Genomic DNA, 69845 nt, shown 5'->3' on the forward strand with positions numbered 1-69845 from the left:
CCTGGAGTTGCGTGCCGTGAAGGGAGACAGACAGTGAGAAGCAGATCAGGAAGCAGACCAAACAGATTCTATGCATTCCCAAGAAAACATTCCGTAACTGGGTGCTGTGGTCACAGCCCTGGAAGGTGTGGAGCTGTCATGAAATTCTAGGAAGAAAGCCACATAGTTCAAACGCCTCAGCAATCAGAGCACAAAGATCAAACCAGATTGCAAAACACAGGTTCCCTATACCTCCCCAAGGCCTACACATACACACACACACGTACACACACTCACACACACATACACACACACATACACACACACACCCTGAAACTGTCATCAAAATACCCCAGGTGTATGGCTCTGTGTCTTTCTGTGTCTTTCACCTATTCACTTTTTTGTCAGTTTCATGGAGCTTCCATAGAGTTGAGTATCACCTGGGAAACAAGGGACTGTGCGTGACGACCGAGGGGAGGAAACAATGATGGTTCAATCGAGGTCAGATTTCTTTATTCCAGCTTTGTTTACAAGAAAAGACGGCCCACACCTTTTATACTGTTGTGTGCAAATGATAGTACAAGACGGACCTTCTGCAGGTGTTCCCTGGGATCGTCAGGGCGGAGCGTGGGGGGGCAGTGTGGGAGCAGACGGGAGAGGTGAAGGGGTGTTTCTATGTCTAAAAATAGTTTGTGAGAACCTGCAGAAGGGCGTGGCTACCTGGCCGCAGGACAGCAGGCCACACCCACTCAACTATTTAAAGGAGGAAGGAGTCCAACAGTTTACAGACAATCAGGTTATCAAAACGATCAAGATAGAGAGATCGACAGATAGACAGATAGATAGGAGAGAGTTTTATCCAAGCAAAAGAAACCGAGAGATCCAGGTTGAAACATCTCGATCCAGGAAGAAGCTTTGACGCCTGTGAGCTGCAGGACAAACACTGGAAGAACTCAAAGAGAAGAACCAAGTTGTCCCAGGAGAGACCAGAAAGGAGATCAGCAGACGTCATGTGCTCTTCCACCTCCGAGAGTCCGTCTTGTGTTAGGGGCCATCCCCTGACTGCCCCCGCAGCCCTCTGCCTCCCCGGGCCCGCTCACCCCCCACCCCCCCGCCAACGCAGCCGTCGCTCCCTCAAAGTCCTCTACCCTCCCCTGGTGAGACGCCCCCTCCCCAGGGAGGAACCAGACTCTGCTGTTCGCTGGCTCGTCCTCCTCTCCGCCCTCCTCTTCCTGCAGATCTACACCGAGGAGACTGCCTGTGGGCCTCCGGAGCTACAGTCCGGACCCCCTCTATCCCCCCGGCCCCAGCCCCAGCAGGGAGAGGGTTGTGTGGGCACGGCCGGGGCCTGGGGTGGGTCAAGCATGGAGAAGCCCTGGAGGCTGCTACGGGTGCAGACAACAGACCAACTGGAGTGTGTTGTGGCGTGACTGCTTAGCCTTCATTGTGCACACAACTAAAGACCCTGTCAGCCGGTAACCGCAGCAACACCAAGCTGACAGGAAAGCTGAAACACACAGAGACGGGTTCTGATTGGTTCAGCGTCGTGCGTGAGCCAGACAGAGACGGGATCTGATTGGTTCAGAGCCGTGCGTGAGCCAGATGTTGCCAGTCTAAGGTAACCCGATCCCCCTCTCTCCGTCATCAGCCAAGCAGCTCTGCATTTTAGCTGCTGTCGGCTCAGGGGCAGAAAGGGAAGATAAGGAGGGGGAGGCAGACAGAAAGAGAGAGCTATCCGCCAGTGACTCACGTCTGTCAGAGGCATCCCTCTCTTCCGCCCACGAAGAAAAAGAAAACACAATTTCACCATTACCAAGTAGCTCAGTGTGTGAGCACTCGTCTGGATTTCCAGCACCGTGTATATGTGTGTGTGTCTGACTGAGGCTGCCTCAGAAACTCCGTTTGCGTGTGCGTATGAGCACGTGTGGACTCAGAAACACCGTGACGCTGATGAAGGTGCTGATGCAGCCTCTCTGGTCGCAGCTGTTGTGTTTCACTCAGCTGGTCAGTGTGGAGATGGGCCCTCTCTTATCACACACGACTGTTATTCCACACGCACACAAAACACATGTCTGACTCCTGGAGACCCATGGTAGAAATGTGTACCTTTTGTGGTGGGAAATGTTTCTGTTTTGTGTGTCTGCTCATCTCGATTAAATCATCATCATTTGCCTTCTTCTTTCTGATGTCATTTATTTTCTGATGTCATTATGCTAATGTCTCGATTGACTTCACACAACCACACACGCACTCAGGTTTGTTTTGCTATCCAAGTGAGGATTGATAAGTCACTCCCATTCAAAACCATGTTATCCCTGATCCTAACCTTAACCCTTAATGTGATTCCAACCCTAACACTAATACTAACCCTAACTCTAAACCCACCAAAACCAAGAATATCTCTTCACAAGGTAAATTATTTTTCAGTTCACTACTTAATCTACTATTATTAGATCAGAAGTCTCCACAGGGATAGTTTAACAAGACCACACAAAAGCACACACACTTCCACACACACACACACACAAAGAACTCGCTCTCCAACCTTCTCAGTTAGACACGGGAGGACAAGTTTACAGAGAAGCAGGAATGCAGAGAGGTATCTCTCTGTTGAGAAAGGTATTTTTGAAGGTGTGTTTCATCCACTATCTCTGTCGCATCAGTGTGAACACCTGCTTCTCACACTGACATTGTGTCACACACACACACACACACACACACACAACTGACCCAAGTAAACCACAGCATGCCTCAAAAGGTCCTGGCATTCACAATGCTACTTCTTTTCACTGCGAATCTTTGTCACACATTTCATGACACAATTCTTTATCAGACTCTCTGCTTGTGTCACGTTGTACGTCACCATGTCCTTGCGGGTCTATGACAGAGAGTCTGTATTTGTCAGCCTCAGAGCAGGTGTTTTATACTGCACTCTTCGCCCACCTCATTCCTCGTACACTCACGTATTTATATATCAGCGGTATTTACATCTCCATAGTGACAGACTCCCCCGACAAATGGTCACCGCCTCTCGACATTCAACGCAGCCCGATCAAAATAAGGATCAATCAATCAACTAAGGCAGCTAAGAGGTCTGCGTCACCCCTGGTGTTGGGTTCCAAAGGCCAACGTTTTTCAGCTTCAGGATGTATACCTCAGGTATGTGCCTCTGGTATGTACCTCTGGTATGTCTCTAGGGTACCTGTGTGGTATGTGCACACAATCCTTCAAAAGGAACTGCATCAGGGCGTCATTCCTGTGAGTGTCCCTACTCAGCGATACTCTCGACTGATCTCTCTATTGTTCTCAGAAGGTCGCAAGCGAAATCCCAGCCAGAGGTCAAGTTCAAGCAAACTATAAATAACCATAATACCTAGAAATAGCACAGGCTAAACATGGCCACCTCTGTGTTGTCAATCACACAAAAGCCCTGTCAAAGCTGCCTTTCACAACAAACACCTCACAAACAGTAGTTTTTCATGCCGCCCTTTTGTTTTGAAATCGGTGACCCCTCAAACCAGATTAAGTGACAGAACTCTGACCCTGATCCATGTGGGATTAGGGTAGACACAGAACCCACCCTGCTTGTGAATGTCGTCCAAGTAGAGCTGTGAGGGCTCTACAATGGTGTCTGAATGTGTGTGAGGAACCTATGATAACAGCTCGGTGAAAGTTCCAGTCACCTCTGGAGTCATTTGCCATGATGACGTAGGCTGGAAGACTAGACAGGCTACTCATAATCTTGAAAGATTTATACTTTCCCCTGTGGGTTTGTTGTGTTTGGCCAGCTCAGCCATGGCCTGGACGCTGAACAGAGTGGTGGGCCCAGGGGGAAGGGGGGGAGTGAGTGTGGTGCCCCTGTCTGTAGTTGGCGGTACTGCAGCAGCGGACTGGAGACTGTAGAGCTGCACGTACTGTGGTCACTTCAGAGACGCACAGGGCCACACCCCCTCATCAACACATCAGTTATTATCTCACAACAATGACCCACATTCACACATCATAACCCCCACTGCACCCCCCTACACACACACACGCACACACACACACCCGTTCTGTGCCTCTGCTCCCCCCTCAGGCTTCCTGGCAGAGAGGGGATTGGTCCTGCCCGTAAAAGCCTCCCTGTTTACACTGGCTACAAGGGTCAATGAAACCAGGGGCTGGACACACACACACACACCCCCACACACACACACACACACACCCACACAAACACACCGTCCTCTCAGACGGACTGCAACTGACAGCCCAAAGAAACTTCCCACCAGTGGTTCATCTGTGAACCGCAAACTGGGGTTAGGATGGAGTTGCAACTCACTCAGACTGACAAGGAGGCTGTGAGAGGAGCCAACCAAACATGGGAACCCAAGATGGAGGCTGGCAGGCCTTCACACCGTTCCAGACCATCGAACACCAACCGGGAGGGGAGAGCGGGAAGGGGAGAGAGAGAGAGGGAGGAAGGGGGACGCAGTTGGCAGTGGTGGCGTTTTCCCATATTTAGGCAACACTGTACAGAAGAGGCCTTAACCTGCCTCTCCCTAACGCTCGGTGATAAATGTACAGTCGACATTCTCACGTCCGGGTGTGTGCTGCGAGTTTCTGCCAACCAGACTTCTGAACGTCTGACACACATCGTTCCCAGCCCTCCTGTGTTTGTGCAGAACAGGTTTGTTCATCTCTGTCTAATCTCAGCAAGGTGACACACGTTTAGAGAGTGCCACGCATGGTTCCGAATAAACATCTCCAACCTTCCGCCTGACAGGAATACCTCCCAGAGGGGCATTCTTGCTAACGATGATCATACCCGGCCAACAGAGACCGATAGTGTATCACCAGAGACCAGAGAAACTCTCACTGACTTCCTGAAACTGAGAAATGAATGTGGTAATCGAGGTGAAATAACCATTCCGCATGGATCGTTGACCTCCAACATGCTCCGCCGGTTTCTGCATGGTGATAACTTCTAAGTGTGGTACCATGTGGCCGTGTGCCAAGCAGACAGGGCCGACTACATGCCAGTCTGGACGTGGAGTCCGGGTTTTCTCTACCACCGACGACAGCAGAAGTGATCCTAATCCTGGAGAGAGAGGAATCTCCATTCTGCATTGTATCTCCCTAACTGTGTGTCTCATTGAGAGTGTGTCAACATGTTTTTGTGAATTTCATAAATTGACATTTACATGTATTCATCTAGCAGACGCTTTTATCCAAAGCGACTTCCAAGAGAGAGCTTTACAAAGTGCATAGGTCACTGATAATAACAACAAGATAGCCCCAAAGCATTGCAGGTAGCCAAAGCAAGAAGCACACATTGTGAACAACCCAAAAATAAGTGCCAAAGGGAAGAACCATAAGAGCATGTAGTTGAGCATGATTGGTTGTTTGTGTGACCAGACTCAGCAATTTAAACAACATGAATCTCTAAGTGCAAGTGTACCTGTAGAAAAAGCAGCAGCAGTAAAAATAAAAATAAGATTAACTAAAATAGAATATTTTGCAGCAAATACAACAGTTTAAATCAGTTGCCACTAACCAACAAGAGCAACAAGTCTCTCAGCAAGAGTCATTGTGATCCTTGAGGAAACTAAATGCACAATTTGCGTCACACATTTCCCCCTGTCAGTCCTGACTGACACACGGGGAAGTAGCTAAACTGACAGGAGAAAAGGTTACCTGGGCCCCCAGGAGGTGACACCTTTTTCTGGCCCCTGAGCTGCAGCCAAACAAAGTCCTGTCCTCACTGTTTCCTCGGACACTACTGCCTTTAACCCTCCTGTTGTGTTTGTTTCCTGTTCACTGCTTTTGTTTTCCCAGTCAAAAGTGACTGCCCCATTGTATCTGACTATAACTCCATAATAATACATATATTATTAACTAATGTCATGTTACATCTTTTTTTGCAACTAAAGTTCTTGTGAACATAACAAGTTCAGTTTGCAATTTATGGCCTGTAGGCCTCATTGACACAAGCGTATGCAACTCGTTTTTGAGTGAAAGAAGCATAATATATGGATTATTTTAAATATGTTTGCTTGGATGTTGGTCCGGTGTATCTTCTTCCAGTTGTCTTTGTAAACACATCTACCCTCCATGTAAGTCATGTTTATGGCTATAGATTCAATGGACTCAGTCAGGAACAGTTTGAAAGCAGGATTACGTCACTAACCCGGGGGATGGCATATCTGGTTGGCCCTGGGGTCATCCTTGTGGCAATCAGATTAAATTAACTACAATTTTTCAGGGAGAAAACTTGTAAATCGGTCACTTTTGACCTGAACACAACAGGAGGGTTAAACAGTCAGCCAAGCCAATCTGCAGAGACTACCTTATCATCATCATAATCATAGGCTTAGATTGATCATTGCACATGATAAATTCAGTGAATACTTTTAAAGTTTGTTCCCAAATAAAACAACGATGGGATTGCTCGTTGGGCTCAAAAGTAATTTTCCATGACAAGTAGACACAAGTTTTACTGCAATTGCTACGTCAAATTCGTCCCAAATGCCGATTTTCACCCGCGACAGAATCATCTGCCGACAGTAGCATTTGAGTGTTTTGACAACAAAACTGACACATGATGTTAATGTTGCACGGTACATAATAAAATAACTTTAAGGTCTGACAATTTACATTCATTATAATGGTTTTCATTATGGTTCATCATGAAGATGATTATTCCACATTCTAGTTTTGTGAAATTGTCTACTATCACATTATGAACATTCTCAAACTTAAATAAATAAAACTTAATTCATCATCTCGCACGGGGTGAATATATAACGTAGCTGCGATAAGAAAGTGACAACGTGTCAACACCCGTGGCTCAAATTAACTTAAGATTTTACTTTTTTTAATGTACTTTTCCCATTTGAGCAATTCGAGGGCTTTGGGTAACATTTAGGGAGTGGCTAACTATATGGGCGTAACTTTAAACAACCTTAAACTAGATATAAACCTGCGCTCCGAAAGTCATCTTACGAACAACTCACAAGAGAAACTAAGAAACAAACATGTATTCACGATCAAACAGCCTGACATTGACAATGTCGAAAAATCATTTAAACCAAGAGCAATTTCCTAACAGAACAATGCTCCGGAGCAGAGAGCCCGAAATTTTCACTTTCGAGCGGATTCCGGACCAGACCCAGCATACCAGCTCGTCTCTCCGGCCGCGGAAGAGGAACATGAGGGTGATGTACCCTGCCAAGGTCCGCAAGTACCTTCCCCCGGCGGAGAAGAGCCCAGCCAAGCGATGGCTGCTGGCTCTGTGTCTGGTGGTGTTCCTGCAGATCTACACCGAGGAGCCGTGTGCGGAGACAGCGGTCGCAACCGAAAGCCCAGCTGCCGAGGTTGCCTTTGAAGACGCGCCTTTTACGCAGTACCAGGTGCTGGCTTTCCAGTCAGCGGAGGAGCAGATTCGGCAACTGAAAGCCGATGCCGACGATTTCCACAAGTTGCCCCTGAACTGTCAGCATGAGAGCGAAAGCCAGTCTGAAAGTGTCCTGGTGAACACTACCTGTCCGTCGCAGGAGGCCGTGATAAGCCTCAACCACGACCAGAGCACCAGGAATGGCTACGTCGTTGCCCTCCTCTACCCGGCGGTGTACCACAGACTGGGCGGCGAGCAGTGAAAGAAACCAGAGCAACAAGGCCCAACCATGGGCACTGAAGACCGACCTGGACTTATGTCTCTGGTTGAGAAGGAGTGAGCGAGCTCTTCCGGGCGCTGCCGCGGAGACCAAGAAGCTCTCCCTATGGGTGACTGTCTTTCACCGAGAAGACTTGTCCTCCTGGGCCACTTGAAGGACTGACTGGCAGATGATCCTTGCCATGGACTAAAACTTGAATAGATGAAACAAACACTTGAATTGACTTGTTATCATTTTGTTACAAATGTACTGTAGAACAAGAAGTTATATCTGCACCAGTAGGCTCAAGACTGCAGGAGCTGAAGACTTGACATTAGACTGGAAAAACTTTGAACAAACACTACTTGTTAAAAAATAGGTTTACTGCTTGACATTGATACAAATGTTTAGTTTGTCAAATGAAGAATATCATATTTAGTTATTTATTTTATTTGCTATTTATTTATTGTGTTCTAAAACTGTTATTTTATTAAATAAATATATGTAAAAGAATTCCTGTTGTTTGCCTGCTAATTGAACCATGGGAGGTTATTGAACCTAAGAAAATACAATTTGAGTCATAAATTAATTCCCTGACACAGGAAATCTGGTCATTTAACATTATTCAAATAATAACTCATAACTCCTCATTATGAATAAGATTCTGTTAGGTACTCTTCATCGTTCACTGTCGGGACCACAAGCACACAGAGGAGATGTGGAGACCGGACAGCTGACAGTATATGTTCCACTGTCCATCATCCTCATCATCATCATCATCATCATCATCATCATCATCATCATCATCATCATCATCATCATCATCAATAGCTGATTGATTGATGAAACAATTGAAATTGTTGTCCATCTGTGCGAGAACAGTGTGACTTCAAGGATATTAATGGTAGTGAATAATGAGATAGAATACACAAACAAATAATGAGATAATGACTTATCTACTGGTTTGATTAAGAGAAACACATCATATATCCAGGATTTCTCCCGTATGACTGAAGGGCTGGTTCCTGGCTTTTCTGGAGAGGGGAAGATACTTGGCTGTAGATTTCACGGTCATTTTATTGATGTTCTATGACATTTCTCACCTCCAAAATTTGCTGCAACACAGTCCACAGATAAGACAGTTACATTAATCTCCAGTGGTAGCTGCAAAACACAGTCCACAGATAAGACAGTTACATTAATCTCCAGTGGTAGCTGCAACACAGTCCACAGATAAGACAGTTAAATTAATCTCTCGTGGTAGCTGCAACACAGTCCACAGATAAGACAGTTACATTAATCTCCGATGGTAGCTGCAACACAGTCCACAGATAAGACAGTTAAATTTATCTCTAGTGGTAGCTGCAACACAGTCCACAGATAAGAGAGTTAAATTAATCTCCAGTGGTAGCTGCAACACAGTCCACAGATAAGACAGTTAAATTAATCTCCAGTGGTAGTTGCAACACAGTCCACAGACAACACTGTTATGGATGACAGGTTCCTGCCTCTGACATCACTGGTTGACATAAGAGTCATTAGAATTTTAGTCATTAGTCACTGAGTGATTAGAATTCTGAGCCAGACGCATTCTGTGATATTACTCACCCATTTAAGTTGAACTAACAATTAGCCTATCATCTTTCACAGTTGGTGATGAGGATGGCAATATTGATGATAACATTTTCTCTCTCTCATATTTCTACAGTAAAAAGCTACAATAGCACTGTTCTGTGGAATCTGACTCTGTCGAAGCTAACTGCGAAAGATGACAAGCTAATTGGTAGTTCAACTTGGGTCAGAGTTGGTAAATGTCATTTTAAGCAGAGGTAGCCACAGGCTGGGGACTGTGAATCCTGTCCAGAGATCTGAATTGCAGTGATCCTGTCCAGAGATCTGAATTGCAGTGATCCTGTCCAGAGATCTGAATTGCAGTGATCCTGTCCAGAGATCTGAATTGCAGTGATCCTGTCCAGAGATCTGAATTGCAGTGATCCTGTCCAGAGATCTGAATTGCAGTGATCCTGTCCAGAGATCTGAATTGCAGTGATCCCGTCCAGAGATCTGAATTGCAGTGGAAGTAAACATGTTCTATGCTTTTCTATAGAGGATGGAGACCGTCATTTACATTTAGTCATTTAGCAGACGCTCTTATCCAGAGCGACTTACAGTAATTACAGGGACATTCCCCCACATAGGGTGAAGTGGCTAACCCAGGACGCAATGTCATTTGGCACGGCCCGGAACCGATCTGGCAACCTTCAGATTACTAGTCTGATTCCGTAACCGCTCAACCATCTGACTCCCCACATGAGGTCATAAGGTTGGCCTTGTGTTATTTCCCCACAGAATATCAAATGTCAATTTATTTTACACGTTTTTCTTAGTAAATCCCTTGCCTTGTCATAATGCATCATGAAAATGTGATGTCACTTCCTGCTCCAAAAGCTCAACAGAGAAAGAGGAAGATGTGGTCAAGAAGCTGAGGTCATTCTCTGATCACCAGCTTCTATGACACTGAACCTTTCCTCCAACAGTGAGAGGATGAATGGAGACTATTCACTGTCATGTCTCCGGACTAGGCCAGGCCAGATTTGAGTCTGTTCCGTCTGTTTATCCCAGGTCCATTTCCATCCATTTCCATATCCAGCTCCCAAGCCTCCGCTCCTCCTACCAGTACCTCACTCCACCATCCACCAGCTACCCCACTTCAACCATCCTCTCTTTTCTCAATAAAAGTTTGTCACACAACCAGACTCACGTGTGTGTGTGTGTCTTGCGTTTGAGTCCTCCGTGCAGCTGTGTCATTAACAACACAGCTGCCTACCTGTGTTTATCTCTGGCCTCCCCGACCTGTGTCTCCCCTACGCAGAGGGAGGCGCTCTCTCAAACACAGCATTGCTATGTGTTTAGTGGAAGAATGGAGAACAGGGTCAAGACAGATAAAACCAGGGTCATTCTCAGTTAAATTCTCAGGAGCATGGTGGCCCAATCTGCTGTCGATGCTCACACGGTGACTGTGTGCGCGCGCGTGTGTGAGTATGTACGAAGACATACAAACAAGGCTGAAAGCAGTGACATCACTGCTCTGACAGGCTCGTCTTCAGGAAGCTGTGGTGAGCCAGCCATGCGGCCTTCGTGAGCCCAGGGCTCACACGAAGACGGAAACTCCCAGCTTAGCTTCCTTCTCTCTTGAAATCACCAACCCGCCTCCTCTATTCTTTCCCCTCCTCCAGGCAGCCCTTCTGTCCCTCCCCTCCTCCAAACAGCTCTGCTCTCTCTCCCCCACCAGTCCAAACCAGAAGTCATTCTTCCAGGGTGAGTCACAGACTAGTGGAAGGCACTAGATCCAAACTGGTCTGCTCCTACCGATACTGGATGGAGGAGGAGGGAAGTGAGGAGGAGGGAGGCGAGGAGGAGGGAGGAGGCGAGAATGGAGGCACCGAGGCAAGGAGAGACACAACGAGAGGAAGACAAAGAGAGCGGGAGGGATTGGGAGGGGGCTGGGAGGCAGGGAGGAGTAGGGAATGACGTTAAACGGCAAAGATTGAGATACAAAGGAGACACGCTTACCTGTCTGGGAGTTGGAGATTAGGCGTGTCGACGTGCACAGGGGACGGGGTGCGTGCATGTGTGTGTTCTCGTTCATTTACATTTTAAAATGTGAAGGAAAATGGCGTGTAGGTGTGTGTTTGTGTGCGCGCGCGTGTGTTTTTGTGTGTGTGTCATTACAAAGCAGCTTCCTGGGGTGCTGTGTACACAATAGAAGAGGAACGTAGTCACAACGGTACTCATGGATCATTACGACATACCCTTTCACCAGCAGAAAGAGTTATCTCATCTGGTGAATGGGCATCATGGGTGGCCATGGGAACTGTGTGTTAAAAGTATGTTGAAGGCATGTGAAGTATGATAGGCACGTAAGACTGTTCAAATGACTCGGTTGGAATCTATGATGAGGGTGTGTCAGCATAATCGCCATTTAATTCCTCACTTCCTGGGAGTGCAATTGTTGGTGAGATGAGTTACCACTGTGGATTGTGACATCACACAGCCACGATCACCTCTTACCTCCTGAGTGGGACTTGACATTAAAGCTTGCTCTGAAACCGTTGGCAACCCGCCAGCCGTGTCCTTTGTACCTGTTCTCAGTGTAAGCCCACGCACAGATATACACATACCACACACCATAGTCCTGCAGCAGGCCTCACACACAACACGCCGTGCCACGCCCTCCTTCCCCCAGCCTCCCCCCAGCCTCCCTCCCCAGCCCCCCAGCTAGAAGGGGCCAGAATCAGACCCTCCTGGGTCTGGACCAGGGCAGTGGCAGATCTAAGGGGTGGCAAGGGGTGGCAGCTGCCACCCCAATAACAAATACTGCCACCCCAATCTTCTCATAGAAAAATATTATTTGTACATTACAGAACATTTCAATAAATGATATTAAAGTTACTGTTTAATTTAAACTACAATGTTATACCCTAATCATTTACCATGGGGAGTACTGTACCCCCCTACTTTGGGTTTTGATTCGCCTCCAGGAGGCCACCCAACAACTTCCTTCTGCCACCCCATTGCCACCAGAAAGAAAATCTCTCGATCCGCCCCTGGACCAGGGTACTTCTGTGGAGAGTCAGACTGACTAGGCATCCCTGTGCGAATTCTCACGCCTCTCCCCTGTCTGCATAGCGGCACAACCTTCTGGTGTGAATGGGTGTGAGTGTGTGATGAAAGTGTGTGTGAGACGCCCCGGTGTGTGCCGGACAGGTATGAGCGGAATGCTCCCTCGGCCAGGGAGGGGAGGAAGTGCGGATGTGGGGAGAAAGAGGAAGAGGCTCGGTGGATGAGACAGTCGGGGGGAGTCCGGAATCGTCTCAAGACGATGTCATAACATGATGAGCCAGCGACATGTACAGGGTGGAACTTCTCCCCAGCTAAGGTTATCTGGATTTGTCCAGCCTGAAATGTTAGGGTTGTGAAACTCCTTCTGTGCTCAGGGACAGAAGGGTTTGGCTGTGTTGTCATTACAAAGAAACATTGGAATTTTGATCTGCTAATTTAAAAGTTCAGGCCACAACAGTATGAACATGTGTGTATGAACCTGAGGACTGTAAAGATGTCGGATGTCTTGAACAAGACGCAATGTTTCAATTCCTATATCATCTCACTATCATCTCTCCGATAATGATTGTTTTTCCTCAGATGAGCTCCAACTGGAAGGAGGAGGGGGGTTATTCCAACGCGGTGCCCCCCTGTCATGTGCTGGCGTGGGCCTCTTTTGACCTGGCTTCAGGCCCACCCCGGGGTAACCCAGTTCCATTGGTTAAACCCACTCACCAGTATAAATACCACCCACTCGGTGTGTCAGCTGAGTTTTTGGGTTGGAGTGGTGTTTATGAGAGATGGTCAGTGGCATGCGTCAATGAGGAGGGGCTTAGATGAAACCCAAGATGGGGTCACGTGAGGGAAGGAAGTGATACTGAAGAGCAAAACACAACAATATCTGTATCAATTGGTTTATCTGTCTCTATCTACCTCCCCTTTGAGAGGGAAATATTTTTTGAAAGCTTCGGCCAAGACGTAAACCTCAAGTACAGGAAATCGAAGGCCCTGATTCATTGTTTGGAGGAAGAAAATAAATATTACGTCCTTTTCCGCTTGCATCATCAGGGGAGACCCCAGATCTTGTAACCGCAACAATGGAAATCCGAGTATAGGAAGTGGAAAATAACCAGCTAGATCTGGTGGCTCCACAGAGACATGCCCCCCTGGCACAGGTCCGAGGGGAGCAGCGTCAGAGGAGCGGTGATGTCTCGCTGAGGCGCTCTGACGCTCTCTGCTGGTCGACCAGCAGTAGCACAGGCTGAGAACAGGGGGCCCAGGAGGCGAGGAGAGAGGAGAGAGACAGAGAGAGACAGAGAGAGAGAGAGAGAGAGAGAGAGAGAGAGAGGAGAGAGGAGAGAGAGAGAGAGAGAGAGAGGAGAGAGGAGAGAGGAGAGAGAGAGACAGAGAGAGAGAGAGAGAGAGAGAGAGAGAGAGAGAGAGAGAGAGAGAGAGAGAGAGAGAGAGAGAGAGGAGAGGGGAGAGGGAGAGGGGAGAGGGGAGAGGGGAGAGGGGAGAGGGGAGAGGGGAGAGGGGAGAGGGGAGAGGGGAGAGGGGAGAGGTGTGAGGTGTGATTGGCTCCAGTTGGTCCAGTACCAGGTATGTGACTGGGGATAAGGCACTGAGGTAGACCCGTGCCTGGCTTAAAGGCTGGATCTACCGTATGGGCAATCTGGGGACATGCCCAGGGGCCCTAGGGCATAGAGCGGCCCTCCGTCATCAGAACATTTATACAGGATTTTGGGGGGGGCTACATAAAAACTAAGTCTACACAAGGCTTGCTTGGCCCTCGATCTTGATGATTAACCAATTAGAGTAAAATAAAAGTTGTTTACAAAAAAGTATCATGATTGTGTATGAACATCAGTGCCCAGGGGCCCTTTTGGGATACTAATCTGGCCTTGCCTAGCTTCACCCCCTCCACCACCACCACCACCACCACCACCACACCACCCTCCTACTATAGCCTAGAGACAACCCTTCTGTCCATCCTGGACTGGGAGAGTCTTTGGGAGTTGGAGGATCATGGCTGAGCAGCAGACTTGGTTGTACTCTGCTGGGACGTGCACCACAGCGCCCTCACTGCCCTGAACAGTCAGGACAGTCAGACCAAGCCCAGCTTGTCTGTCGCTCTCTACCTCCATCCAGACTGTTAACAGTGCTGAAGTGTGCCCAGTGCCTCTTACAAAAGTTGATCATGATTTAGGTTCTTGCAGTTGTGGCCTGATATTTGTGTTGTAACCGAGTTCGAAAACATCTGTCAGAGGGTTTCATTACATTAACTAATATCATAAAGTAATCAATAATCAACATTATATTGTGATAAGTCATTACTCTTTTCAGGCTCTTTGAAAACTGCTGTGCGCATCTCATGCTTGCCTTGCCTGTCTGATGCAGAGCAAGCGTGAAGCTTGCGCCCCTTTCTCCAAACCCTCTACCGACCGGAAGCGGGATGTGATGTAAAAAAAATACATTGAAAGTTTTTTCCTTGAGTGTGCAGTTACTCCGATGCATTGTGATAGACCGAGAAACTGTTCTTTTTACGATAATGATCCGGGAATTTTGATCGATCTGTTTCTTCGAAGACATCTCAGACGGACATAAGCTGTTGTCGAGAACTCGCTAAGGACAGAAACCAGGTAAATTGAAAATGTTGTCGGTGTCAAGAAACAAGCCCAAAGTTACCAGGAACAGACAAAGTTTCCCCATCGTTGTTTTTGTTGGCCTCTTTGTTGCAAATGAGGCTCGACGCCAGTAAATTTTACGCAGCGTTGTGTACGGAGACCTGTTACTTTTCTCAGATATCGATGGCAAGAATTGAGATGTAGCTTATGTCTAACACACTTGCTGTGTGTTTGAAGTCATTATCTACTTCTTAGCAGGACAATCATTATTTGAAATAACCCACTCTCCACTCCGTAACATCTGTTTGCAACGGACATTGTTGTTGAATTTTTCATAAACCATCTCCCGTTATGGAGTAGTTGAAATCTCAAGACTAACGAGCATCAAAACTGTTTCTAAAACCGCCTGCGGGAATTGGGAACATAAAGTGTTTTCAGTTTAATGGTAAAACAGCAGAAGGCCGCGGGGACTGAAGAACATCTGTAATCTCCTATCACACAGTATAATGTTCCCGAATCATTGCGCTGGAAGCGTGCTCCTATCATGTTTTGGTATTGTTGAGTTGAAGTTCTATAATGTCTGTGTGTATGTGTTTTGTTTGTCACTTATCTTCCTATCTGTGTAGGTTGTGTGTATTGAAGCGCGTGTGTCACACGGGCCGGTATGTGCGTCTACAAGAACCACAGTATAAAACTTTATAATTTTCCGTATAATTTTTCCCCTTCCAGGTTGTGTGCTAGTTATCCAGAAGTTCGTCCACTGTTCTTATGCTTCTGGGTTAGGGTGACCTGCTGTAAGCTGACTCCAGATTCTTGTGTGCGTGCGTGCGTGTGTGTGTGCGTGCGTGCGCGTGTGTGTAAATAGCTGCCGAAGCCAGAATGTGAGATCCTCAACACTGCTGGGTGTCAGAAAGGTGAAGCTGAGCTACTTGTCACAGACCAGCAGAACCTCACAGCAGTTACTCTACACAAGTCGCTTGCTAAATTGCAGCTACACTGGTCGCACACTACTCTACAGTAATTATACACCGTTCTGTGTTGCCCTATAGTAATGACACCAGTTGACAGTGACTAACGACAACAATTTAACAGTGTGGTAGCCTATTGTGGGATAACATTCTTAATGTTGCCATTTAAACACCTCAGAAGTCGGTCATTGTTTTGGGTCTTGAATGACTCAGCATGAAGTCTTTGGCCTAAACTTTGTCATTACAACAACCAGCAAAGCATGGTTGCTCTCTAAGGAGCCCTTGACTCGCTGAAAATAACAATAATTGGCATGTGTATCCATGCGCCTTTGTTTTAAGGATAGCCAACTTCCTCAGATTTCATTCAGTTTTGCATATAATTTTGGGTTCTCCTTCTTAACCCTCACAAGTTCACCAGCTTTAAAACAACTATTTGTTTAAAAAGCTCATTATAATTGACACTATCAAGTTAAATTATTATGCTATGTCATAGGTAAGGCTCGGAGACAGACAACAGTTACTATTTATTCTATTAGCTGATACCTTTTTTCAAAGCGACATTCAAATACATATACAAATAACAGAAGCTCAAGTTCTGCATGGTTCTAATAGTGTATCCGTGGTCAGAGTCAAGAAACGTTCTTTATTTCAGCAGGCAGAGTGGACAAACAACATTTAAACTACAAGGCAACAGCAACATCTCCCATACTACACGGTACAGCCCAAAAAAACTAAAACAGCATCATATATCAAGACACACATCATAAACAGTTTTGTGACTGTTTGACGAGTGTCTGTTACGCAGACAGTGCTACAAGAGGATCTCAGACACAGCCTCTGAAAGCCTGTGTGTAGGAGAGCTCAGAGGGACGACCTTGACGTGAGGCGTTTGTTGGTGTGATGGTGACAGGGCTGTGCCCCAGCCCTGCCCCTGCCCCCGGTCACACATTCCTCTCCTCTGCCTCTCAGACCCGCCGGCTACTGCTGGTTCAAACGCACTGGCACTCTGTTGGAATCACAGGTATTCTATTGGGGTTCTATTGGAGCCCGCGGGGATTCTATTTGGAATTCCGTTGTACCCAACAGGTGTTCTGTTTGGGGATGGGCTCTACTGTAAAGTATAGGAGTTCTATCTGGGCTCTACTGTAAAGTATATGTTTTCTATTTGAGCTGTTGTGTAACAGGCCCTAACCCTATCCATGCATAGTAATCTATACACACAGGTGTTCGACATGTAACCAGATGTTGTGTGTTTTCTGTGTATGAGTCATAAGTGAATGTTCCCAAGTGTGATAGCACAAGAGGTGTGCTTGCTACATTGGCATTTTCTAATGACAGAGAACCCCATCGAAAGTTATGTCATTTCAAACTGACTGATGGTACTGGCTCGCTCTGTGTGTGTGTTTATGTGTGTGTGTTTATGTGCGCGTGTGCGTGTGTGTGTGTCTTGGTTGCTCGCCAGCTCTTCCGAGAGTGCTTAGCGTTGGATGTTGTTTATCGTGTTGCATAATCCGATGGTTGTCGTTGCCTCTGGAGTCGGCCAGCTGCCTGCTGGTCACTCAGTCTGGGTCTGCCTGCTGGTTCTGTTGCTGTTCCCTCGGTTTTCAGTTAGCCGGCACGGACTCCAGGGTCCAGACTGCCCTGGACTCTTCTGTTCTAAATATGTTCTCCCCCGTTCTGCTCTTTTGTACTCTGTTCTGCTTGGTTCTGCTCGGTTCTGCTCTTCTGAACTGTGTTCTGCTCTGTTCTCCCGCTCTGTTCTGCTTCTCTGTTCTCTGCGCCGTCCTGTTCTCAGGGAACTCCAGCTCCATTCACCTTAAAGCAAGGGCATGCCTGCTCCTGTCTGATGAAAGAGTGAGGGAGAGGGGGAGAGAAGGAGAAGGAGGGAGGGAGAGAGGAGATAGAATAGGATCTGGGTTGGCTGCACTGAATGTTTGGAATGCTGAGGGTTTTGGCTGTTTGGTCTGGTGATGTAGGGTTAGAGGAGGTAGGGGGAGGGAGAGGGGTGCCTTCTAGCTGTTTAACTTCTCTCCCTCTCCCCTCCCCTCACTCTCTCTCTCTCTCTCTCTCTCTCTCTCTCTCTCTCTCTCTGCTTCTTGTGGGTAGGGTGTGTTTGCGTTATGCTTGCCTCTCCCTCTGAAAAAGAGTGGGGGAAAGGAGAGCAAGCAGCGTTGGCTCCAGAGAGAGTTATCACTTTCAGAGTGCGAGTGTGATTGAAAGAGAGAGAGAGTCGGCGGCTGCAGAGAGGGCGAGTGATAAAAAAGAGAGATTGAAGAAGTGAGAGAGGCCCCTGTAGCTCCGAGGCTGGTCATGTGACCAACCCCTAGAAAGATGAGCAAAGATTCAGGAATCTCCGAGCAGCCCTGAGAACAGGCCTCAGCTTGAGCCAAGGATTACATAAACCAGCTGTGGCGCTCTCCTCCTCGCACACACTTCTTTCCTTTTCTCTGCCTTTTGTCTTCCTGCCGGCCTTACTTTCTTTTCCATCGTTTCCCTTCCTGTCCTCCTCTCTCTCTCCCTCACTCGCGTCAGCTGTTCTCCTCTTCGCCCTCTCTTTCTCTCTCTACTCGCTCCTCTCTGCGCTCCATGGCCACGACGTCAACAGAAGAACTGAGCAATGCTTCAGAGCAACGGTGGAAAACAGCAGAGGGGAAACTGAGGGAGAGAGAGACAGAGAAAGAGACATAGAGAGAGAGAGAGAGAGAGAGAGGGAGAGAGAAGGAAAGCATGGGGACATATTCCAGTCGTAAGCAGATGTGAGCGAGGAGCAGCTCACAGCTCGTCCCCCTGTTCCAGACCTTATATAAGGTCTTGTCTCTGTGCGTGAGCGTGTGTTTGTGTCCAGAGCCGTTCAGCCGGACAGCCTGGACCAACAACACGTCACATGACTCAACCTCTCGAATACGTCAACCACGTTTGTTTTTGTTGCAAACTTAGTGAAGAGCGTTGACTCACAATTGCTCTGTAAACTGTTGTTTGTTTGTCGAGGGACCACAGACCCGAGCTTCTATCAGAGGATGTTTCCTAGAGAAGGCTGGGCTAACATCCAGCCACCATTTACTGCTGGGTTTCCAGGCTCCAGAGAGGGCCTGCATGCTCCTGCAGCTCAGCCAGCCAGCGGTGGTGTTTCATAGGCACAGCTCTCTGGCGAGCCTCCAGGCTCTTCTCGGGCCTCCAGCCAGGCAAGCGGCCAGGCAGACTCCTGGGAGCTTTAAGGAACCAGAGCTCTGACAAGCTCCTGAGAGAGAGAGAGAGAGAGAGAGAGAGAGAGAGAGAGAGAGAGAGAGAGAGAGAGAGAGAGAGAGAGAGAGAGAGAGAGAGAGAGAGAGAGAGAGAGAGAGAGAGAGAGAGAGAGAGAGAGAGAGAGAGAGAGAGAGAGAGAGAGAGAGAGAGAGAGAGAGAGAGAGAGAGAGAGAGAGAGAGAGAGAGAGAGAGAGAGAGAGAGAGAGAGAGAGAGAGAGAGAGAGAGAGAGAGAGAGAGAGAGAGAGAGAGAGAGAGAGAGAGAGAGAGAGAGAGAGAGAGAGGGAGGGAGGGAGGGAGGGAGGGAGGGAGGGAGGGAGGGAGGGAGGGAGGGAGGGAGGGAGGGAGGGAGGGAGGGAGGGAGGGAGGGAGGGAGGGAGGGAGGGAGGGAGGGAGGGAGGGAGGGAGGGAGGGAGGGAGGGAGGGAGGGAGGGAGGGAGGGAGGGAGGGAGGGAGGGAGAGGGAGAGGGGGGACATAAAGGAGAGGGATGAACAAAGAAAAACGACAGAATTGGGGAAAGAGAGAGGGAGCAAAAGGATGGAGGAAAGAGTTGAGATGTGTTTGGGGATGAGAGGAGGAAGAACGGAGGTTTTTACAAAGAGAAAGAAGATCTGGTCTGTCAGGGAAACAGTGATTCCTCTAACTCACTTTCGATGAGCGGAGCTGGATCCAGTCTGATGGGTTCTCCTGCTGTCCAGCTGTGGCTGGCTGGGCCTGTTCCACACACACGCACACACACACACACACACACACACACACTGTGGCTCCGTCAGCTCTCGTCTCTAGCTGGTTTTCCTCCTGACTGTCTTGAGCACTTTGCACGGTAGAGAAGGGGATGCATCATGTATGGTATGTTGTTCTCAGTGGAAAGAAACAACTCTCTTCCTTCTGTACCCATCCCTTCAACCCTCCACCCTCCATCCCTTCAACCCTCCATCCCTTCAACTCTCCACCCCTGCAGAGATGTAGCGAGGGCCTGCCTGTCTCCAGTCATCCACCTCCCATCATGCTCTTCTTTCTCCTGCTGGCTCTGCCAACTCCAGCCCATGGACAGATTGACCCAGGTGAGCGCCTGTTACAGGACTACACACACACACGCACACACACACACTATTTGGTCCCCTGTGTCTTCATGTATGTGATAAATTCCACATCTCTGTGTGGTGTATTCAGTGTGTCTTGATCACTGTGACACTGCCCTAACTCCACGTTGACCACTCTGTGTGTGTGTGTGTGTGTGTGTGTGTGTGTGTGTGTGTGTTGCAGCTCACTGCCGCTACCCCCTTGGCATGGAAGACGGCAGGATCACAGACAATGACATCACTGCCTCCAGGCAGTGGCATGAGACCACTGGACCACAGTATGCCAGGTATGTGAAAGCACACGCACACGCACCACGGTCTGCAGAAAGCACACACGCTTCACACGCTTCTAACATTAGGAGTGTTTGTAAAAGGTGCAGTATCTGTGTCACAAGTGCGACTAAACATGGAGTTAGATCTCAAGACACCAATCATTCATCTCACATCTCTCATTTGCTCTGTCTCCTTCCCTGGCTCCCTCTCTCCTCCCCCCTCTCTCCTCCCCCCTTCCTCCCTCTCTCCCCCCCCTCCTCCCTCTCTCCTTCCCCCTCCTCCCTCTCTCCTCCCCCCTCCTCCCCCAGGCTGAACCGGGAGGATGGAAACGGGGCGTGGTGCCCGGCAGATCTCCTCCAGCCCTCCGACAGCCATTACCTGCAGGTGGACCTGGGCAGGCTCACCTTCCTGACGGTGGTGGCAACCCAGGGCCGCTACGCACGCCGAACGGGCGAAGAGTTTGCCCGCTGGTACCGCCTCAACTACAGCAGAGACGGGCTGACCTGGCACTCCTGGAGGAACCGCCTGGGCAACAGGGTAGGACGGGGGGGGGGGGGGTTATAGGAGGAGGGAGGAAGGGGAGGAGGGCTGGGCGCCCAGGGGGATTGAGCGAAAGGGGGAAAAGGAAGGCTGGAAGAATGGAAGGACGGAAATGAGTGAGAGAAGTGCAGAGATGGAGAGAATGAGCCGGAAGGTGAAGAATGGGTGGAGGGGCGACGGGGGAGGTTCTGTTGATGTTTTGGCATTTGGCTGGGCCTATCGAGAGGATATGACCTCACTGTGGTGAACACACTTCCTGTCAGGCCTGGCCTTTACTCCAGACTCCACAGAGGTCCAGTCTAAACAATCTGGGCTGGTCGAGTGGCTCTGCTTTCTCCTGATAATGCCTGAGAAGGCCTGCACTCCTGTTCCGCTGCAGTCAACAGGTCACTCATGTTGCTGTGACTACGGAGCCCCAGTCTGGGTTGAGCTGTTGACCTGGTCTTGACCTCTAGCCTCACAACCCTGAACAGCTGAGCTGGGGTCAGAGGTCAGAAGGTCTAAGGTCAGGGAAGATGATATCCATGGCAGTGTGCTCAAGATGTGTGACCAAGATATGTGTGTAGTGTGTGTGTGTGTGTGTGTGTGTCTTCTGTTGCGTGTGTCACACACTCAGCTGGGCGTGGTCTCTCTCTCTCCAGGTGGTGGAGGCCAACGCCAACACGTACGCCTCGGTCATCAAAGACCTCCACCCTCCCATCATCACCCGCTTCCTCCGCCTGGTGCCCTTCACCAAGGTGCCCACCACCGTCTGCATGAGGGTGGAGCTGTACGGCTGTGCCTGGCATGGTGAGACACACACTCTCTCTCACACACACACACACACACTCACATGCACACACTTTTCGCATAAACTCACACACACCCACACACTCATTTATCCCCCCCTTTCACGCAAACCACAAGCTCACAAATGAACTCTCCCTCAGCCTCCCACACACACATTCAAGCTCAGACACACACACACAGTAAATATCTGTGCACCAGTGGGAGTGATGTTGTGACAAGCAGGCTGGCCTGGCGGTGACCACACACAGATTAAGGGTTGATGACGCATCACAAACTCACATCAGCGAAACAAAGGAATGTTTACAACACAAAACCTCAACCTCACTCTGCCCCAACTCTGTGCTTCTCCCTCCCTGTCTCCCTCCCCGTCTCCCTCCCCGTCTGCCTCCCTGTCTGCCTCCCTCCCTGCCTCCCTCCCTCCCTCCCTGTCTCCCTCCCTCCCTCCCTGTCTCCCTCCCTCCCTCCCTGTCTCCCTCCCTGTCTCCCTCCCTGTCTCCCTCCCTGTCTCCCTCCCTGTCTCCCTCCCTCCCTGTCTCCTAGATGGTTTGGTGTCCTACTCTTCTCCAGAGGGGCAGCTGATGATGCCTCCTGGATACCCCATCGCCAGCCTCAACGACTCCACCTACGACGGGGTGCACGAGCGGAGGTACTCACACACACACACACACACTGACACACACACACACACACACACACACACTGACACACACGCATACTGTCACTCTCACGCACACACACACGTTCACCCTTACACACACGACACACATTTACACACACGCCTAGCCCTACTTGTGCACACAAACATTGTGTTTCCCCCCCCTCTCCCTGTAGGAGACTGTTGGGTGGGCTGGGCCAGCTTACGGACGGTCTGATTGGCCAGGATGACTTCCTGGTGACGCGTCAGTACCATGTGTGGCCGGGCTACGACTACGTGGGCTGGAGGAACAGGACGCTGGGAGGCGGCTACGTAGAGATGGAGTTCGTCTTCGACCGACAACGAAACTTCACCTCCATGAAGGTGAGAGAGGAGAGGAGGCTGTTATGATCTCAGTGCGGTCACCAACCCAAACCTTACTGTGTCACCCTCACGTGTACACGCCGGTCTCAACACACAGGTCCACAGCAACAACATGTTCTCTCGCGGGGTCAAGATCTTCTCCTCCGTCACCTGCCACTTCAAGCCCCGCCTCATCGCCGGCTGGGAGGCGGAGCCTGTGGAGTTCCGGACCGTTCTGGACGACCGGAACCCCAGCGCCCGCTACGTGACGGTCCCCCTGGAGCGCCGCACCGCCAAGGCTCTCCGCTGCCGCTTCGCCTTCGCCGACACCTGGATGATGTTCAGCGAGATCACCTTCCTGTCCGGTAGGAGGGACTTCTTGTGTCCGCTTCTGTGGCTAAGGAAGGGAGATCTGATTGGACAACCCCGGTGTCTGTCTTCTGTTGTCTTTGTCCCACAGCAGACACCACAGGCCCCACACACATGCCCCCATTGGTCACCTCGCTCTGGAATGGCGAGGACAGCTCCGCCTCCTCCACGACCCACACCACTGGTACCCTCCTCTCGTCCTCCACTTCCTCCTTTCCTCTTTTCTGCCTTTTCTCTCTCTCTAGTTCTTTCTTTTTTTTGGACCTCGATTTTCCTTTCTCCTGCGTCCTTTACACAACTCCTTCGTCCTCTCCACCATTCCACCATCTGCAGGTTTAAAACTTGCTGTCCGTGACATCATACATGTACACGGAAAGTTGTACATATAGTTGTGGGAGCCGTAGCAACCGTCGCTCTGTCTCCATAGAGACCAGCCCGTCTGGGAAGGAGCAGGCTGAGGACGGGAACACGGCTGTTCTGATTGGCTGTCTGGTGACTATCATCCTGCTGCTGGTGGTCATCATCTTCCTCATCCTCTGGTGCCAGTACGTGTGCAAGGTTCTGGAGAAGGTAGGTTAAGCAACCAAACCAGAGGACTAACCCAAAATTGCCAGAACACTTGAAAAGTGAAAAAAGTGTTATTCAAAAATCTCCTCTCTCTTTCTCCTCCTCTCCTCTTTCTCTCCTCCTCTCCCCTCTCTCTCCTCTCATCTCTCTCCTCTCTCCCCTCTCTCCTCTCTCTCCTCCTCTCCTCCTTCCCTCTCTCTCCTCTCTCCTCTCCTCTCCCTCTCCTCTCAGGCCCCCAGACGTATCCTGGAGGAGGAGGTGACAGTGCGCCTGTCCTCCAGCAGTGACACCATCATCCTGCAGACCCCCCCGGTGCCCCCCCGGGCCCCCCAGATGGACCCCCCCTATGAGAGGGTGTTCCTGCTGGACCCCCAGTACCAGGACCCTGCCGCCCTCAGGAGCAAGCTGCCTGAACTGTCCCAGAGCGCAGAGACCTCTGGTACACACTCCTCCCCTATGTCTCTCTCTCTCTCCCTCCTCTCTCTTTTAGTCTTTCTTTCTTCTACCATGGTTCTGTAATTATTCTTTCTTTCAATATTTCTTTTTTTTCTGTTTGGTTACATACCAGTCTCTGGCCTTTCTCCCCCCATACCTATATATCTTTCTGTCAAAATCTCTCTTTCAAATACAAGAAGCTGTTGTGACTTGCTGGCTCTCTGGTAAATCTTCCATCCCAGGACCTGTCTGTCTGAAGCTGTGCTTGCTGTGTCTTCACGCTGAACTCTCCTTCAACCTTCCCTCTTTTACCTTCCTGCCCTCCCCTCTTCCCCTTTGCTCTCTGCCCTTTGACCCCTCACCCATGACCCCTCAGCCCTCCTCCTCAGTAGCCCTTTCTATGACCTTCTCCTGACCTCCAGTCACATGACCCCAGGCCCAGAGCGTGGTAAGGTGTGTCTAGTTGACCTTTGACCCCGGGGTAGGGGCTAGACTGGCTTGGCCACCAGGGAAGACGAGGACCATCTCTGTATGACAGATGCAGTAGATCGAGTTATAGCTGTTAAGAAAGAAACTCACATCAAAACCAACTGTCCTGTCTATCTTCCTGTGGTCTGACACAAGCTAACATTTGTATCATATATATTAGATGATTAAAGGTTCATTTCTTCCCAAACGTTCCGCGTTCCTCCTCGCTCCCCCCTCTCCAGCTTTGTCATAACTTGGCAGCGCAGAGGGGGGAAGGGGTCAAGAGACTTTTAAAAGATCTTACAACACAACCACAAGACCTTGATCTAATGTGTGTTCAGTTCAGCTATACATCACAGTTCTTTCTTATTTCATTTACTATAATACATTTTGTTTTTTAAATGTATTTATTGGTCTCCTTCCTCCTCCCGTCCCCTAGGGTGTGGGGGGGGCTACGCGGAGCCGGATGTGACGCAGTGCACCCCCCACCAGGGCTTCCAGAGCGCCGTGCCTCACTACGCCGAGACGGACATCGTCAGCCTGCAGGGCGTCACCGGGAGCAACATGTACGCCGTCCCCGCCCTCACCGTGGACTCGCTCACACGCAAGGACATCTCCGTGGCCGAGTTCCCACGGCAACGCCTGCTCTTCCGGGAGAAGCTGGGGGAGGGGCAGTTTGGAGAGGTGAGCGGGCGGGGGGGGGGGGGGGGGGTGAAGGTAGAGGGGAGAAGTAGAGGGAGGGGGGGGAGATGCAGGAAGGAGTAAATGTTGATGACAAGCTAACTAGACTGCTAACACACCCGCTAACACACTGTGTGTGTGTGTGTGTGTGTGTCCAGGTGCACCTGTGTGAGGCTGAGCGTCTCCCAGAGTTCCTGGGTGAGGGAGCCCCCCTCCCTGACAGGGACGGCCGTCCTGTCCTGGTGGCTGTCAAACAGCTGAGGGCTGACGCCACCAACAACGCCAGGTACACCAGAGAGAGAGGGAGAGAGAGGGAGAGAGAGAGAGAGAGGGAGAGAGGGAGAGAGGGAGAGAGGGAGAGAGGGAGAGATGGAGAGAGAGGGAGGGGGAGGGGGAGGGGGAGGGGGAGGGGGAGGGGGAGGGGGAGGGGGAGGGGGAGAGGGAGAGGGAGAGGGAGAGGGAGAGGGAGGGGGGAGAGGGGGAGAGAGGGGAGTGTTTGTGTGTGTTTTCTGTCATTTGTAGTTGGCTTATCATCAATACAATACCTAACACTTGGCAGAATCCATTCAGTAACTGCCGGTATCGACTTGTGCTGAACTCAGTGTTTTTGACATCGTAGGAACGACTTCCTTAAGGAGATAAAGATCATGTCTCGTCTGAACGACCCCAACATCATCCAGCTGCTGTGTGTGTGTGTGACCTCTGACCCTCTGTGCATGGTCACGGAGTACATGGAGAACGGAGACCTCAACATGTTCCTGTCCCAGAGGGAGATCGAGAGCACACTCACACACGCCAACAATATACCTTCTGTCAGGTAACACTCACACACGCCAACAACATACCTTCTGTCAGGTAACACACCAAAAAACAAAGGCAAAAACAAGTACTTAGACTAAACGCCCTCATGAGCAGAAATAGAGTTTTAGAAATTGAATCACAAATAGAGATCTGTCTCTTCCCTCTCCTCCAGCCTGTCAGACCTCCTCCACATGGCGGTCCAGATCTCGTCTGGGATGCGCTACTTGGCGTCTCTGAACTTCGTCCACCGCGACCTGGCCACCAGAAACTGCCTGCTGGACCGCCGACTCACCATCAAGATCTCCGACTTTGGCATGAGCAGGAACCTGTACAGCAGCGACTACTACCGCATCCAGGGTCGTGCCGTGCTTCCCATCCGCTGGATGGCCTGGGAGAGTATCCTGCTGGTGAGGGAGGGAGGGAGGGAGGGAGGGAGGGAGGGAGGGAGGGAGGGAGGGAGGGAGGGAGGGAGGGAGGGAGGGAGGGAGGGAGGGAGGGAGGGAGGGAGGGAGGGAGGGAGGGAGGGAGGGAGGGAGGGAGGGAGGGAGGGAGGGAGGGAGGGAGGGAGGGAGGGAGGGAGGGAGGGAGGGAGGGAGGGAGGGAGGGAGTCTACCAGACCTGTGGACGGAGGAGAGTTGAAGTTGCGTGTGTCTGTGTGTGTTAATATCATCCTTTGTGTGTGTGTGTGTGTGCGTCCTCTCTTCCAGGGGAAGTTCACCACGGCCAGCGACGTGTGGGCGTTTGGGGTGACCCTGTGGGAGATCTTCACCCTGTGTAAGGAGCAGCCCTACAGTCTGCTGTCTGATGAGCAGGTCATCGAAAACACTGGCGAGTTCTTCAGAAACCAGGGCCGGCAGGTCAGTCTCGCTCTCACACACCTGCTCTGACCCTTCACTCCAGGGGGCGGCTTCAGCCAATCATAACGTGTCTCCCTCCTCCCTTTCTCTCTCCGTCCCTCCCGCCCTCCAGATCTTTCTCTCAGCTCCTCCCCTCTGCCCTCCCTCCTTGTTCGAGTTGATGATGCGATGCTGGGGGCGTGACATCACAGACCGACCCACCTTCGAGGGGCTCTACCAAGCCCTGCGACCTCACGCCCACCCCTGACCTTTAACCCCTGGCACATATCACAGGGTCCCTCTCTCGGACCCCTGGATGGAGTGGAGAGATGGATGGACGCAGCCCATGCTTGGTCGCTGTCAGAAGAGAGCGCGAGTTGAGACCGGGATGGTGAACGTAAAGTCATTTGTGTCTTTCTTCCGGAAACCCCCCCCCCCCTGCTACTCTCGCACTCCTTGGTGACACTTTATTAACCCATAAACTGTACAGAGAAGGCTCACCTGTAGGCCTCTTCATCCTCTTGTGTCTTTTACATGGACATCCTGTCAGACTTTAGTTTTTTTTTCCTTTATTATCATTTTAGTTTTCTCGCGGTACCAAAGAAAACCGTGTGTTCAGTGTTTCTTTAACGCTAGGCAGTTGGAATATTTCGAAAACAAACAAACTGGACAAAGACTTGTTGCCTTTTTTGGTCCTGTGGTTTTATTATGTTAAGCACTGTTGTGTTCTGTTGTCTTCTGTGTTCCAGCGTGTATCCATGTTAGCATTTTGACTCCACACTGGAGTAAGGACAGTACGATGTCTTCTGTGTGTATGATGATCGTTGTTCTCATTGTTTTTGTTCTGGTGTGAGTCTGAATGTTGTACAGGTCGGTCCCCTGACCTCTGACCTTTTGACCCCTGGCGGTCAGATGTGAGTGGAGCCTAAGGCCTTCGGGCTATAGCGGAACTACTGTCGTAGCTAGAATAGGGCCCGCGGGGGCCACAGAGCCACTATGGACTGAAGAGGAGGAGGAGGATGAAGAAGAGGATGAAGAGGAGGTATGAAGAGTGACTGAAAGCACTGTTCCCCAGTACCACAAGCTGTGCAGCCCTCTCACACATGGGTAGCAGTAGTTAGCAGTAGTTAGCAGTAGTTAGCAGTAGTTAGCAGTAGTTAGTAGATGTTAGCAGTAGTTAGCAGTAGTTAGCAGTAGTTAGCAGTAGTTAGCAGTAGTTAGCAGATGTTAGCCGGACTGCCTTCAGACACACGCTGCTGTCAGGGCAAGCGACAGGACGTGTCCGACAGGAGACTGACTGAAGCGTGAGTTCAAATGGACTGATCCCCTTTTGGACCACCGTGTAAACAGTGTAAACGTGTGTGTCCTTTGCTGAGACAGAAACAAGTGTCCCGACATTTCGATTCTTATTAATGTGGTTGTTTTATGTTCTTATTAGCATCTTAAACATTGTATGTTCATCTGTACTGTATATCATGCTTTAGTTAAATTGTGTGTGTTTGCTTGTATGAGAGAGAGAGCGAAGGGGAGAGAGAGAGATGGGGCTGTGTTAGACATTCCATGGAGCACTTGGATGTAACTGGGACTGACAGGATTAACCAGGGAGAGAGGAAAGGGGGTGGGAGGGGTAAAGATGCCACTAAACTCAATCTCCCAGAGGCCCTTGTTTTGTTGTGTTTTTTTACATCCCTTGTCACAGAACGGAGAGAAAGCGAGAGTTAGAATGTGTGTGTGTGTGTGTGTGTGTGCTCTGTGCTCAGAGAACATGCTTGCTTGGTTGTGCTTGAGTAGCTGGGCCGTGTGTGAATTCAGAGCGCCAGGTGATAATATGTTATCGATTAGGCATTGACTAGGTTTCAGGTTTTGTAGGGTTCATCAATCTGTCGGTCACTCCATCCACCTGCAACCTGCTGAAACAAACAGCAGCTACCCATGGCAGGCCTGTACATAGCATAGGCAGAGTAGATTTGTATAGTAATATATTGGGAGCTGGAGATCGCCATTCCAGCCCCATGATATTGACCCTCTGTATCTTCCAATCCTCTTTGTTATCTCATAATAAAACTCCAACCTGACACACAATGTGTCTTTGTGTTTCTTAGAAATGCTTTTTTCTAAACGCCCTGCTGCACTACAGTAACCGACAGGAAGCACTTCCTGCTTGAAGCTGTTTCCTGGTTGATCTCTTCTTTACTGACCAGCTGCACATTGTCACCCTTCAGCCTGGCCTCCAGCCTGTGTGCCATATGCTGCTCATGATGGTGACCAACAGGGGGCAGTAGAGTCCCAGGCAGGCTTTGGAACTGCAAGGTAGGAGGAGCTAAACATGGGAGGGAAAATCTGAACCATTGTGTCTTTGTCAACCACAACGTTCAGGTAAAGACAGACTAATCAATGTGCAAAATGAAAACATGAGAAATGTTAATTTATGTGAGAGTACAGCAACAAGTTTTCCCTCCCAAGTAATTGTAAACAGTTTTTTTTCATCTTGAAATTTGTTCAAATGGAAAAAACAAACCATTTGACCATTTTATTCACTTTGCAATGACTTTCAAAAGGATTCAGGCCTCACTAAAGTCCCAGAAGCTTCCAACACCGTGTCCTCAAACACACCACAGGCTCTCTGTTTACGTGACAGGACCTTCCACAGCAATGTCTGTCAGGCTGACCCTGTCCGTTCCTCCGCCCCAACCTGTAATTGTTGCTTTCTTTCCGAAAGTTTGGCTGTCTCTGCTGTTGTTTGTGATGAAGTGGTGAACCTGTCTGTATGATCCTTGTCAAGTCTCCAGAAATGTTGCTATAAGTGCTGCTGTACAGCCTGTTACCAAACAAACCATGGCTTCGACTGCCGTAAAAAAAAAAAAAACGGCAGTAAATTTTCAACGTCTCCTGAACGACTCAGCTTTTCTCTGATCAGCTCGAACCTTGCCGAAACATCTGTGTAAGATGCAGTTTTCCGACTTCCTACCTACTAAACGTATAAAAGTTTCCAGTGAGCAGAGGAACAGAACATCGGGAGGTTGTTTTCAGGTCTCTGCAGGACAGGGAAAGTTCTGGCCTGTTACCTGCCCTGCTGCCTGTGCAGCTGTAAGTATACACAAGCCAGGCTGCTTCAGACTCCATTTGATGTTCTCGTGCCTAGCGCCACGTAGCACTGAGCAGCCTATACGCAGGCTATACGGTGTTCTGGTTCCCTCCAGAACCCAGGGGCTCCAAACTGTGTGGGACGCTGAAGGCTTTTATACTCACACAACAATCTGACTGGTTTTTTATTGAGGACTGGGTTCCTGGACCCAGTTTAAACGGTTTGCGTACAAGAGACTTATGTCTTACCTTCTCTATTATCTTTTATTCTCTATCTCCCTGTAGATTTTAGATGTGTTTTTTTCTCCCACCATGGGGACAGAGGGCAATGCCAAGGGCAAGGGAACACACGCTATTAACCCAGAACTGCTATTTACAACCACCTCGCATTATAGCTCTTCTATAATCTGTTCCAGCGTAAAGTCTGCCCAAGTACATTGTGTTGACTTCGCCCTCAAGAGAAGTGTTTGATCTTCATCACAGATGCATCATGGGATCTGTGGTTTGGTTTCACTACCAGATTTAACACGGAACCCAGTCCTGGCCCTGAGCTGGATGAGGTTTCACTGGGGCTGCTTGGAGGTTGTTGGGCACCAGAGGAAGGTTTTGCTGCCGCGTCCAACATACCCTGATCTGGTGTCAGTGTATTTGTTATGGGATAGGACCAGGGCTGGACAGGGAGGTCCTGGTCCCAGGCCAGTGCTGGGGGAGGAATGGGGGGGAATTTAGTAGCGAGCACCTCTTAAAGGTCAGGGTCACTAGCTGGAGGTCAATGCTACAGAGCTCAACGGTTGCTGGTGTCAGAAGTGGGGGAGTTTTATTGGAGGATGAGAGAGGGTCAACCATCTGCTCTGGTTTAATGGACAGAGAACTGTGGAAGAAGGTAGTGTGGCAGGGGTGGTTCTGACACCAGGTAGCCCGGCATGAGCCTTGAATGTCTGGATGAGCATGTCCTCTTGGTCAGGGGGGCTCAGGTGGCTGAGCGGTTAGGGAATCGGGACTATCAATCAGAAGGTTGCCGGTTTGACTCCCGGCCGTGACGAATTACGTTGTGTCCCTGGGCAAGGCACTCCTACTGGCACCCCTACTTGCCTCAGGGGGGAATGTCCATGTACTAACTGTAAGTCGCTCTGGATAAGAGCGTCTGCTAAATGACTAAATGTAAATGGTCCAAAGGAAGCTGATGCTTGCACAAAAATCTGACCTCAGAATAGCATCGCTTTTCGAGACAGGTTTGGGCGTCTTGTCCGAATGGCCACTGACCCTCTTGTCCCTTGTTCACAGCTGGAAGCTGTTCTGGGTGCGACGCAGGCAGTTCACAGCCCCCCTCCCTTCATACAGGTAGCCCTGGTGGTAAAAGCCTTCCCATTGTGTCTACCATCTCCATGGTGTTTATAGTTCCTGTTTGATATAGGTAGCCCGCAGCGTGGAGGCGGGGCCGCCTCGTTACCGCGGTGATTAAAGCCTGCAGATCGACCTGCCACACCTGTAAGTCATTGCGCGGCTATGGGGCAGTCCAGTATAACCAGAGGGAAATGCCAAGCGCACGATAAAGAATCCGGGCTTTGATCTTTACACAGATGTTATAAAAGGAGTCTGATTCGGACGGCTCAGATTTTCCTACGTGCAGAAACGTGACATTAAAACCACACGTATTACCACCAGCACTAGGATGTGAGGGGGGGCTACCATGTGTGTGGGGGGGGGGGGGGGGGGGGTGTGTGGGTGTAGGTGTGGGTGTGTGTGTGGGTGGGTGGGTGGGTGTGTGTGTGGGTGGGTGGGTGGGTGTAGGTGTGTTTGTGTGGGTGCGTGCGTGTGTGGGTGTGTGTGTGGGTGGGTGGGTGGGTGGGTGGGTGTGTGGGTGGGTGGGTGTAGGTGTGGGTGTGTGTGTGGGTGGGTGGGTGGGTGGGTGGGTGTGTGTGTGGGTGGGTGGGTGGGTGGGTGTAGGTGTGTTTGTGTGGGTGCGTGCGTGTGTGGGTGTGTGTGTGGGTGGGTGGGTGGGTGGGTGGGTGGGTGGGTAGTTAAACACACTTTGGAAATGTCAGTGTGAGAAGGAGAGGTTTGTTCGTCTTGGTCCAAGCTAAAAAAACCTACAATCTAAATCTATTTCAGTGCTGTCTGTTTACCTGGTTCATTCACCGTTGGCCCGCTCACTGTAGTGTGGACCTGGTTTCCAGGATGAACGAACAGCCACTGCAGCCGTTAATGGTGAGCAGATGGTGTTAAAGAAGGCAGCGCTTTAACTGTGCTTATCCAACAGCATCACTTTGCTCGTTGCCTATTAAACATGACCACTGAAAAACACTGTTATAACGATGCCCTCTGCTGTTCTTTCTACGTGGACTGTTTGTACGTTGCTTAGGATAAAAGCGTCTTCTAACTGAATAAAATTTAAATGTACTGACAGTCACAACACAACATCAACACTTTGATATTGTTGACTTATCAATATTTCGGTTTGTGCACCACTACGTATCGCCATAGCTACAGTGTTGTGTATGTTTTCCCAAAGGATGCCAAGCAGGTTCAGGAACTGCAGAGTCAGGGGCAACACCGCAGGTTGTGTGTGGCAGCTAGCAGGCCTTTTTATGGTGTTTTAACAGGAGGCGACTCCTGCATTGGTACAGCCTTCATTTAAATCCCCACAGCTCTGTGGGGGAGACCACAGACACAAATATGGCACAGAGGAATGAAAAATAAAGCTGTAGACATGACACCAGGAAGGGGCTGTATGAGAAGGGTCTGGTCACAGATACAGAAACACATACAAGCATACTCTTATTCGTGACAGTCTTAAAAGGCACCCATACCAATGTTTCCACAGATATGATTGATATGTGACTGAGCTGCACCTGGGACTCGAGAGCGTCATTATAATACAGTTATAAAATCAACTAAAATAAAATTGGATTTGAAAAGCCTTTTCTGGCCAGCTAGCTTGGGAGTAACTGACGTTGATAACAAGTACTGTGAGCCCGCCAACTGCCAGCTGTGAGCGAGGCAGAGGACACCACAAATTATAACTTATCACGGGGGGATGAGAGAGATGTGCTGGAGAAAACAATGGTCTTATGAAAGACAACCACAAGCAACAAACACTGCCGTCCATTTCCTTTCTCAGCCAGTTCTTCGCTTGAGGACAGTGCTGAAAAAGGGTGTGATATTTTATAATATAATCAATTGAAAAGTTGTCTTTGACTGAAAACCATGACAAATGACCAACAAACTTCATTTAGGACAGTTGATGATTATTGATGAACTGGTTGCTCTGTATTGTGTTGGAAAGCTAGGATGCAATGCAAATCAAAGCAGTAAAAGAAATGAACATGGACCATAGATACAAGATTTACTTGTTTTGGTTTAGTAAGCCTGGTGTATGTACTCCAAATCCGGACTAAATGGGCTCATGTACAGCTGATATGTTTGAAGCAGGTTACAGACTTGAGTCACATAACATAGCAGTTGGAACCATAAGTCATAACAGTAGGCTACCTTGCCAATGTGGCTAAAACAGAAACTTTAAAACTCAAACCACTCCTCCTGTCGCTCTGTTACCCAGAATGCGCGAGCAGGATGCAAGGCTGCTTGAACAACGACCTCTCACTACTCAAACTCCTTGATGTTAAGCGGTTAGACAACATTTTCCAGGTTTTTATTTAGGTACTTGGGTTGATAAAATGAAGGGGTTTACCATTGACTCCTTCTTTTTGTCGTGCGCACGGTTCTGTATCCTCTGTTGCGTTTTGGAGACCGTTATTTCTCAGGATGCTCAAGCAGGTGGTCTGAGGCCGAGAATGAGATGGCAACACAACGGGCAAGTTTTCAGTTTACTCAGCCGTGGCGCACAGTACCAGCCTTCCGCTCGTAGAGACAAACAGGCAGGTTCATCTCAACCAAATCACGTTGTTGTACTCAGAAACAATAACGAGACGGTAGAAGAGACAGGAACGCCCGGGCACCTCGGGGCACAAGGCTCTCCAACGCGGCTCGCTCTTGGTGCGCAGTTACGCGCCGCAGCGCGCCGGCATGGAAGTGGTGCTCAAGAGCTCTCGAGACCTCAAGAGACCCATGCTGAGAATACAAATCCCGATCACAACAAAGACAACGACAATCCCACATCTACGGGTTCTCCAGCGGTTAATCGAGAGGATATGATGGTCGGGGATGATCCGTACAACCCTTATAAGTCGTCTAACTACAACCCCTACTATAACTACTATAACTCGTACTTCAGACCCCGACCCAGAGCCACCCCCAGGCACGGTTACGGAACCAGCAACTTCCAACAGGGTGGTAAGCAAACACATTCTCTGATCTTTAAAAAAAAAATTTGAAAAATAAAAAATGTTTAATGACAGTTTGAAACTGGCCAGTTATCAAATAACTCTGTGTCCTTAAACATGTCCATAAATGCCTGTTTTTTTGTATTTGTCAAATGACCTCCGTCAGGTCTACCTGACCTGGTCATAGACCCTTACTACATCCAGGTGTCGTCCTACGTCCAGAGAGTTCCCATGTACAGCCTCCGCTGTGCCGCTGAAGAGAACTGCCTGGCCAGGTACTCCTCTGCAGACGCTGGACTGAACTCAACACTGTCACCTGGAACCACCATTCAAATACAGATCTTCACAAGTCAACATACTGTATCTCCTGTTGAAACTCACTGCGGCACACAGTAGATTAATCAAAGCCAATGTCGAGGAGCTGGAATTTATGCGTTTCACATACAGATTAAACCATGTGGCACACAATGAAAATGTTAATGTATGGGTGTGTTTGAGAGAGAGAGAGAGACAGAGAGAGAGAGAGAGAGAGAGAGAGAGAGAGAGAGAGAGAGGGGGTGGGGGGGGGGGTAAAGTAAGACCTAACAGGTATGGGTGCACCCTGGGACTGTTCCATTACCCAGTCCTGCTCTCTGCTCCTGCCCAGCTCTGCGAGACATGTTGCAGACTACGACACACGGGTTCTCCTGCGCTTCCCCCAGCGCGTGAAGAACCAGGGAACGGCTGACTTCCTGCCCAGCAAGCCTCGCTATGCCTGGGAGTGGCACAGCTGTCACCAGTAAGTCTCAAACCACACAGGAACAGGCAAGCAGGCAGGGACCGTGGATGAGGGAGAGGGGTGTGTGGTTGAGGGACTTTGGATACCTTGGTAGTTTCCGAAGGACTAAGCGCATGACCCTCTCCCATGTCCGCCAATCAGAACTAGAGGTACAGGAGGTATGCGTGTGATGAGGTCATTAACGTGCGCCTGCCTTGCAGCCACTTCCACAGCATGGACGAGTTCAGCCTGTACGAGCTGCTAGAGGTTGGCTCGCAAAGCCGCGTCGCCGAGGGACACAAGGCCAGCTTCTGTTTGGAGGACACGTCATGTGACCCTGGATACCACCGTCGATTCGCCTGCACCTCTCATACACAGGTCTGCTGGGACTCTGGTCTGGAGCTAACAGCTGTTAGCTCTCTGTCTCTCTCTCTGTCTCTCTCTCTGTCTCTCTCTGTCTCTCTCTCTGTCTCTCTCTGTCTCTCTCTGTCTCTCTCTCTTTCTGTTTCTCTGTCTCTCTCTGTCTCTCTCTGTCTCTCTCTGTCTCTCTCTCTTTCTGTTTCTCTGTCTCTCTCTGTCTCTCTCTGTCTCTCTCTCTCTCTCTTTCTGTCTCTCTCTCTCTCTTTCTGTCTCTCTGTCTCTCTCTCTCTCTATTACTGTCTCTGTCTCTCTCTCTCTTGACTACCCAGGCATTACCAATACTAATTACTCTTCAAATTGTAGTTTATGACTAGAGGTACTACTGTATGGTAACACATTATTACTGTTGGTTGAATTCTGCTGTTGCTGCTTCACAGTGGTGTTACAGTGTTCATGTTAGCACACAGACAGGATCCTGACAGTCTATGATGGGTGATTTGTGTGCAGGGTCTGAGTCCAGGCTGCTATGACACGTACAACGCTGACTTGGACTGCCAGTGGCTCGACATCACAGACGTGAATCCTGGGAAGTACGTTCTGAAGGTGTGTCCTTACTCCACAAACGACAGGGACAGGGTTTTCAATGGGCTCCAAATGTACTCAACTCTGTGATGGGCAATTATCTAGATGAACTTCTCATTCTTTTTTTTCTTTTTTTGTATCATCAGGTGACTGTGAACCCAGGTTTCCAGGTTCCAGAATCGAACTTCCACAACAACGTTGTGCGATGTGACGTCCGGTACAGTGGCAGCTCTGTCGAGGTGTCCGGCTGCTCCGTGACAGCGTGAGCCTCGTCTCCCACCGTCCCTCCACCACAATCACACCTGAACCACCCGCTACAATTACTGACCAACTGTCAGTTGAAGTCCTGGGGCTGTCAAACGGATGGGTGGTTGTCAGGCAACCCGTTCATTTGAATCAGGGAAACATCTAGAACATGCAGGACCATGGGCCCAGAGGGCTAGGGTTGAAGACCACTGTCCAAGAGCATATATTCACATATTACATTTATGTATCATTCATTTACCAGATTCCTTTATCCAAATGAAAGAGTGAGAGAGAGAAATAGTGCATGTAGACGGTACAGCGGAAAATTTAAAAATGTCTGACATCCTCTCAGCCAGGTTGGGTGTTTTCTGTGACTGATTGTGGTGTTTCTCTCCTGTGTCCACACACTAGATCCTGAGCTTCAGCCGCCTAGCAACAAAACACTGTCCTGAAGAGGCCGGAACGTTCCACAGGAGGCCAAAGAAACACCATGACATTGTTAGAAACACTGTTTTGACCGTTTTACTCTGTACAGTTCTTGAGTTCAGAACTTGATAGTGAAGACTATTATCTAGTTACGGTATTCACATATAGCTAGCCATTGATTATATGTCTGTGATGGTAAATATTTAGTTTAGATGTTAAGTAAAATATATAAGAAGCTAAAACGACAATGACATTTCACGTTGAAAGACGAATCCTGGTGCTATCCGTTTTCTATGTTTTCAATATTGGTGCTACTTTTTAAAGACTGGGGGTTTTAAATGTGACATTTTTATAGAATTATTCAATTAGGATGTGTATATTCTTAAAACAGAATGTGTAATGCCGACTAAAGTTAGATGTTTCCTAAACTTGCAGAACTTGTAACTCATGTGGATGTCATTATAATGCATAATATTCATTACTTCAATAAAGGTTGTATTTCTGAGATCTGTTCAATTGTAGTCTGGTTCTTTATTAAATATCTACACCACACACATGATCTTGAGCACCTTTGGCTTTCATAATAAAACATATATACACTATTATTCTGTATGTCAGAAAATGTAATTGTGCTGCATGTGAGAGGTTCCCTTGGGTGTTGTGCATCCACTATCAAGGGGCAGTGTTTCGACAGCGCCATTGGGCTGCGCTTCAATATTGCCATCTGGTGTTTTAAAGTGTGAATTACAGGTGCAGTTCTCACAGTAAACCACCAGATGGCGGTGGTAAAGCGCAGCCTTATGGAACGGGGTTTAAAGGGCAGTGTTTCGAAAGTGCCATTGGGTTGCACTTCAATTACACCATCTAGTGGTTAAAAGTGTGAATTACATGTGCAGTTCTCACAGTAAACCACCAGATGGCGATGGTAAAGCGCAGCCCTATGGAACGGGTCTTTAAGGGCAGTGTTTCGAAAGCGCCATTGGGCTGCGCTTCAATTTCGCCATCTAGTGGTTAAAAGTGTGAATTACAGGTGCAGTTCCCACAGTAAAACAGCAGATGGCAATGGTAAAGCGCAGCCCTATGGAACGGGTTTTTAAGGGCAGTGTTTCGAAAGCGCCATTGGGCTGCGCTTCAATTTTGTCATCTAGTGGTTGAAAGTGTGAATTACACGTGCAGTTCCCACAGTAAAACAGCAGATGGCAATGGTAAAGCGCAGCCCTATGGAACGGGTTTTTAAAAGCCAGTCGTGTCATGAGCATTACAAGTGCAGTTCTGAAAGTGGAGGGTTTAGATGGGAGTCATTGGAGGGGACAGTTTAGCTGAACAGTATTTATCTGCTATTATCACCCATTATCTACTCATACCCGGACTAAAGAATAAATCATTTTATAATTATAATTAGATATACATACATACAATTATATGGATTCATATACTTCATAGCAGACATGTATTTCATTTTGTTCCTTAACAGAAACCATCTCTTAGAGGAACAAGACTGAGCAATTACACCTTGATTTCTTATCTGTCCTATTTTGATTAAAATATTGAAATTCTCTTTGGGTCTTTATTTGTTAAATTAGCCAAACTCAGTGCTATTCAGGTGTAGCTTCATGGTTTTAGGCTTTTGGAGCCGGTGTAGATTACGGGCATATGTTGTTAAGTATGAAATATATATTTTTATAAGAAGGCTTATCCCACATATGATGAGAATATATTCAAATCAAGTTTATGGCTCAGAGAGGAGAGAGAGGCTGTCTTGTAACCAAGAAGTTGAAGGGCTCCCCATAGACTCAATGTTAGAGCTTGATCTGCTAACTGTTTCTACACTGGGGATTGTTGCATTAGATCTCATTTATCTGGATATGTGGTCTGGGTCATGTGATCTTAATGCCAATCAGTGCAAACGGTTGTCAGGTGTGTTTCACAAATCGCAACTCACAGTTAGGTTTAGCTCAGCATGAGATGACAGATCAAGATGTCACAGGTTCAAACTGTTTTATTTGGGTTCGAAGCAGCTGGAGAGTCGTCTTAACTGATGTCATATCTATTTAATATCCACTGCCAAAATAATTATGATAATAGATTTTATTTGTAACGCACTTTACATTTGAAACAAATCTCAAAGTGCATACTGGTTGTGAATGGTTTTTCTGGAAGTTTTTCCTTGTCTTCCTTGAAGGTTTAAGTTGTTTGAGGGGCAGTTCTATGGGCGTATGTGAAGCCCTCTGTGACATTGCTTGTAAAAAGGGCTAGACAAATACATTTTTATTTGATATGATCCCCACCCACGGGGGACTGTGTAAATAATGAGTTTTGATCTTGCTATGGCATGTCTTCATTCCAGTGAAGTACCCAAGAGTGCTGACGATATTTCACTACCAGACATCACAAAGTCAAGCTGACACGTAGAACAGACCCAAAAATATGCGCCGTAGAGTTAGAATCACCACGTGTATGTAATAGAGGTTATCGTTGACTACACTGTGGTCACACGGTCGGCAGAGCAGGGACAATGGGACGGTGTCTAACACCAGAGGAAAGTGTTGCATGTGGATCAGCTGATAGCTTTGATCAGTGTGCTTTGAAATGAACATTTTTACAAAATACATTTTTAAAGAATTGTTTACGGAGGGACCACAAATTAAAGGAAAGCAACCAATTATAATTAAATGTATTTCATGAAATTATTGAATGTCATTCGTTATCAATGGTAGGGCTTCTACCCAATGCCGGTAATTGTGTGCATACAAAAAAATCTGAATCAAAATGTGTTTTGGTTTAACATCTTAGCCTCTTCGGTGAGGTGTTTTGTACATAACGGAGTTTTATTCTAAGGAGTTATTCTAAGGTGACAATAACGGACCGCAGAACTGTACTTCCGCTATTTGAGCTGGCCTTCGAGCGTCAACTTCCCATATGTCAGAAGCCTTTGTGCTTTTCCAGGCTGTCTGCGAGTCAGGAAAAAACAGCTGGATCCAGGATTCTTGCTTTTCCAGCTAGCGCAAGCTAGCCAACAATCGACTCGACTCCTGCAGCAAGGTAGTGTAAAATAAAAGAATAGCTTCGTTTTCAGTAAATACTTTTCTGCGTTAACGTGTGTCATGGAATCAGTACGAATTAGCTAAATCTCCTAGAGCAACCTAATAGTCTTGCTAGGCTAGCTAGTTTTCAGATTGCTCCATTAGGCTAGCCAGAGCTAGACTAGGCTTGTGATGAAGCGAATGATTGCATGATGGGGATAAGAGATGCTGGCCTAATGTTGTGTTGCTAACAGTTAAGGTAACAAATGAGGTGTCAGCCGAGTGCCCCGTTGAGATCGTCTAGATGCAATGTGGCACTTAGTAGCTAGACTAGTATACACAAAGTTGAACATGGTATTCACACTAAAGCTTTAAATAATCTTTCAACTTGCTAGTTAGCATTCGCTAAGTATACGTTAACGTCACTGCATATAATCAACAGTCAATGACTGCTTTTTGACCCAGTTTACAGGGTCTACATTTGTAGCGTACAATTCACATTTCACATGACTCAAGTTAGATGATTCTATTTGCAAACTGGAGTGGCTGTAAAAGGTCAAATTAAGGTTCCTAGAAACCCAGGTCATGTATTATCTAGTGGACCCCTAAACCATTCCTTGGCTAAACTCATGGCAACAAACCACCCATTGATGTTGATACAGTACCACCACAGTAATCTGAAGTTCAACTCAAATCCTCTGGTCACACAGCAGTACTAGCAGAGAAAAGAGTTTCCACAGGAAGTGTTGTTGTTAATTCTGGCTGGATGGAGGGGAGCCATGAAAGCATTAGGGCAAAACACCATTGTTATCAGAATGTTTGTCTCTCTGATCCAGTCACGTTACCCAGCAAAGCTTACAATCCCAGAGGTCTTATATGAATCCATAAGCCTGGCCAGTTGACTCTTTGATCAGGCCTGGCTTGTGTGCCTGTGTGTGTGTGTACCTGTGTGCCTGTGTGTGTGCCTGTGTGTGTGTGTGCCTGTGTGTGTGTGTGTGCCTGTGTGTGTGTGCCTGTGTGTGTGTGCCTGTGTGTGTGTGTGTGTGTGTGTGTGTGTGCTCTCCCAGGTTGCTTCTCTCTGGGGTCTGGATGATAATGCTGGCTGGAGATGGAAGCTCCTGAGTACCTGGACCTAGATGAGATCGACTTCTCTGATGACTCAGTGGTAAGCTGCCTAGTAATAATAACTAATCATATTAATAACAAGACTACATTAGATAACATGGGACCAACCCAGTGGTTGGGTTTAACTATGTGTTAAATTAGAACCAAACTGGGTTCCTTGAAAAACTTCAAACGAAGCTTCTGCTTGGTTTTTATGATTTCATCTCCTCAAATCGTACCGTTTCACAACGTTTGATGTAGATTCAATGCTTTGTTCGAATGTTTCTAATGGTCTCTTGTAACCGACAGTATTCAGTGACGTCCTTGAAGAACATTCCAGAGTTGTCGAGGAGAAGTGATGGCGCAGGAGAAGACAGGCAAGGTGGATGACTACTTCTTCTGTCCCAGTAAACGCTGGACATCTGTCACCTCTGAGCACACGACACAGAACCTGTCTTGTTTTATATTAACCCTTACCAAATACTCCTGTGTTTATTACATAATCATACAGGCTATGATAAGAGTAATTTGCTGTAACCTTGTAAGCAGCCATTTCCTCTTGCGTGACCATGGTGCATCTCTGCATCCCCAGCCCCAGGGATCCCCTGGAGCCGGGGGGGCTCGGCCCTCGGAGGCGGGGGCGTCAAGGCCAGCGGCATCGCCGAGGTCCACAGCAAGTTCCGACCCGTGAAGAGGGTCTCTCCTCTGAAGCACCAGCCGGAGTCCTCGGACCAGGACACGGACCCTGGCAAGGCCCAGGCCCAGGGGGCCCAGGGGGAGCGTGGGGAGGGCAAGGAGGAGGCCCCCGCAGACAAACCAGCCCTGGCTGTGGGCGAGGGAGCGGGGGGAAACCGAGAGGGACAGGGGGAGGAGGAGGGGGTCTGTTTGGGGAGCTGGAGCACTACGACCTGGACATGGACGAGATCCTGGACGTGCCCTACATCAAGTCCAGCCAGCAGATGTCCACCCTGCCCAGGGTGCACGTGGACAAGCGCAGCGCCGGCGGAGCGGGGGGCTCCGGGAAGACCTCCACCCTGCCCCACAGCGAGAGCACCCAGTACTGCGTCCTGTCCCCGGTCAAGTGGTCCGACATGAGGAAGTCCAAGTCCATGGAGGCTGACTACCACCTGAGGCCCTCGGTGACCGGGTACGACCCTCCTGCCCCTCTCGTCTGCTCCTCCTCCTCCTTCTCCGACACGGACAAGCTGACCAGCAGGGTCTACCCGGACAGCCAGAACCACAAGATGAGTTTGGGGGGGCTGGGGGCGGCGGTGGACTCCCCAGGGGGCCAGGCCATGATGTTTCCCCTGCCGGGGGTGTCAGGGGGGAGGCAGGAGGGCAGTAAGCCCCGGGGCAGCGGGGGTCTGGAGGGCAGTAAGCCCCGGGGCAGCGGGGGGCTGGAGGGCAGTAAGACCTGGGGGGCAGGGACCAGCTCCAGGGCCCACGGAGGAGAGGTGGATGAGGAGACCAAGAAGAACCACAACATCATCAACATCATCAGAGAGGGACAGATCTCACTGCTGGTGGGTGACTTTGTCAGAGTCATGCTCTCTAGTAATGACTGCTAAAACGACTACATTTTGTCACTGCGTATTCCTTTTAGCATCTTAGAGTAATATTAAAGTAATATGATTCACTCAGGGTCACACTGTGGAGAGACTAAAGTAAAAGATAGTGACTTGGCTGACTTTGTCACTGTCTTCCTCTGCCAAATACCTCCCTACATACTACCTTCCTTCCCTGCTGTCTCCTCCCCCCCCTCCCCCAAGCCTCTCCTAAATGTTTACCGGTGACCTGTCCTCTCCCCCGGCCCCCTGTAGCCCCACCTGGCAGCAGAGAACCTGGAGCTGATCAGAGACGAGCAGGGGAACAACCTGCTGCACATATCAGCCTGGTACGGCCACGCCGACTGCCTGCAGCACCTCACCTCGCTGCTGGGGGAGGACGGGCTCATCGAGCGCAACGGCCAGCAGCTCACCCCGGCCGGCCTGGGGGTCAAGGTAGACCTGGGGGGTCGAGGTAGACCTGGGGGGTCGAGGTAGACCTGGGGAGTCGAGGTAGACCTGGGGGGTCGAGGTAGACCTGGGGGGTCGAGGTAGACCTGGGGGATGATGGTCAAAGTAGAGAGTCGCAATGTAGATCGGGCAGAAAAGACATGCACTGTATGTAAAAGCTTGTGTGTGTGTTTACGTGTGTGTGTGTGTGTGTGTACAGAACGGCCACCTGGAGTGTGTGCGGTGGATGGTGAGTGAGACGGAGGCCATAGCAGAGCTGAGCTGCACCCGGGAACACCCCAGTCTGATCCACTACGCTGCCCGCTACGGCCAGGTAACACACACCCTGGCTGAAAAAAATATTTGCAGAGAAAAAGGTTTCCATAAACAAAGTCCTCTCCTTTCACTGTGTGTGTACTTTCTCGCTATATTTCCTCTCTGTCTCTCTTTCTCTCTCTCTTTCTCTCTCTCTCTGTCTTTCTTTCTTTCTGTCTTTCTTTCTCTCTCTTGCTCTTTCTCTGTCTCTCTGTCTCTCTCTTTCTGTCTGTCTCTCTCTCTCTCTCTCTGTCTCTCTTTGTGCCACTGTAGGAGAAGGTGTTGCTGTGGCTGCTTCAGTTCATGCAGGAGCAGGCCATCTCTCTGGACGAGGTGGACCAGCTTGGGAACAGTGCTGTCCATGTGGCCGCTCAGTACGGCCACCTCACCTGTATACAGGTACAGTGGAGCCCCTCATCCACACACACACACACCTCACCTGTATACGGGTACAGTGGAGCCCCCCATCCACACACACACACACCTCACCTGTATACGGGTACAGTGGAGCCCCTCATCCACACACACACACACCTCACCTGTATACGGGTACAGTGGAGCGTCTCACACACACACACACACACACACAGTGTCATCCAAACTTTTGAGTTTAGAAAGATTTCTCCTCATTCCCTCCTCCTGCTTCTTCTCATCTCCCCTCTTCCTTCTCCTCTGCCTTCTCCTCCTCCTCCTCTGCTCCTCCTCCTCTCTTTCTCCTCTCCTCCTCCTCTCCTCCTCCTCCTCCTCCCCTCCTCCTCCTCCAGACCCTTGTAGAATACGGCTCCAACGTGACGGTTCACAATCAGCAGGGCGAGAGGCCTTCCCAGAGTGCCGAGCGGCAGGGAAACACCACCTGCGCTCGCTACCTGGTCGTCGTGGAAACGTGCATGTCGCTGGCGTCTCAGGTGGTCAAGCTCACCAAACAGCTCAACGAGTGAGTAGCACACACACACACATATACACACACACATACAGGCTGATTTTGTGATGGGACTCTTCTCGTTGTCGTTCTCCAGACAGGCCGTGGAGAGGCTGGCTCTGCAGACCCAGGTCCAGAGACTCGTGGATCCATCCAAAGGAGAAGGAACCCCCTCACGCTCCCCCAGGTCTGTCCTGCTACAGTACGCTCTATTTAAACACACATACACACACACGGTCACTCTCAAACACACACGGCATCATACACAAGTATGTCAGTCACACGTAAGTGACTCATCATTCTTCCTATCTGTCTCCGTGGTGACCAGTTCCAGTCAGCCGTCAGCGGAGGCGTGGCCTGAGATGATGCTGACGGCGGAGTCCTCGACCGGAGACAGCCATTGGGTGGTGAGGCAGGGGGGCGTGGCTACGGACTCTGTGCTGCGTCAGCTGCTGGGGAAGGAGGTTCTCCCTGGGCCCGGAGGGGGGGTCGGGAACCCCCCAGGGCCGCAGCGCAGGGCGGGGCTGGCGGAGCGGAGGGTGGGACTGGCGGAGCACAGGGAGCTGAAACTGGCCCGGCTCAAGCAGATCATGCAGCGCTCCCTCAGCGAATCGGATTCCGACGTCTACCCCCCGGAGGAGGGCAAAGCCGGAGCCCCGCCCTCGAATGGCCCCCGGCCCGAGAGGCCCAATCATCTGCCCATCGCCGAGAGTGAAGAACCAATCAGCAATCACCTGCAGCTGGCGACCAGGAAGCACACCCCCTCCTCGGAGCGTAAGTTAGCCTTCTCCAACGGGGCCTCCAAGTCTGTCGACGGAGGGTACAACCCCTCCCCCACGTCCGACCGCAGCGACCCGGATCCTCCAGGAGAGGCCTCCGGAGAGATCCATGACCTCCAGGGTCAGAAAGTCGCCACCAGCCCCAAGAGCGCCCTCAAGTCCCCATCGTCACGCAGGAAGACTTCCCAAAACCTTCGGCTCAGGGTCACCTTCGACGAGCAGGTGGTCCACAAGCCGCAGGAGCCTGAGGGCAAAGGGGCTCATGGGAAAGAGAGTTCGGGAAGGACTACAACCGAGACGTCTGAGACATGGAAGCGCCCCTTTGGAACGTTCCGCTCCATCATGGAGTCTCTGAGTGGCAACCAGAGCAGCAGCAGCAGCAGCAGCAGCAACAACATCAACAACAGCCAATCCGCTGCTTCGGTCAAGCAGCATTCCGGTTCCGGAACACCCCACAGCTCACCAAATAGGAAAGCCACTGAGACAAAGGCGGGACCAGGTGGGTCTACCAAAACAAAAAACAAGAGCAGTGCTGTTTAGTTGGTTTAGAGGGACATTCCACTGTTTTGATGCAGTCTGTTCCACTTCCTCCCTCGCAGTGTTAGCCACAGCAGCAGGAGAGGCTGTGGTGTTTAGGGAGGAAACTGAAGGATGTGTGTTGGTTTTGTTCATGTCAATGAAGTACTGTCCCTGTCCAAGTCAGTGGCAGGTGTTCCCTGTGCATCTGTAAACACAGCCCTACCTGACAGACCTAACTGTGGTTGTTATTATTATGCACTCCACACACTGCAGCACACATAAAAAATATCTATATATGAAAACCACTGTTTATATTTAATGTCTATCTATATTCACAAGTGTTTCTATTTTTTTTTTTGGGGGGGGGGGGGGGGGGGGGGGTTGGTCATCATCTATGCAGTTTTTCGTTCTGACTATGAGTTCAGTTTCTGTACTGTTTCAGTTTTAATATCATGGTGAGATTATCTGACTGCAATGTTTTATTTGTTGACGTCTTGAGCTGTACTTACATATAGATAATGTTCTTTATCTGTTGTGTATTTGTCTTGATAATATACAACAGCTCAATCAATGAGTTTGTTTAATATTTCTTCGCAGTGCAAAAAAGAAAAGACTAACGCAATACTATCGAATATTAAACCTAAAGTTTATTTTATATTTTAATATTGTCAGTTTTTTTTATGTGTCTGCGGAGGCAACTTCCACCACAAATCATGCCTGGTCTAGTATTTAAACTTTTGTTGAGACTAAAATAAACAGTTACATGTTTTTCTTTCTCTTGTTTTGTTGATTTGAGTTTAGAATTACGCACAAATGGCGACGATCGAATTGAAGGAACTGTCAATTATTTGCGGAAAAATTCCTGTGGGGTCATAGGCCTAACATACTTAATAGAATTTTGTATCGAACTGCCTTTCATTTTCCATATGCAAAACCCCCAAAGGGGTCTAATGGGAGTTTTGAATAGCTTTTCAATCGTAGTTGGCCAATACGGTTGATGGATCTCACACCGGCCATTAGTAAAAACCGAATGATAATGATAGGTGAGAGTAGTCGTCAATGAGCCGACTACTTCACACAAAGAGCGGGCTGGTTTGGGATTACGCGAGGAGATATTTTCTCTTCTCCTCCTCTACAGGCTGGCGGTTCATGTTACAAAAAACAAGAGCTATTTTTTTCGGAGAAGTTAAACTGATAAATTAGACCTCATTTATTGGACAACAGTTTGAGTCAATATCCCTGGGAGCCCATCTCACACCTAGGAGAAGCGAGGCGCTCTAATTGGTTGACGCTGTGAGATGTGAGGGGAAACGTTTAGGCGCGGGGCGCCGGCCCCGGTGGGCAGCGGGAAAATGGAAGAGACAAGCGCTTGATTTGACAAGGGGAGTCATCTATAGATTTTTGTGTCCGTTGTTTTGGCTTATTTGTGTGTGCTTTACTCAGTCAATCAAATATAATTGACACCGCTGGGCTATGTTGTTGCAGGGATGACAGCAGTTAATGCCAGGGAAACGGCAGGCCGGGAGAGAGGGAGGGATGAGGGTAGAGAAAGAGAGGGAGGGTGGAAAGTTCTCTCTGTGAAGGATAGGGGAAGGTTTCTGCCTGGGACGGTGACAGTTCTTCAGCCGTCAACAGCATTAATTGATGCAAGGACAGAGATGATGGATACTGATAAACACAACCTTTAAAAAGAAGAAGAGCTAATTGCATCCATCTTTTTCTGCACTCATGCTCACGGCCTTCTATGCATACTTATACTTACCAGACTAGACGACTTAACAATCGCGGTTGACCCGGTTAACAACCGTGCATTACGGTGCATACTTGCCCATCCGTGGCGGAGACTTACTCGTTCACTCAGTCACTTACTCACAACTTTACAAACACCACTCTCACAATCACCGACATCCACGTCATGATTTTGCTGGTTGTCTGGACCGTTAAGGTGGAGAAACTGAACAAAAAGTGAAAGGCCTCGTGCAGCCTACTCAGACTGCAGACTGTCGTCAGGAGGGGGCAGCATTGCTGTTTCGAACCTCGCGCATGCAGAATGCTCTACTCCAGACTTAAAATAATTTAAAACATTCACCTCCTTCGATTCAAATAATTACTAGTCTACTTTAATGCGATTGAAATATTTTGTGAATGACCTAAGACCTGAAAGTGTCAGGTTGGTTTTCTGAGAGCCAGTTGGCATTGAAGCCCCCATTCACTGTCTATATTTGGAGAGGAACACCAGGTTATTCCATGATACCTGGTTCATCTGTTCAGCAACAAATCCAAACATTACTGACTGATCTTCATTGCTACGTAACTGGGGGGCAGCCTTCTCGGTTGTGGGCAAAAGGCTCCATGCTTCAAAGTAGGCCTAGTCTGAACAGTCAAAACAGGATTTCTAATACAGAGAGCTATATAGTAAGGGGCTTGTAGAAGCAGTGAACCGCCATCGCTACAGAGTGAAAACAAGTGAAAAATACAGAAAACGAGACTGCATGAGACCACACAACAATGATGAATTGTAAAGTAGACTTTTAGATTGTGTCTCTGTGCTGTGATGAGAGTATAGAGAGGGATATCCTGCTGTATGTTCACAGCAATAACGATGCTGGTTCGTAGAGCAGCCGGTAAATCATAGCAACATTAGGACTGTCAGATGGACCTCTGGAGACACAATAACCCACACTTACAGACACAGCAGTCAACAATGGGACGACACTGGAACACTACAGAACGGAAGGTACTCATATATGACACAATGAAACTGAATAGAATACAAGGTCATGGATTAAAACGTGACACGATTGAAAAACACACAATGGAATTTAGCATTAAACTAGACTATGAAATAGAATAGAAATGCTTCTAAAACAAGGTAGCAATGCACATAACAATAGATAGTGTGCTTTGTGGTTTTATGAGTTTGAACATCCTATCTTTGGAACTGTTTTCTACTAGAGAGAATTATTCCCAGCTCATGTGCAGACCGAGGCTGAATAAAGATACAGAAATGGTCTGTGAGGTTCTGTGTATCAGTCTCTGCCTGTCACGTACACCCTGAGAAGTGTTCCTGCCTTCTCCAGCCTTGACCCTTGACCCACCCTGTCAGCCTGACTGCCCAGGGAAATTGTTCACAAACAAGTCGCTGTCAGGTAGCATTGCTAGACCAATACAACTCAATCTTTCTTTTTTGGGGGGAGTTTTTGGAAAAAAAATGTTTCCAAAACTGTGAGTAAGCAAGTAAAGGACTTGGGGTGTCTCTGGAAAGAGAGTTCTGCTACATTCACTTGTTTTCCATATCATTTCCAGATTTTCACAATGGTTGGAAGTGATAATATGTTTTTGTTCAACAGAAAAATCGACATCACAGCCTCACAAACTAGCCTTCACCGTCATCCACAAGAAGTAGCTCAGTCATCAAAACTTCCAGTCAGTATTTAACCATCTGTCTCTCCATGGCCTGAACCAACTCTCTCCTTCAGCTCAACTCATTTTATTAATCCCAAAAGGAAATTCAAGTGTTTGGCCAACTCTGTGTACACAGTCATGGAATGAGTCACAACATCCTGTGTCTACAGTATCTAAAGCATAGCCTACCCATTGCTGAAACAGTTTAACAGGTCTCACCGGGTATATGGCAAACCCAATGCCAGCTGGTGCAGTCAGAAAAACAGCTAAGCAGCCAGCCAGGCGGTCAATTGGCACAGACATCCAGCCAGCCAGTCAGCAAGCCATCCAGCCTGCACAGTCAGTGTATATTTATTGGAATGCAATGGCTCCTTTAACCTATCCCATTGATCGGAGAGTGTCTCCCATTAAGACAGGGTAGGTTGTCCACAGGGAGAGGGAGAAGCAGTCCCTCAATGTCTGCCTCCACCCCCCCCCCTCCTCCACCCTCACATTGCCCAACACCCCCCAGGGACCACACAGATACACCATGTAGCCTTTGCTGGCTCTGCCACCTGATTTGCTGTAAATAACAGCTCATTACAGCAGACAGAAGAGACAGAGTCATGGCTCAGTGGAGATGCCGCTTTGTTCAGCCTGTCTCTGCGTCTGGCCTGGGGGGCTAGGAATGTGTGCGTGTTTGTGTATTTGTGTGTGTGTGTGTGGTCAGGGGGGGGGGGGGCAAGGTGTCCCAGAAGCCCCTCTCTTGGTCTCTCCAACTGTCAGGGTTCAAGGCGACAGTTTAGTTTGATGATTTAAAATGTTTTGTAACCCCCCTTCTCCTTTGCTGCTCCTCCCTCCCTCAGTAAATGACTTTCAGCACTGACATTTAGTTAGAGGCAAGACAGATGTGGTGGCAGTTTTCTTAAATTACCCCACACTGCTGTATAGTGCAATTCATCCAACTCAATTTTATACATTTTTTTTTGAAGACTTATGGTATCAAGGCACTCCATTTGTTCAATGTGACATCAATAAAAGTCGTATCTCTCCATATCTCTATAACTCATTTGTTCCCGAGGGAAGTTATTGGTAGGCTACAATGTTACAGTGTATAAGTGAGTTGGACTGAGTTGTGCAACGTCGTATGTTGGTAATTTTCCTGTCTGTTATTCTCTCCTTACGAGCTACAGACAGAAAGGAGTAATAGAAAATAGGAGAAATATTAATTATGATATTGTTGGATGCAAGAAGTCCACGAGACAACGTAAACATTCAAAGTATATGTTTTTTTTATAGCCTATCAATTATTTTCATTTGTATAGTCTGCGACCAGGGCGGAAAATGATCTATATGAGCGCGCGCGGCCTGTCACAAGTCTGAAATTGTTCCCGTGTGTCACATGACAGCATCCCGAACCTCCTGACTCCTCTCTGTCGATTGTTTTCTTGTGCGGAAATTGTAACAGAGGGAAGATGGCGGAGGAGAGAGAGCCTCCACCGATGGGAGATGCTGAGCAAAGCGACTTCAGGGAGTTCGAGGACGGAGAGGACCTCTTTGTCAGTACGGTTTCAACGCAGGAGGTGAGAGCTGGAATGCAGGGTTGACTTAACGCGGCGCAGTGGGGCGGTATGCTCATTGACAGATGCAGTCAAGAGGTAGTTAAGCGACCTTCCATTGGCAGCAAGAGATATGGTGCTAGATCGGTGATAAAGGTGTGCTTGGGGTTGTACGAAGTGTCTGGGCGACTAGCCCACAACTATGTTTCAAAAGCAATAGATAAACGTTGGAAATAACATTTTATAGCCAGCTCACTATACCAAGAGCCAACTGCGCATACTGGGTTGGAATCAGAGGGGCTTGTTCAAGGGCATCATTTTGCGCCTGTTAAACGCAGAATCCCTAGTCATTTCACTGTCTTCCGGGTTTCACGATACCACGATCAGATGACACAGGTGTGGCACTGGCTCACAGGGAGCTCGTTTACAAGACAACCGGTCCGTTTGCCGTTAACAGTTTACCTGGTTGTGTGTTAAAGCTGTGTGTTATTTGACTGTGTCAGTTGGGTTTATTAGAGCAGTGGGATATGCTATTAGCAGTCTGAGAAGATTAAATAATATTTTTTAGGGAAGGCAGCTCTGTAAAAAGCATAATGCACTTTTGCATTCAGTGAAGCCTGTGTCCAGTTAAATATATTTTTGCACAATTACACATTCCTTTCAAGAGGTCTTTGCATATGTCAGAATTATTTAAGTTTATGCTCTTCCAAAAGTCCCATCCATCCACACCATTCTTGCCAACCAGTCAGTTAGTCAACCAGTCAGGACCACATCTCTCTTGTGAGTAGGGAGCTGAGAGCAGGGTGTGTTTACTGTATAGACATTCCTTGAGAAAACCCCATAAAAATGTAGTAAGTGTTTGTGAGCAGTAGTGAATGCGAATACACATTAACTCATCTGACCTCCTCTTTTCTCAGCAGAGGTGGACTGAGGTTAGTAGGAGCTGTTACAAGCCTGCCCTCCCCCTTCCTCTCAGCCTCCCTTTCCCCCTTCGGCCCTCTATTCTGCTGTAGTGGATATTTTACGACCACAGGCCAAGGACCGACTCCAATCAGATTTCTTTCATTCAAAGTGAATTGATTCATGGAGCGGAATTTTCATTAAGTTCTCGATAGAAAATACGGCGTGTCTGTCTGCTCTGTGGAAGCATCCGCTTCACATCCGGCGAGTCGTGATATCACGCTTGTCCCGAGTTGGCTTCTTCTTCTGTGGTAGGTGAAGCCAGATGTTGAAGTCAGCAACACAGAGCCTTAGATGCTGCGGGCCCTGCTTCCTGTCCTTTCCCTCATCCTGTGCTGATTTGGAGGGAGGAAGTGAGTCGTTATCCCTCACCCTTCCTGCTTTCCCCCTTAGCTCGACTCTTCTGTAGACCTCTCTGGAAGAAGGTGTTGATGCTGAGATTTCAGCCGTGAAAGAAACAGGATTTAATGTCAGCGTTGTAGTTGTGGGTGATTTGGGGGTTAACTGACACAGTTTTCCTGCTGCTGTTGAGTGATAAGGACAGAGGACTGTGTCTGCACAGACTAGCGGTCACCTCAGGATGTGACAGATCCCATGTGGACATACGGTGTTTACCTTACTGTCAAACTCTTTCTCCTCCCATAAATAGTACTTTGCTTTCCGTCAGTACTCATTTTCCGACATGCTGCCTCAGATTCCAGTGAGGCTGGTCTATTGGAGGTCGAATGTCAGGACATATTTTAGGCTGTTTTTGGTCCTCATCCTTACCTTAGACCTGATGAACGTTTTCTACCATGAGATGACTCTTATGTGTTAGCTTGGTACAATTTTTAGGCAGGTTGAACCAATCCACGTATATATGTTGTGATTAATTGCTTTGGATTTACCTGAACAATCCTGAATAGTATGTAACTGGATATCAGGTCATCAGTAGAGCCGGTCTCTGTGACTTTACTAACTGAGGGGTGTTTACATCTAAGATGGTTGTTGATGTTGTCACGGTGCTGTGTGTTCCCAGTCGGACCCGGCCTCTCCTGACCAAGAGCCCGCCAGCCTGCCCGTGGAAGAGGAGGTTACCCTGGAGGTCAACCTGGAGGTCAACCTGGAGGTCAACGCCAGCTCCAATGGACCCAAGGAGGTCGACTCCCTGTTTGACGATGATCCAGAAGATCTGTTTGCAGGTGGGACATCCGCATCACCTCTCCCTCGCTCGCTCACTCATTCACTCACTCATTCACTCACTCACTCACTCACTCACTCACTCACTCACTCTTTCACTCACATAACATAAGATTTGATTTGACAAGAGCTGTGAAATAACACAGGTGTACCCTGTCATCTTTCCGTGTGTGTGTGTGTGTGTGTGTCAGGAGCTACAGAAGAGGTGTCCCTGGACAGCCCAGAGAGGGAGCCTATCCTGTCTGACGGCCCCTCCCCTGCCATCACCCCCGTCACGCCAACCATCATGATCACGCCCCGGGGCCATCTGGGCCACGTAGACATGTTCCACGCCGACCTGAACGAGGTAACGCCCCCGCAGGGTCAAGGGTCATGAACCCGACTTTGAATCCCTCCTCTGAGATACTGTAAAGTTCTCATAATGTAATCAAGATGTATTCATTTCTCAGATGCTTTTATCCAAAGCAATGTTCAGTACAGAGAGGGGATTTTAACCTTGAGTGCTCTAACCACTGAGCTAAAGCCGTTTGTCCTGGTATCAGTGTTGTAGTGTTGTGTTGTCATGGTTATGTCTTGTTGTTTGTTGTTCTGTAGATTGAGGAGGAGGAGGGCGGAGATTCATTTGATATGCATATATCAGTGTCAGATCCAGAGAAAGTTGGTAAGTCAACGTTGGCCTGTCCGTCCCACACTGTACGTAGACCATACTTCCTGTTGCTGAGGTCGCTATGCTGGCAGTGTGCACTAGACCGGCTTACAATAAATATCTGCTGTCCTCACGTTTCCTGTTTCCTGTTCCCTGTCAGACCCTGGTGGGACAATTTTTAGAGTGTGCTTGATTTGCATTACTGGGCAGTTCACTGTGCGGCACACCCTTTTGGGACCCTCTGTTTTGATCCTATTCAATACTATATAGTCCAAAAGGTTGCTTGTTTTGCACCCCCTCTCATCCCTGCTCTGTTGAGAGGAACCTGTCAGGTACACGGAGGTCAGGGGACTGCTAACAGGTCATCACCACAGAGTTGGATCAATAGGCCTGTGACCCAGACGACCAACGAGGGCTTGTGGTGAATTCCCTTGTTAGATATGCCCCGGAGCCATTCAGTATGACACTAAAGCAAACGTGATCTGAACCACGTACGTCAATGCGTTTGTTGTCGGTGTGCTTAAGCCTAGAAGTGTTTTTAACTGTCAGGTGTGCAGCCCTGAGGAGAAAATGTGGAGGTAGAGAAGCTTTGGGTGTGTGTACTGTACGGCTTGTACCAGTAGCTTGTTCTATCTCTCCTACAGGGGATGGCATGACAGCGTACATGGCATACAAGGTCACCACAAAGGTAACAAAAACATTTGTTTATAGTCAAAGTCGAAGTTGAATGGAACCTATTGAATGTAGTTATGGAAAGCCAGGAAAAAATATAATTTATTATTTTGTAAGATGTAAATGTTCTGTATCATCTTTGCGAGTTACCTCGAAGATTACTGTGTCTTCTCTCCTTGTACCCCTCCCTCCTCTCCTCTCCTCTGCAGACCTCTATGAATATCTTCAACCAAAACGAGTTCTCTGTCAAGCGAAGATTCAGCGACTTCCTGGGTCTCCACAGCAAACTGGCGTCCAAGTACCTTCACATTGGCTACATAGTCCCCCTTGCTCCGGAGAAGAGCATTGTGGGTAGGGAACTTGAACCAGAACGCTTCTGTCTACTGTGACTTTGTCTGACTCTGGTGATGATGGTATATAGATATAGACATGGAGTTGGTAAGCTGTGCGTGTGTGTGTGTGTATTTGTGTGTGTGTTTTAGGAATGACCAAGGTGAAAGTGGGGAAGGAAGATCTGTCATCTGTAGAATTTGTGGAGAAGAGAAGATCTGCCCTGGAGAGGTGACTTTATCAACTATCACCGCATTATCACTGCATTATCAGCGCATTATCACTGCATTATGACTCCATTATCCAGAACATTATCAACACATTATTTCTGCATTAGCACTGAATCATTAATGCTTTATCAGTACGACAGACACAAAGCCTACAGGAAATAACCGCTCCTGTATTAGCTGAATTTGTCATAATCATTAGGACACATACAGGTTCTGCCGCTAACTGGGGGCTGTTACAACAGGCACTTCAACAGCCCTCATGTCAGACAAGAACTTTAACATGAAAATCCCTTTCAGTCTAAAGAGCATTCTTGTACCTAGTCTTTTGCGGCCAAAAGGTTAACCAGAAATATTAGGTAAATAATTATCACAGGCAATGTTCCCTCTGCCTCAGAGCTGTCAACACACACACATACACACCCAGACGCGTCAGAGTGTGTGTGCTATTCTCCGGACAGCATTGACACTACTGGTATTCAGCCTGCTGCCTGGTTGAATATCTGCCTGGCAGCTTGTTTTTTTGCCCGCCCTGATGAGGGGGAATCGCTCCGAACGTTAAGCGCTGACATTTCTCTGCCCTTTTATTAGCCTGTTGAGTGACGGGAAGGTCAGTGTTGACCAGCAGGATGTCAGCTCACAGAACTCACTAGCAGAGAACTGGATCCTGATGGCTACAACTGTACACAGCGCGTTATCCCATCACATACTTACACAAACGCCTTTCACATCCGTCGCGACCGTTTTGTTTCGTCTTTTTTTTTTTTTTTTTTCACAGAATTACATAAAGACCCGTGTTTAAACCCAGTGGATGAATCCTTTTTAATCCTCTCACAGTCCTGGTTGTCTGATGGTGTGTTGGCGGGGGGGAAAGTCAGGTTAATGTGTCCTCCTTCCTGTAGGTATCTCATGAGGACGGTGAAACATCCAGTCTTGCTGAAGGACCCAGATGTGGTGCAGTTCCTGGAGAGCTCTGAGGTGATTGTCTACACGTTACACAAACACCCTCAACTCTTCTCGCCATCTGTAAATGTTAACTTGTAGGAAATTGAGGTGTGGCTGACAGAAGTGTATTAAATGTTGTATTATTTTACCACATTGTCACAAGTTATCACAAATGACGTATCATATTATCGCACGTCATTTGTTTAATACAATTTTTTTTAAAGAACTGTGCGTTCCAAACATTTACGCCGATATTTCATTGAAGCTTTTTAGCACCCAGACTATCGAAATACAATTGAATGTGAATTGATGAAAAGGGAGTATTGGTCTCACGCTATCTCGGTGTCCCACTTCCCTGACATGGTCCTGGGCTGCTCCCTCGGTAACAAGCGTGTCGTTGGTCTGAAAATGGCCCTCTGGGTGTCACGGCTGAACAAATCTATACGTTCCCGAAACAACAGTCTTCATCCCTGCTAATGAAATGCAACTGTAGTAGAGAAGGATAAATGGTCAGTGGCAATTGAAAGCTATTTTTGCCTCTAGCCCACCTCCCCTTGTCGTCCCTCTGAGAGTTTTCCCAGAGAACGTATTAAATGAGATTCCTGCAGCATTGAAATGTATGGGAGTGGAGAAAACCCCACTCAGCCCCCAGGGCCCCCCGGCCCCCCTCGCCCCCTGGGGGACGCTGGGAGCCCAGCCTGTTAACCGGTTTGCTTGCCCTTATTTGTCATTTTATCCCAGCTGCCGCGTGCGGTTAGCACCCAGGCACTGAGCGGGGCGGGAATATTGAGGATGGTAAACAAAGCCGCAGACGCTGTCAACAAAATGACAATCAAGATGAATGAATCGGATGCGGTAAGGGCTGATTTCTGGACTTGAATAATGAGACGAATTAATGAGGGCTCTCCTGCTGAATCCTAAGGTTGTAGGTGGGGGGGGGGAGGAGGGAGGGAAGGGGGGAAGGGAAGGAGGGAGGGAGGGGAGAAGAGAGGAGGCAGTGGAGAATAGCAGGGATATTCTATTTTGTACTGGTTTTGTTATTGACTGATGTTATGTTTGGACAGTGCTAGGTAAATCCAGTTGTTTGTGTAATGTTGACTTGTATCAATTTGAAATGTTTTCCAATGATTAGGTTGTCACAAATCGTACATTAGGGATGGCATGACAGTAAATAGTAAACTGCTTATCACAGTATTTTAATGTAATTGTGTGTGTGTTAGTGGTTTGAGGAGAAACAGCAGCAGTTTGAGAACCTGGACCTGCAGCTGAGGAAGCTGCATGGTAGCGTGGAGTCTCTGGTCTGCCACAGAAAAGGTGACAGCACACCTCCCAATACCTCCTTCTGCTCCTGTTAGATCTCCTTCCTCAGACACGGTCTCACTCTGACGTCTCCTCTTCCTCTTCTCCTCTTCTCTCCTTCTCCTCTCCTTTTCCTCTCCTCTCTTCTTCTCTCCTCTTCCTCTCCACTCCTCTTCCTCTCCTGTCAGAGTTGTCTGTGAACACGGCTTCCTTCGCCAAGTCAGCGGCCATGTTGGGTAACAGCGAGGACCACACAGCGTTGTCGCGGGCGCTGTCCCAGCTGGCGGAGGTGGAGGAGAAGGTGGAGCAGCTTCACCTGGACCAGGCCTGCGCCGACTTCTACCTGTTCTCTGAGCTGCTGGGAGACTACGTGCGCCTCATCACCGCCGTCAAGGTAACGGGGAGAAGGGAACGGAACCGAATGCAATCGAATTGAACAAAACGGAACTGTAGAACGGAATAAAGACGTACAGCACATGGCCTAACTGTGCACCAGCTTGTTTTACACTACCTGAAGAGCAATGAAGGGCACGAACGAAAGATGACTTTTTCTTTGTTTTTCCAATCCTCCCGTGTTTCTTGTCGATGTGTACTCTTCTAAATGCCTTCCTCGTGTGTGTGTGTGTGTGTGTGTGTGTGTGTGTGTGTGTGTGTGTGTGCAGAGTGTGTTCGACCACCGTATAAAGACGTGGCAGAAATGGCAGGACACACAGCTGCTTCTGCAGAAGAAGCGTGAAGCCGAGGCCAAGCTGCAGTTCGCCAACAAGCCTGACAAGCTGCAGCAGGCCAAGGATGAGATCAAGGAGGTGGGAGGATGATGAGGCACACACACACACACCTACACCCTAACACACACACACACCTAACACAAACGTATACACGCACACATACATCTACACCCTAACACTCACATACACACACGCACATATACACGTACACACTAACACACACACTGAACACACACTAGCACACATGCTTCCACACACAAACACACACACGTACACAAACTGTAGCACAAGTAGTGATGCACCTCAGACACCCCTTCAAAGCCAGAGGGTGAAATAATGTGTGGTCAAGACAGCAGCACTGTCAGAACCTGGCAGGAGACGACAGACAGAGTAGAGTTGCAAGGTTCATTTATTTTAAGGCTTGTCAGGTTTTCGGTCCGGTCTGAACCCTGATGTCTCACAGGAAACACAGAGAACAGCTCTGCTCATCCTGTCTGCCCGACAGCACAGCGCCCGCCACTCATACATCTACTACCCAGTTACACCGACCTTGCATTCCAACCTCGATGCATATCCTTGTTTTGCAGTAAATACTACAGGTCTACGACTATAGCTCTAACAGCATGCATGGTGTCTGATCATTGAGCCACACTGCCCCCTGTTGGTGTTGATGGGTAACAGGTTCTCTCTCTGAGCTTCCTCTGGTCAGTCATCCTGGGTTTATATCCAGTCATGTCACAGCATGCTGCTGTCTGTCGATATTCCCTGAATATTGGGCCTAAGTTGACCCCCCTTAATCACTTCTGGATGTTACATACTAACAGTTGAGACTGAGTAATGCTGGCTGAAGTGTGTGTTACTCCTGCTGTAGTGTGTGATTGGCTACGGTGAGAGTACCTCCAGCTGTAGCCTGGCGTGTGATTGGCTACATTCAGAGGACCTCCTGCCGTAGCCTGGCGTGTGATTGGCTACAGTGTGCGAGTCGATGTTTGGGGTTGTTTGGAGCGCGATTTTTCAGCCTTTTTAATTTCTGCATTATTCCCCGCCATGCCTTCCTTCTGCAGGAGATTGAGGAGGTAGGACCCCAAGCTCTGCTTTCTTCTCTTCCCCTCATCCCTCTTTATTCACGCGTCATCCCTTTGTTTATCCTCCCCCATCCTCCCCCCGCTGCCCCCAGACCCCCAGGTCATGTGTGTGACATCACGTCACACGCCTGACAGCCATCTGAAACCTGGTCAACAAGGAGCAAGCATTCTGTAGAGTAACAGTGGAGCCAAAGTTGGTTTTTCCACAATTTACTTAAAGTTGCTTTTGGAACACATATTGGCACCGTGTCCAAATCTTGTTATTGCTTGGAAAATGCCTTTCCTGCTTCTTGTCTTGAGACATCAACAAATACAAATGGATGGTTACAAATGGTACCGTTTTATTCAAGGTGACTTCAACTCAAACCGCCATTCTCCTTCACCTCTTCTCCATCTTTATCATCGCTGATAAGTCATTAAGTTACATCCCTCCAACAACCTTAAGCTACAGGAACAGTTTGTCATCGACAGATATAATATAACACAGTTTTATCCTAGCATCATCCTAGTGCTGTTTATGACTTAACGATTGACCAGTGGTAGTAACTAACTTTTAATGCTCCATCATAACGATGCTCTCTCTCTCTCTCTCTCTCTCTCTCTCTCAGTGAGCAATGCGCTTCTTGTGTTTTTTTGGTGAGAGTGTGATGTGTTGACAAACTTATGGAGACGTCGCTGTTGTTTGTAGTTGGAGGGCAAGGTCCAGCAGGGAGAGAGAGACTTCGAGCAGATCTCCACAACCATCAGGAAAGAAGTCTGCAGGTTTGAGGTGAGAAGACAGGTTCCTACAGATAATGTGGATCTATAAAAAAAACTACAATTGTTTTAGTTTTATCTCACTTTTTTTTCTCTCCTGACAGAGAGACAGAGTGAAAGACTTCAAGAGTGTCATCATCAAATACCTGGAGTCTCTTGTACAAACACAACAACAGGTACTACACTACAGTTCACCTTGATTATATCAGTTACCAGAGGAGAAACAGGAACAACAAGGTTTTATCTGGCAACCATTTCCGTAGTTTTATCTTAAAGTTTGATCACATTAGACTAGAGGAAGAACAAGGTATTCACCATGAAACGTAACCCTTGTACAGTATCGTGTTTAAACCGGCTTGAGAATTGTGGTAACTTGATCACCAGACCAAACAAAGCCTTTATTCCATTACGATACATGCTATTCTATTCTTTTGTGTTCTGTTCTGTAACTGACATGTTCCTTATGCTAACGGCTAACAATCATGCTAACTCTTTGAGGTTTCCTCTCTCCTGTCTTCCTCAGCTGATCAAGTACTGGGAGGCCTTCCTGCCAGAGGCCAAAGCTATCGCCTGATAGGACGTGTCACATCCCCCACACGACCACTTTGACCCTTGACCCCGTTTAATGATCACACTCTTTCTTCTGTTTACGTCCAATCATCCCCTTCAGACGACGCACGGAAACACAGTAATTAGTTTTGACTTGCGAATAAAAACAAAAAACACATGATTTTTCTAATAGTTCACCCTGTTGTTTGACTCTGTGATGTCATCAGAAGGCGACTCTTGTCCCCTTCCAGCTCTTGATGCCAGCCAGAGGACTGTGATTTGGTGCGTTCGACTTAGTGCAGCGCCGGCGTCGCCTGCAGCCTCCTGCAGCCCGGCTGACTTGAAGCAGCCAATGGCATTCTCAGCTTCAAGGCCGCCAGTGCTGCATGAAGTCGAACACACCTAATATTATGAGCTGTCAGATCCGACACTACTGCTTAGTCTTAACTAGTTTGATTTTGTATTCTATTTTATTTTTGCCACAAAATGTGCAATGGTTGAGTGATTTCAGTTGATTATTTTTATGGTTTCCTTTAAAAGCCTTGTCCGAATGATTTTTTTTATGTTTAATCTTTGTTTTTGAATTTGCATTTATGTGCTGCAAACCTTTGAGTACTTTAATTCTAATAAAGGAATGTATCTGCTCATTATCGATTCTGACGTTTTTGTTCCTTTTTATTTCGTTCAGTTTGTCGAACTCCTTCCTTAGTATGAACACAAAACTGTATATTTTATCATTTTTAAAATAAATGATAAGGTAATACAGGGTCCAGTCTTAAAAATATATTTTTGAACATGGTTGTCCAGGACCACTATATGAGTATCTTGTTGCCAAGGAGAAGGGTGACGAAGAGGAAATTAAAGCCTTCCTCTGTGAACTGCTCCAAACTAACATTGATAGAACTGGCAGTTGTTTTTAATCACACACACAGTCTGACGTCCATCCTGAGTTTAACTTGTAAAAGGGGAATCTCCTGAGAAGTCCTTCCCTGTTCAGATGTGTTTAAACTTCAACACAGCTTGTCTCTCTACGTCCCGGAGGCCTCCGTTATGCATGTAGGTCCCGCACACACCGCAAAGACACCGTCGTTTGCATGGTGACTGTCAGCTCATTGACTTGCTGTCATATTTAGGCATGGCTTTAAAGGCATCTGGTTCTATTAGAGGCATCCTGGGCTTGTGTGTGTGTGTGTGTCAGCCCTGACAACCCTCAGTACTGGGACCAGGGAGACTAGCTGGTAAATCACAGGTGTTCGTACTGGCTCATCTTCCCGCATGTCCCTATGGTGACGTGATACATTACGGGAAAAGATACACGTGTATCTGTACGTACTTTTTTGTACGTACGATGGCTCAGAAGAATAATGCAGATTCATCTTGCAGTATCATGAATTGGCAAAATAAAATAGTTTTGAGTCCGGCTGTTGTTAACAATTAAAGATCTTAACACAAATAGAGGGTTGCATTGTATTGTTATCGTATATATTAGCCTATTATTGATTTATTTACAAACAATTGCACTTCTTCCTCAGTATTTGCACAAGACAGGCCACAGTCACTTGTAACAGCACGCGTTAGCAACAAATTCTACAGTCTGGTTCAGTTCATTAGCTAGTTAGTTCAGGAGATAATAAACACAGCTAAAACGGCAAGACCACAGTTGAAGAACAACAGGCACATGCCAAGGTGATAATATATCATGTGTAGCTAGCTTTGTTTCCTGTATTATCAACACTTGTATTGTATGGAGGAAGGAGCGAAGGACCGAACGCAGCCGGCCTCCTCCAGGTAAGCAAAATGGTACATTATTTTACCTGCTACGAGAATGTGCAGTAGCCTACGCTATATTGTTCATCCTCCAAAGCACCCAATCTGCACTAGCTGGTAGCCAGCTATCGGCCAGTTAGTTAAATACTTCTCCCATGAAAACTATTGTCTTTGTCCAAACATTTGGATGTTTGATAGTAAGCGATAGGTTTAGGTGATATAGTTAAACAAACTACCCCAGCTGGGGCAGCTTCAAGCATACTCTACAATTTCCGTAGAATTTGTACATTCTCTAGTTACAGGATATTTTGGGGCATGAACTAAAAAGATTATTACCTGTCAGAAAGACTATGTAGTGAGAAGTAGCCCAGTGAAGCAGATAAACACATTAGAGAGATGAGTCTATTCTGCCTCCTATTGGTCAAACACGATGCTGACTTCACCAGCATGCAGTATTTGCCTCCAGTTTAGAATAATCTAGGAACAGCTCATCAATTACACAAAAACCTGTTCTACGTTCTGCCTGTTCTCTCTAGCTTCTTCCACACTCTCTATACCGTAGTCTCTCTCTCTCTCACACACACACACACACACACACACACACACACACACACACACACACACACACACACACACACACACACAAACACACTGTAAACAGGCGGAAGAGGAGGGAGCAGATAAGAATGTTGTGTGCCATTGCCTTTATTTATCATATCTCCGAATAGCAGTGTTCTGGTGTGTAGTGGTCAACATACAGTGACCTTACTTGATCAAGTACAGCCCTCCAGCCACTGATAAGGAGGCCAATATAATAGGGAACACTGTTGAGGTTGTACTGTAATTACTCGTGCCCTGTCACAGGAGGGACCCCGGACCCTTGGCGATTCAAATCTGAGGCCCGCCAAGGCTTGGGGAACGAGACAGTGCCAGCTGAGACTAATATCACACTGCTTCAGCAACATGGCTGAAATTGCACCAGTTTGTCATGCACATCCCTGCCAGGGTGAGAGGGGCTCCGCCCCGCCACCAACAGCCAAACAATTCGCTTCGCAAATCTTCGGTTCCCATCCTCTTTTTCCTCTCTTCCACTCTTCACCAGGAGGGGACTGTAAAGGCTTGTCTTCTGACCTGAGGTTAGACTCTTATCTGTCCCCTGCACAGCGCAGTCAGAGGAAGTTAGGATGATAGAAGGGTCTTCAGAAGGGAGAACATTCCAGAGTGTCTGAATGTTGCCTGCCATAATTGTGCCAGACTGTGGAGGGGTTCCATGAGACGGTTTCTCATAAACGTCAGTGTTGTTCTGTCAGTCTGAATCTGCTTTCCGATCGTAGTGGAGGCTTCAAAAACTATTTCAGTTCTGAGTTTAAAGTCGTGTTTATGTGCTTTTAATTCGATCACATGCAACAACTGTGCTGAATGTATAATACTTTATCTTATTTGTAGAACTAAAATGTTTCGTACAGTAATGCCTGTATTTCTTTGACCTTGACTGTGGCATTAAACAAGCCTGAAAGGACTATTATTACGGTGATAATTACATCTATAAAAATTGGCTTTTTTATGTGAAGGGAAGGATGTATGGCCTGTGCCATTGCTAGCCCTTGTGATAGATTACATGATATCAAGGTTTCCTGATTTCGCAAATTTCTATGAAATCTGTCTGGAGTTCATGTAGGAGCAGATAAGAGGGAAAGAAGTTCAGCAGCCAATGAGATTCATTTCTTTCTCTTATCTGCTGCTACTCAGATGATCCTTGGGATGCTCATTTTGTGGCTGTAAGAGAAATGACTCTTGTGGCGGTTTGTGTGTGTTTGTGTGGAGGATGGAGGTGTGTGTGTGTGTGTGTGTGGAGGATAGAGGTGTGTGTGGAGGATGGAGGTGTGTGTGTGTGTGTGTGTGGAAGATAGAGGTGTGTGTGTGTGTGTGTGTGGAGGATAGAGGTGTGTGTGGAGGATGGAGGTGTGTGTGTGTGCGTGTGTGGAAGATAGAGGTGTGTGTGTGTGTGTGGGGGGGAGGGTAGCCTAACCTTAACTCCAATCCTCAGAAGTGAATGTATAGTCTCAATTGTCGGGGTTAAAGCATTCGCAGAGGTGTGTGAGTCTGTGGGTGATAACCGGCACACCTCTCCCTGATCTGGTTAAATGCAGAAGATGCGATGTTATCCAAACGGCTGCCTGCTAAGATGTTCCTACCAATGAGAGGGTCAGGAGAGTTCGCAGAGAGCACTGTGGAGACAGTACACGGCAGCCATGTTTAGCTCATGAGGCTCATGTGGTTAGAACCCTGGTCTGTATACGACTGCAGGCCACGATAAAGACTCCATATCTAGGATAATGACTGGGCCAGGGTGAAAACTAATAGTGTATAGGTTTTGTGCAAAAGTGAAAAACTACAAAACACGGAATGTATTTGAATCACCCCAGTCGAGTTCTGGTATTGAGTCCTTGGTTTGTAAGAGTTCCACAAATACAGATGCCAATGTACAACTTGATTGTGTTCCTTATTTTCTTCTTTTTTTAAAAGTCCTCTTAATTTGCCACCGGCAATATTGCCAAGCTAGCCATTCACTGGCCACTAGATCTTCTTTAAAGCACTCCCTTGTTTTTGAGATTCCTTAAAACAACATTGATCGTGTTGAGAGAATGACTTCCTGTCTGCAGGGTAATGATTATGCAGATGCCACAACCTTCCCTCTGACGGGGGGTCCCAGGGGCCCTTGGTGACTCTGGTGGCCCCCCCACCCCCATCTTTCTCTCCCTCCCCTCTCTCTTTCTCTCTCATCCCCTCTTTCCGTCTTTTTCTCTGTCTCCTATGTCCCTCTGTCTCTCTTTCTCTCTCTCTCTTTCTCTCTCTCTCTCTCTCTCTCTCTCTCTCCCATCTTTCTCTCCTATCTTCGTCTCTCTCTCCCTCTCTCCCTATTTGTCTCTGTTCTTGTGCTTAGCTGGTGTTTTCTTGTTTGCTCTCATGTTTCTGCCTCTATCTTGTTAAGGAGTTCAGAGTGCCACCAGCGATGTAGTGGGTGGTTTCAATAAGGAGGGCCATTGATTTTGTTGCTAGGTACGTTTTGAAGGACATAAAGTGAATTCACAGCTTCACAGTTTGTGTCATTTAGCAATGCAGGCGGCCCCCTCATCCTCTCTCTCTCTCTGACATTTGTCATTGTTGGTTTATTCATGGCGGTGAGGGGATGTCCGCCACGTTGACAGACACAGTTTCACCATACTTCCACTTTTACCCTTCCCCTCTTCCAACTGTTTTCCTTTCATATTAGTTTTTTTTTTTTCGCCACTTGATTTTATTTGACAGAAAATATTCCTCGGCACCAGAAATGTGGCGCTGTGAGCCCTGGCCATGGCAGACATATTGATCTGGGACATTTGCATACATAAATCTATTGGCTATCTGACAGTTGCCAATATTTTGCTGGGCTGATATGTGTGGTGCTGACTCCTACTGGACACATTATCATTGGTGATGGGCCTTTTATGAACTGTGACAGCTCACCTCTGTGCCAGCCCTGCAGAACAGACACCAGCACACAGACCTCTCCTCTCTGAAGACGGAAAAGATCTGCTGTAGGAAGACACATTCATATCGTTGCTGTTTTAACTTCTCTGTTTAAGCTACATTCATACAATACTTTATAGCCTATCAATAGGTGGAAATTGCATATGAACTAAACTTGATTCCATAAATAAAATTGCAAGGTAATTGTGTAGGCCCACGTAAGCAAATTCTGCTGCGTTGAAATATTTTGTGAGCTAATATTTAAAAAAATACATATGTTTTTTTTTGCCTGCACAATTTTCGAGGGGAAAATTGATGTGGTTACGTATTATTTCTCCAGGTTCAGAAGCCTACTTCAGTGCACAATTTGATGGTGTCATGTTATCAGCTTGGCCACCAGCCTGGACGAAACTGACCACAGAGGGACAAAAGATCATTTAGCTGTTTGTGAGTGTGATTGGTCCCGAGCACAAGCTCCGCCGCTCGCTCTCACAGTTTCACTTTGGGGAAAAGGTCAGAATTGCAAAGGGAATTAATTTAATTGTGAGCGGGGGCAGCTGGCAGTGTCAAACGGCTGAGGTGGGACTTCTTCCCATTTCATTAACTGGCCGTGTTCCAATCCGCAGCTCTGTAAATGCTGCCTGACATCCGAGCCGTTTAGTATGCAGAGATTATGACTGGGCACACGGAGCAGTTAATAGGACCGCTTTAGGGCAAGCCCGCTCCCATCAGCTCCTGTACTAAGAACTCGGCCGGTGCTCGGAACGATATAAATACTTGTGGCACGATATAATGAAGTTGTGTTCGTTAAAGCAGTGTCGTTGGCGGGGGCAGTCTAATGTCTGGTTGTTGAAGGCCTGCCGCGGTGATCGCCTCATCTGCCGCTCTGAATAGTTTCACTCTGATCAATAAGCAGTTTTCCGTGGCCTTTCCCTGGTGTCACTTGTCATTGAGTGATGCAAATTTGTGTCAGAAACTAGCCTGACAGTTTTCCTTTGGCTGCTTTGGAAATTACTAAAACTCAGCAATAAGAGGGAGTGACGGGCTCGTGTTCTGAAGGCCGAGTTATGAGGAGGCCGACACATCCGCTGTATAAAGTCACTTATCTCTCAATACCTTGATTCCAAAACCAACTTCTGATCAAATTTTAAGCAATTCTAACATTTTAGGTGTTCCAAAAATGTAACCTCGATGTAGGGCATGGTGCTTGTAAAATTATAGTGTGAAATGATCAAAAATCCTACACAATGATAATTTGAAGGGAAAACAAATGACAATTTTGTATTCAGAATGCCCCAATGAGATATTGATTGTTTATGGTTGGTCTTCTTCATCCTAGAAAAGGACCCTATGAGGCTTTGCAAGGGAAAACAATCAAAAATGCCTGTATGAAATGGAGAAGTTATCTAATGACAGTGAGGAAATTTAAGAAAAAACATCCATGATACAGACATTATTGCCCTTTACCTCGGCCAGTGAGATTAAATTGAATGAGCTTCAATTAACCCTGGAGTATTGCCAGTTTTTATTTGCACAGTACTCTAAAACTTAAACTACAATCCACGCATTCCATCCATGCCCCAATACGCTCTAAAGCTTTAGTTTTGTTAAATTGATTCATGTATTTCTTTGCTTTCATAACGCCTCAATGTTGATCTTTGGCGGCAGACCTATCGCCAACAGCCTTGAAGTCAGGATGAGGTTCTCTCCAGCACTAGCAGTGAGATGTTCTCCACCTCTGTCTTCTTATTAAGATTTCAAAGATACAAACAGAACTTCAGTAATTGCTTTCTTGAATCTGCCTTTAATAATTACACCTGGCCAAGCTGCAGTGAAACACAGAGAGGCAGAGACTAATGGAAAACTAGATTTTTTCACTGAATTAGAGAGCAGCTGGATCCATATATTGACAATCCATCTAGATGAGGGGGATCAGGAAAAGTGTTTCGGACTGTCGGAGAGCGGAAGGCAAACTGGTTCTGATGCGGCATGACATCTGCTGCAAAGCTTTCTGGGAGAAGAGGAGAGGAGCTTCACGGAGGATCAGTCAGTCGGAGGCGTCAGAGAGGAAGAGGGGGGGAAGAAGAAGAAGGGAACGGGAAGAGGAGGAGGAGGAGGAGACCAAGGGGGAGGAAGGGAAAGCCTCAGAGTCTAAAGTGAACAGCTTCAAGACCAGTTCTAATCTGTGAGAGAGAGCAAAGGGACAGAGAGGGGGGGAATAGGAGGAGGTGGAGGAGGAGTGGGGAGGGGGGGGCTAAATAGGGAGGAGATTGAGTTGAAAGGCCAGAGAGTTAACCTTTAGTTTGATGACGGTCTTCCTCTGCTGGTTTGAAGAATACTAAATGACAACATCGATTAAAGGAAGTGTGTTTTTCCTGCGTCCGTGGTACATATCTACACGAACTTCGTAAAAAGATCTGTTAGCAATACTGAAGTTGTGACATATTTACTTGATTCAGAAGTCGGACAAAGGAAAGTAATTGAACTTTCTGTACCAGCTGGGAGATGATGGTTTCACTGTATTACGTGAACACCGACACAGTGGTTGAGTAATATGAACGTCATACATCTATCCTGCTCCTCTCCTTCTTCAAAAAGGGTTTTCATTTGTAGACCATCCATCATTTTCTGCAGTGTGTTTTTCTCTGTGTCACAGTGTGTACGAACCCAGGACCTGTTTCCCTGCAACACTCACGAGACATTTATTCAGGATGAGGAGCATACGAGTGGAGCTATATTTTTCGATTGCCATGAATAATAACATTTTAGGAAACTGTTTTAACCAAGTTGTATTTTAGTCCGACAAGACAGAGTGAGTCTACGTCCCAGTCTTGGGGCCCACTTCCTCACAGGTGGACGGCTCGTACCCACTCCTGCACAGCTGTTGACGCTGAGCTACAAATTACGTGATTATGATATATCATGTATTAGAGAAAGTCTCTTTGTTCGGAAGAAAAATCAATACAGGAGCTCCGGAAGAATCCTCTCTCCCTTTTTAAATGTCCAGGTAGGACTGTGAGGAAATGCTGATTCCACATTTAGACTGACATTGATTCATACGGCGGCGCTGTCCGGTTAGCCTGCTAGCCCGCTAGCCTGTACCTGAGGGTCCAACGCTGACATTTCCTTCGTTTCTCAGAGAAAGGTTACGGAGGAGAGGAGGGGAGGGGAGGGGCAGCAGGACTGGGGGGAGATGAGCAGGGCTGGGGGAAAGAGAGATGGGGGGGGGGGGGGGGGGGAGCACGGCTGGAGTTGTCGGGGCTGTAATGGTGGAGGAAGAGAGGAAGAGGAGCAGAGAGGTGATGAGAACTGGTAGCAGGGATTTATTTATAGCTTCGGGGAAAGACTGAGGGAAGAGAAGAAAAATAGTTTTCAGAGTGGAAGGCCTGCAACGGTGGAGGAGAATGTGATCATCCTGAAGGTAGAAAATAGTTTTGACGAGATAAAGACTGTCCTACACACTCTGCCGAGGAGAGCATCTGACAGCAGACTGGTGTGGAAGCTCGTCATATTCAAGCTGAGCCATGCTGGAGTTTTTCTAAATGTGATTAAAGGAGCCAGGCCACTTCCACTAAATCCTTTGTGTGGTAGGTATGTGACCAGTGGTGCCAGCCACAGATATCATCAGTGATGCGTGGTAAACATACTTCCTGGTATGGTGTCTTCCTGTCCTGTACCACCTTACCACTTCCTGCCCCCACCACCATCCCATCTCCCTCCCCCATCTGAAACTAACCCCTGAACTCTGACCCCTCCAGCTCCTGAGTGTTCAGGATGGGTTTCATAATTAGGCTGGCCGGGGGTCCGGAAGGCAACCTTGTTCCCTGAACAGACAGGAGGTGCGGAAGCCTGAATCCCAACCCCCGCTCCCTCCAGTATCCTCCCCTCACCTCTCTTTTTCCTTCTGCTCTCTTCTCCTCTCTTCTCTCCCCCTCACCCTCTCACCTTTCTCTCTCCCTCCCCCCTCTCCGTGTTCTCTTTCTAAGGTTTAATTGGTGATGCTGAGGAGGATCATCCAATCAGGAGGAGAGGAGAAGGTCTTGCACCTGTTTCTCTGGACTGAACTCTTGCAGGCCCTGTTAGGAGCTTCTTATCTGGGATCCAGTTCCTACCCAGATCCCCTCTCTCCGTTCCCCCTCGTTCTTCTTCTCCGGTTCTACAGGCACGTCAGCACGTGTCGGGGAGGAAACCCGGAACCTGGAACAGCGACAAACACACTATCATCTCGCCCCGGTTCCCCGTCGGTCTCACCTGGTTCCGTTGGAGAGAGCCTTGGGCGTCGACGTGAGTTGTTTGCGATTGTTGCCGCGGCCACCAGTCCTTACTAATGAGCTCCACACACCCACGATGCAGACCAGGGGGACCAAGGGGGCCAGGCAGGGATGGGGGGTTGGAACTGGGGGTGGAGGGGGTCACTCCAGCCCCTTCCCCCAGACTCTGGCCTGGAGGTGGGGGTCTGGGACTGTGTGGGGAGCACGGAGGGTTATTCATCATGGACTGAAGGGTCACCCTGTGAGTATTTATCTTGTAAGCAGCGCGGCCCTACAAGAGGCCGAGGCGGGGGGGGCCCGGGGGGGGGGGGGGTCCGGGGGCGGGCGCCGACTCTGTCTACCCGTTTGTCTTCATTCAGCACCAGCCACTGTTAATGACCGTCACAGCCCCACCCGCCTGTCCACTCACCTCAGCACGGATGTGTGTGTGTGTGTGTGTGCAGGACCTATACAGTGAGGTTTTGGGCTGAATTTGAATTCAAACTGCGACGGGGTGGGGGTTTGGGTCTGAGGTGTTTGGGTTGGGTCAGAGGGCGAGGAGGGTGGGGCACATGAATCAGAGGTCGTATGAGAAGCTGAGCTTGTCATTGGCTGAGCAGCAGGAAGATGACAGACATGTGACATACGTTTTCAGCCAGTGACAGCAGAGGGCTGGACCCCATCACTGTCAGCCACACACACAGGCACACGCACACCTCTGACC

The 69845-nt window shown here is 48.2% G+C and overlaps 5 protein-coding genes across 6 annotated transcripts; all 5 read left to right on the forward strand.

The window, feature by feature from the left end:
* The first annotated feature begins 6938 nt into the window (after positions 1-6938).
* Positions 6939-8123, forward strand: ier3 (immediate early response 3). The gene has a single exon (XM_084690580.1). The coding sequence runs from the start codon at positions 6993-6995 to the stop codon at positions 7611-7613; it is 621 nt and encodes a 206-aa protein (XP_084546706.1). The 5' UTR covers positions 6939-6992; the 3' UTR covers positions 7614-8123.
* Positions 8124-14697: 6574 nt separating this feature from the next.
* ddr2l (discoidin domain receptor family, member 2, like) lies at positions 14698-28966 on the forward strand. Its single transcript, XM_084690283.1, has 17 exons — positions 14698-14851; positions 20008-20110; positions 20313-20415; positions 20710-20938; positions 21583-21730; positions 22271-22376; positions 22562-22748; positions 22846-23092; positions 23188-23280; positions 23524-23666; positions 23895-24102; positions 25006-25250; positions 25406-25533; positions 25867-26064; positions 26221-26455; positions 26756-26905; positions 27018-28966. The coding sequence occupies exons 2-17, from the start codon at positions 20053-20055 to the stop codon at positions 27150-27152; spliced, it is 2613 nt and encodes an 870-aa protein (XP_084546409.1). The 5' UTR covers positions 14698-14851; positions 20008-20052; the 3' UTR covers positions 27153-28966.
* Positions 28967-33567: 4601 nt separating this feature from the next.
* Positions 33568-37051, forward strand: lox (lysyl oxidase). The gene is made up of 7 exons (XM_084690284.1): positions 33568-34261; positions 34418-34526; positions 34898-35029; positions 35230-35386; positions 35876-35971; positions 36097-36212; positions 36608-37051. The coding sequence occupies exons 1-7, from the start codon at positions 33646-33648 to the stop codon at positions 36612-36614; spliced, it is 1233 nt and encodes a 410-aa protein (XP_084546410.1). The 5' UTR covers positions 33568-33645; the 3' UTR covers positions 36615-37051.
* Positions 37052-39533: 2482 nt separating this feature from the next.
* On the forward strand, positions 39534-45506 carry sncaip (synuclein, alpha interacting protein). Its single transcript, XM_084690847.1, is given in 11 exon segments — positions 39534-39664; positions 40713-40810; positions 41059-41131; positions 41342-41575; positions 41578-42272; positions 42570-42749; positions 42964-43077; positions 43332-43457; positions 43823-43992; positions 44075-44164; positions 44306-45506. Coding segments are annotated over 10 exon segments (2730 nt in total). The 5' UTR covers positions 39534-39664; positions 40713-40753; the 3' UTR covers positions 45297-45506.
* Positions 45507-50062: 4556 nt separating this feature from the next.
* On the forward strand, positions 50063-60244 carry snx2 (sorting nexin 2). 2 transcript variants are annotated; one of them, XR_014742298.1, is made up of 16 exons: positions 50063-50242; positions 52197-52359; positions 52549-52703; positions 52952-53018; positions 53648-53691; positions 53885-54026; positions 54158-54236; positions 55135-55210; positions 55919-56032; positions 56398-56491; positions 56665-56870; positions 57139-57282; positions 58978-59058; positions 59150-59221; positions 59569-59733; positions 59846-60244. XR_014742298.1 is itself a non-coding variant. In XM_084690707.1 (15 exons), exons 1-15 carry the CDS (start codon positions 50135-50137, stop codon positions 59617-59619), a joined length of 1596 nt encoding a protein of 531 aa, XP_084546833.1. In that variant the 5' UTR covers positions 50063-50134; the 3' UTR covers positions 59620-60244. The 2 variants fall into 2 exon arrangements, 1 of the variants encoding a protein (XP_084546833.1); XM_084690707.1 differs by having other exon boundaries at positions 59569-60244.
* The last annotated feature ends 9601 nt before the right edge of the window (positions 60245-69845 follow it).

Source organism: Hypomesus nipponensis, chromosome 24 (genome assembly GCF_054491055.1).
Source record: "Hypomesus nipponensis isolate SF chromosome 24, ASM5449105v1, whole genome shotgun sequence".
Classification (NCBI taxonomy): Eukaryota; Metazoa; Chordata; class Actinopteri; order Osmeriformes; family Osmeridae; genus Hypomesus; species Hypomesus nipponensis.

Coding starts and splice junctions, on each gene's coding strand:
- lox (XM_084690284.1), top strand. CDS start 33,646: ATGAAGGGGTTTACCATTGACTCCTTCTTTTTGTCGTGCGCACGGTTC. Junction 34,262..34,417: donor CAGCAACTTCCAACAGGGTG/GTAAGCAAACAC, acceptor GACCTCCGTCAG/GTCTACCTGACCTGGTCATA. Junction 35,972..36,096: donor CTGGGAAGTACGTTCTGAAG/GTGTGTCCTTAC, acceptor TTGTATCATCAG/GTGACTGTGAACCCAGGTTT.
- snx2 (XM_084690707.1), top strand. CDS start 50,135: ATGGCGGAGGAGAGAGAGCCTCCACCGATGGGAGATGCTGAGCAAAGC. Junction 56,871..57,138: donor GCCTCATCACCGCCGTCAAG/GTAACGGGGAGA, acceptor GTGTGTGTGCAG/AGTGTGTTCGACCACCGTAT. Junction 57,283..58,977: donor CCAAGGATGAGATCAAGGAG/GTGGGAGGATGA, acceptor TGTTGTTTGTAG/TTGGAGGGCAAGGTCCAGCA.
- ddr2l (XM_084690283.1), top strand. CDS start 20,053: ATGCTCTTCTTTCTCCTGCTGGCTCTGCCAACTCCAGCCCATGGACAG. Junction 25,534..25,866: donor GACGCCACCAACAACGCCAG/GTACACCAGAGA, acceptor TTGACATCGTAG/GAACGACTTCCTTAAGGAGA. Junction 26,906..27,017: donor TCAGAAACCAGGGCCGGCAG/GTCAGTCTCGCT, acceptor CCCGCCCTCCAG/ATCTTTCTCTCAGCTCCTCC.
- ier3 (XM_084690580.1), top strand. CDS start 6,993: ATGTATTCACGATCAAACAGCCTGACATTGACAATGTCGAAAAATCAT.